This window comes from Trichoplax adhaerens, genomic scaffold (genome assembly GCF_000150275.1).
Source record: "Trichoplax adhaerens TRIADscaffold_36 genomic scaffold, whole genome shotgun sequence".
NCBI classification, from domain to species: domain Eukaryota; kingdom Metazoa; phylum Placozoa; class Uniplacotomia; order Trichoplacea; family Trichoplacidae; genus Trichoplax; species Trichoplax adhaerens.
The window spans coordinates 227,807-299,895 of record NW_002060976.1 but is presented as its reverse complement, the minus strand read 5'-3'; the positions used below and the strand labels follow the sequence as shown (position 1 = coordinate 299,895).

The 72,089-nt window shown below is 32.2% G+C and overlaps 9 protein-coding genes across 9 annotated transcripts; 4 read left to right on the top strand and 5 right to left on the bottom strand.

Moving 5' to 3' along the window:
- Positions 1-1,744: 1,744 nt before the first annotated feature.
- On the bottom strand, positions 1,745-3,246 carry TRIADDRAFT_62146 (uncharacterized protein; the record flags this gene model as incomplete). Its single annotated transcript, XM_002118056.1, has 5 exons — positions 1,745-1,867; positions 2,084-2,173; positions 2,258-2,415; positions 2,862-2,960; positions 3,192-3,246. The coding sequence occupies 5 exons, from the start codon at positions 3,244-3,246 to the stop codon at positions 1,745-1,747; spliced, it is 525 nt and encodes a 174-aa protein (XP_002118092.1).
- A 362-nt stretch (positions 3,247-3,608) lies between these two features.
- Positions 3,609-6,941, bottom strand: TRIADDRAFT_62145 (uncharacterized protein; the record flags this gene model as incomplete). The annotated part of the gene is made up of 8 exons (XM_002118055.1): positions 3,609-3,743; positions 4,085-4,148; positions 4,396-4,520; positions 4,686-4,757; positions 5,047-5,145; positions 6,076-6,105; positions 6,366-6,460; positions 6,908-6,941. The coding sequence occupies 8 exons, from the start codon at positions 6,939-6,941 to the stop codon at positions 3,609-3,611; spliced, it is 654 nt and encodes a 217-aa protein (XP_002118091.1).
- An 8,725-nt stretch (positions 6,942-15,666) lies between these two features.
- On the top strand, positions 15,667-17,264 carry TRIADDRAFT_62144 (uncharacterized protein; the record flags this gene model as incomplete). Its single annotated transcript, XM_002118080.1, has 4 exons — positions 15,667-15,816; positions 16,141-16,266; positions 16,487-16,721; positions 16,870-17,264. 4 exons carry the CDS (start codon positions 15,667-15,669, stop codon positions 17,262-17,264), a joined length of 906 nt encoding a protein of 301 aa, XP_002118116.1.
- Positions 17,265-20,616: 3,352 nt separating this feature from the next.
- Positions 20,617-21,114, top strand: TRIADDRAFT_62143 (uncharacterized protein; the record flags this gene model as incomplete). Its single annotated transcript, XM_002118079.1, has 2 exons — positions 20,617-20,871; positions 21,058-21,114. 2 exons carry the CDS (start codon positions 20,617-20,619, stop codon positions 21,112-21,114), a joined length of 312 nt encoding a protein of 103 aa, XP_002118115.1.
- An 8,726-nt stretch (positions 21,115-29,840) lies between these two features.
- Positions 29,841-38,500, top strand: TRIADDRAFT_62142 (uncharacterized protein; the record flags this gene model as incomplete). The annotated part of the gene is made up of 17 exons (XM_002118078.1): positions 29,841-29,865; positions 31,425-31,571; positions 31,887-33,091; positions 33,165-33,425; positions 33,523-33,873; positions 34,063-34,100; positions 34,452-34,650; positions 34,774-35,178; positions 35,358-35,508; positions 35,598-35,732; positions 35,844-35,928; positions 36,207-36,357; positions 36,490-36,624; positions 36,721-37,029; positions 37,135-37,200; positions 37,391-37,464; positions 38,467-38,500. 17 exons carry the CDS (start codon positions 29,841-29,843, stop codon positions 38,498-38,500), a joined length of 3,771 nt encoding a protein of 1,256 aa, XP_002118114.1.
- Positions 38,501-38,671: 171 nt separating this feature from the next.
- On the bottom strand, positions 38,672-44,469 carry TRIADDRAFT_62141 (uncharacterized protein; the record flags this gene model as incomplete). The annotated part of the gene is made up of 9 exons (XM_002118054.1): positions 38,672-38,974; positions 39,081-39,251; positions 39,360-39,519; positions 39,709-39,880; positions 39,984-40,224; positions 41,435-41,641; positions 42,184-42,331; positions 44,079-44,268; positions 44,433-44,469. The coding sequence occupies 9 exons, from the start codon at positions 44,467-44,469 to the stop codon at positions 38,672-38,674; spliced, it is 1,629 nt and encodes a 542-aa protein (XP_002118090.1).
- A 930-nt stretch (positions 44,470-45,399) lies between these two features.
- Positions 45,400-49,242, top strand: TRIADDRAFT_62140 (uncharacterized protein; the record flags this gene model as incomplete). Its single annotated transcript, XM_002118077.1, has 8 exons — positions 45,400-45,535; positions 47,505-47,552; positions 47,840-47,938; positions 48,382-48,453; positions 48,547-48,594; positions 48,655-48,830; positions 48,903-49,022; positions 49,174-49,242. The coding sequence occupies 8 exons, from the start codon at positions 45,400-45,402 to the stop codon at positions 49,240-49,242; spliced, it is 768 nt and encodes a 255-aa protein (XP_002118113.1).
- A 1,634-nt stretch (positions 49,243-50,876) lies between these two features.
- TRIADDRAFT_62139 (uncharacterized protein) lies at positions 50,877-52,914 on the bottom strand (the record flags this gene model as incomplete). Its single annotated transcript, XM_002118053.1, has 7 exons — positions 50,877-50,988; positions 51,163-51,235; positions 51,374-51,483; positions 51,610-51,679; positions 51,786-52,122; positions 52,684-52,742; positions 52,821-52,914. 7 exons carry the CDS (start codon positions 52,912-52,914, stop codon positions 50,877-50,879), a joined length of 855 nt encoding a protein of 284 aa, XP_002118089.1.
- Positions 52,915-63,816: 10,902 nt separating this feature from the next.
- Positions 63,817-64,761, bottom strand: TRIADDRAFT_62137 (uncharacterized protein; the record flags this gene model as incomplete). Its single annotated transcript, XM_002118052.1, has 1 exon — positions 63,817-64,761. The coding sequence occupies one exon, from the start codon at positions 64,759-64,761 to the stop codon at positions 63,817-63,819; it is 945 nt and encodes a 314-aa protein (XP_002118088.1).
- Between the last annotated feature and the right edge of the window lie 7,328 nt (positions 64,762-72,089).

The following is a 72,089-nucleotide window of genomic DNA, read 5'->3' as shown; positions in this document are numbered from 1 at the left end:
ACCTAAAAAGAAAGTAATTACCTGAAAACGACCGCAAAGGCGTCATGCATTGTATACATCGATTTACAGTAATCCTGTCTGATCATTTCACGTTCAAAAAGAAAAAATAGAATAAAGCAATTTTCATAGACTAGACCTGAGCAAGAAATGACGATAGAACATGCCTAGACCACCAATAGATCAAGCAGCTGCAAGAGCAATTGCTCTAAATTTGGTTCGGTAGATCTAAATTAGAATTAGACAAGTTATGATTATTTATAAAGTTTTAAAAAACCTTTTATATCATTAGTGTCAACAAATTGATTACACACTTCGGTAATATATAGCCCAAAGGCATTCGTTAAAAAACAAGTACTTGATCTTGTTAGTAATATTAAGGTATATTTGACTAATCTGTTGGGATATGAAAAAAAATTTTGATGAGGTTTCTTGGTCAGGTTCATTATGATTAAGTTCATACTATAAAGTGGAAATTGATAGATTATTAATTTCTATACTATTTTTAAATTTCAATTTGCGATAGTAGCAAACAAGTTTATCAAGTTCGGTAATCTATTTCAATTACTTCAATTTATTTATACAAGTATTACGGTAATGAGTCTTGGGTAATTAGCTATTACTGTCTCATATTTATTCGTGTTGTAACATGCTAAATCTAAAATACTACGCATTTTAGAATAAGTGCATTGCACTGATTTATTCATTTCTATTCTTCAATTAAGACGATTACTAGATTTAAAATTAATGAAATATTATTCAGTCATCCATAAATAAACAAATTATTCATATATGACTCTATTTAACAGTTATTTATAATATCATAAACCTTAAATTATTACGTTAAATATAAGGGAAACAACATTCTCAGGTTTGTCAAAAATTGATGCTAAAACCTCACAAGAAATGGAATTGGACATTTTGTCGATGCGAATGCAGTACTAGCACATTATAGGAGTTGATGCAAACATAATCTACTATGCAACCGATCTTCAATAGTAAGATAACACAAATTATGTTGTATTTGCAACATTTTATTCCATTAAATTCACATAGTACATGCAAACTAAAATAAAACGATTAAGCACTAATTATCGAAATTTATTGAAAATAGGATAAGTGCTGATCTAGCGAAATAATCTAAAATTGAATTCGGGTTGATTCTTCAAGTCGCTGCATTTCGTTAAGTCGATCAACCTAATCGCTGTTGGCAAGATAAACTACTTCTAAATTTTTGAAGATTTAAATAAGTCTTACTATAAATTGTTTCAATGGAGAATAACAACGATGGCTCTTATTTACATATAAACTACTGTTCCGGTAATATTCAGAAATTGAAATATATAATAAAAGTAACAAAATCAATAACATTATGCTACATCGAAAATTATCTTCATGATATCGGACGTGTAAATGCATTTAGTTTTACGGCATATTTAGTTTCTTAAATTAATCAGCTACAAATCTGGATTATTCGTGAGTAGGCCCTAAATGTTGTGCAAAACTATTATATTAATAGTAAAATATGAGTATGCTAATGTCTGGTACGAACATAACACTTATGTATCAAAGATCTACTCGGAGATATACCTTAAAAGTATTTCTGTTCTTAATATCAATCGGTTTCCTTTGTTTCATCATGAAGTTTAAAGTATAAAATATCGATAGTTTGAGTATTCATAAAATTATGAATTTATTAACTGACGCAGTAATAAAATCATAAAATTCTGCCATACTCGCTTATAATTTAACTGACTTTTAGCAAGCGTCCTTTTGTTTCAACGGTAATCGTTAAGCTGCACACAAGCCCTACTAGTGATAATCCAGTAAAAGTGGCTAAAGCTGCAATATCAGATGCTAAAAATAGTGCCTAAGATATGAAGTGATTCCATCATTTAAAATTTATTTGGTATGATGAACAAATCTTATTTTATGTTTCAGATTACATAAATTTCATATAGCATATTACTGTTGCGGCCAATATCCGTAATTGACCGCAAACTTACATTTAGCTAAAAAAACTATACTCCTATTTAGTTAGAAAAATTCTTCAACACTGAATTTGGTACCATTTGATCTAACTTACTTGGCCAATAAAAGGTGATAATACATTACCCAACCCAGCGAATGCTCTAGCGGTACCTAGACCTGTTGCTCGGAATTTGGTAGGATAGATCTAAGTTCATAATAAGTAAATGTTAATAGTTCCTGTGATCACAAAAGTGATGATTACTGAAATTAACTCCTCGAAATCACTCACTTCGGAAATATATATGTAAGATATATCAAGTAAATAGCAATTGCAGGATCTTATTAACAAGATCAAAGCGTATCTAATTCCTCTATAACAGAACAAAGCCAAGGATATTAAATTGAAATTATCACGCGACTTTGAGTTTGTGATGATAGTGACGTAACCTAATCATAGTAAAGCAAGAAAAATTTAACAATTGTAGAGTATGTTACAGCAATGATTTGACGGATTCTATAAGATCCATTAACGTGCCTACTGGTACATAGCATAAGTAGAACGAAAGAGATTCCCGTTACAAAAAATCCCAAGATTAAAGATCTCTTTCTTCCGAGCCTGTCAATCAAAGTAAAAGCTATCAAGGCTCCTAAAATTTTCAATTGAAAGGAAACGTTTAACGAAAATTATATTCAGTCACCCTTCAAATTTTTCCGTTCTATTGACTATATAATTAATATCCAATCTATTTGACTTCTATATAGAATACTTTTGGTAAAAATATTAGAAATGCGCAAAATTTATACTCTCTGTACGTATTAAAATATTATAAAATGAAACTTTTACTTATGCGCTAAATTATAGGGAAAAAATCAATTTATAACATTAAATATACCTATTGGCTCTCCAAGACCTCCAATAATAATTCCGATGATATTAGCGGTTTTTATTTCCTTGCATCGACAAGCATACCTCGCGGGTCCTTTAGCTAGACCTGCAGTATAGCAAATAAACTTACGTTCATTTATAGTAATTTTATTGATACTGGTATTCTAAATCGGACTATTCAGTCTTAAAAAGTCGGCTAAATTATCTGCAGTAAAAATTAATTTTCAGTACTAAAGATAGACGAATGCATAGTTTCTTCTAGCTAAAGCATCTCTAAAGGGAAATAGTGCGGTATATCTTTATATGGAATATTCGATCGTATTGCTTAATTACTCACTGCATCGATCGACATTTACTAATAAAGGAACCATCCAGATGGTGCCAAAATACATTGTGGTAATGGTAAATCTGAGGAACGTGTTTAGTAGTTAACGCCTTGATAAACATGGAAATATGCCATTCTACTACGTATATTATAGATTTTATAATATTGCATTTACGTTATAAGCCAAACTATTAATGTTATTCTTCTATACGCAGGCTTAAATAGATCCTTAACAGTTCCGCCACTTATCTAAGTTAAAAGGTTTTATGAAACATGATTTAATCTTCAAAATTAAAAGAAACGTGATCAAGATATAATTTATTTTTCTATCTTTAAGATAGAGATGACAGGTAATATTAGGTTATTAGACTGCCTATCACCAAATCTATTTTCACTATGCATACAAATATACTGTTTGGCTATTACAATTCATACTTCAACTGAAGCAACTAGCTTTCCTTCTGGTGCGGGTTTATTATTCAGCTTTGCGGCATTTTTCATGATATTACTTGCTTCTTTGTAGAATCCATGTAATAGCAAATAGCGTGGAGATTCTACAAGCGTCTGCATACATAAATTAGTATTTTTGGTAATAAATTTGTATCATAAACAAAAATGTTTGTGGCCTTTCATTATCTTTCTTTTAATAATTAGACAGCTAACGACCGTAACGTTTCTATATTACTACCGAGGTTAAAGGCATGGATATTAAATAGAGAACTGCTGTAGCATAAATTAGCATACGCCAGTCAAACTTGCATAGGAAAAGATAAGCTATTATGCCTTCCACTGCTATACCGATGAAATTGAATGCCTATTAATAAAACAAACTGTTAACAATTTCCTAAGTCAGTGCAATATCTAACATTATTAAATTCATCATTCTTAAAGCTACCATAACTTACTCGTAAAGAAGCTATCGTTTTAGCTCTAGCTTTGGCTGGAACTATTTCAATTACCATTGTCACACTAAATCGGGAAATAAAATAAGTTGATTTTAATACCGAATTCAATACAGCTACTAAATTATCTGAAATAGCTACTGCGCGTTTCTTGCTAATAGAAGGTCTTTACTTATTAAAAAATTTCACTTCTTGGATTTTTTTATACAATAAAGTTCTGCATTATCATCAGGTAATACGGTACTTTCAAATTTCACAACCCCAGAATTTACAGCACATTAAAAAACATTAATTTGAGGAAGACATGAGATCACCACTGAATGGTGGCACCCTCTGTGAATCCACACGCAAATCGCAATAACAGCATCATTTCAATCCCAGATGATAAGCCTGAGATCATTGACATATAGCTAGTACTTAAGATTCCGAAAATAACGCCCTAGATTATTAAAGAACATTAAATTCTATTTTATTAATGTTAATTGTAGGGAAGAAAAAGGTAGCTGAAAATTTCAACCACTACTGACAATGTAATAATGTTATGAGAATTTAGCGCTGCAATATACGAGCTATTAAATTTGCTATATCTGAGCTCTAGTAGTACCAATTTTCGACCATAACGATCACAAAACCATCCAAAATAAATAGATCCCAAAATATCGCCGGCAAATGACAACTAATACGATAAAAAATACAAAAAAGTGACAACAAAAACTAACCTTATTAATAAATTTTAATTTCCTATTTTTAAAGGAAGTTAATATGTTATGAATAAATTTTATAACCTCTTAATGGTATGATTACAACCTTTTATTATAATAGTCACCACACAATTATGCTCTAATGTAAATATAACAAATTATTCGACTTTCCAGCTTTACCTTACTCCATGCTACTACTGTAAATAGCTAAAGTCTCTAAACCATAATGTCTTAATCCCGTCAAATTTAGCTAATTTTACATACAGCGTTTATTAAGGCTTCCTCCAACTTTGTAATTCCCCAGTCACAGGCTAACAGCGGCCCAAGTATGGATAACATTGAGAATCGAATCATACTAGTTAACTAAATAAAAGATACGTAAATTTTGTTATATCACTTCTTTAAAATGTTCATGCAGATTACAACTTATTGAATAATAAACAATAATTTATTAACGAATCCATAAATACACAATTAATAGTATTAGCCTCTATTATCACCGTTAATCAGCTATCAAAGCTAATGTTAGAACAGTAAAATTTTATAATAATATTTAACATTAAGCTGATGGCAGAAGCTATTGATGACACGCTGTATATAAAATATAGGGGATTAACATAATCTAACAAAATTTATTCGGTAATTTTTTCTCAAGTCCGAATTAAGCAAACTAAAACTATGTCATTCATAAAGCGGATGTAGTAATTATAATCGCCCAACAGATTTTTACTTATTGTACTCAAATACTCATTGACAAAGCTTTAAGTCACAATAGTTTTATCTTGATTACTTTGATATAACTCGGGTATACAATTAACTAAGATGTCTCAACATAAAAGTAATAATGGAAAAGAGTAAATTCTACCTATCTGTAATGAGGGCTAACTTTTAAAATTTTTCTTCAAGTTCTTGTATTGTAGTTACTTTAGCTTAGTTTTTATATCAAGATGAGTATTCTAGCTTTAAAAAAATATGATTTATTTGGTTAATTATAATAGAAGATTTTACTTAGTATCTTAGTATTGTGTAAACCCGACTGCTTTATCCAGATTAGAATTTGAAATAATCCGTAGCATAATTTTTATTAAGAATTAGATATTATGATTTTGTGATTCTAGCGATATATTTAGTTAATAGAATTCATGTGTACCGATTTTGATCATTAATTAATGTAGAAATTAATGTTACTTAGTAATTTCGTAAAGTATGAACCCAAAACATTTAACCTGGGATTCTTATTTTGTCTAAGTGTATACTCTAGAAATGTACAGTTTAAAGCTAAACTATACTTACTATTAATTTAGCAGTTTTCGGGAGTCTAGGCTAAAATTTATTTTATCGTGTGAGTTTGATTGCTAGTTTAATTTGAAATACTATAGAATGATAGTTGGATGGTCTAATACTATCAGCCGCTCTACTTAGCATATAAAAGGTGATGTAGTTCGGTAATATAGCGCAGTTGTACTTAGAGAAGGCTAGAAAAGTCTAAAATAATCGTGCGTTATCTCAGCAATTAATAGTTTGGTTGGTTCACTAAAATTTACATATTTTTATAGCATCTATGATCGTCATTTATGACATACCCATATGAATCCTATAACGAAAAGACTCCGTATTTGAAAAGGCCCAAAGCCAATGTGTTCGATAACGTCAGCAATCGTAAACTTTTGAAGATGGTCTGAAATGAGGATAACATTCAATTTTAGTGTTAGTTAGCAATAACATTCAAATAAAACTATTTTGCAGCTCAAAATATTTATATGTCAAAATGTACTTTAAATCTATGGCAAAACACGTATTATCATAAAAAAAATCATACGTATTCTACAAATTCCTTACATTGGTCTATACTGTTGTGAAGGAGCTCTTTAGCAAGTTTTAAAAAAGAAATGACAATTAAGTAAATAGCTACAATCTATTCTACGAATTTTAAAGATCATTGCTATTTGTCTACTTTAAAAATACTATACTAGTGACTATTCTTAGTAAATTACGGTATCCAGTCTCGCTCAGGTAAGAGCAAATACGGTAACATCATTCTTCATGTGCTCACTGAATTCTAACAACTGCATTATGATACAAGCATTGCTCTAGTGCTTAAAATACTTCTTATGATATAAATTACCATCATCGCTGCCTTTCTTTTCTACTGCATCCATCTGGGTACATATATTGTCTTCACGTTTTCGTGAGAGCATCATGATTAGTGAATGAATTTTACAGCTGAATTTAGAAAGTGCAGATTTTTTGGAGCTTGTTTAGTATTACTGAATGGTAACTTAACCTTTAAAATTAGCGCTGCGAATGAGTTTTAAGTTTTAAACTAAAAGTCAAAAGTAAACCAATATATGTGTCCTATGAAATGAAGAGACTAACTGAAAGGGACACATCTAAATATCAAATACTATCTCGTTAAAGATTCTACTCACGCACGTTAAATCTAGAAATAAAAAATCTTACGGCAATCATTCTACTTAATTACTGATAGAATCAATAGGTTGACGATAATTACTAATCCAACGGACAAAAGACATTCATTCAGCTGCAACTACCTAGACGCATTGAGTCACTATTTATTGTACTTAGAAAAGTAAGGCAACTTGTTTCCATGGACTTTATTCCCTTAGGGATTACGTTATAGTAAGACTAAAATGTGCACATTAGTTGTGCGATCCGAATTCTATTACTTTTTGCGTGATCGAAGGCTTACGTATTGTTAAGTACATACAAAGCGTATAGCATTACACATACAGAGTTTACAGAAAGTTTACTGGGTATAAGTCAAGCTCGGAAATATTATGAGTAAATATCACAAACTTATGTTGCGAACTACTACACTAAACTAATAGATTACTTATGCTTTGCTCCTTTACACCTGGAGTTCTACTGTATGGTAGTTCTATACTACTTACGGTCACACAGGGATAAGACTGTTCTACAAGATTAGTATAGTTTTTATGAATATGGTGCTTTAATTAGGCACGTAAATAATGGAATAGCTCACGCGATGATAAACTCTTATTTTGCGACTTAATTGGCAAGATATGATTGCAATATGTATAATTTATTCTGTAACAAAGGATATATAAACCGCGAGCTATCGCTGTAAAAAATAGTCCTGAGATAGTCCTATTGAAGCTAGATAGTCCTTAGTAGTCATGAGACGATTCTAATCTTATTTAATAAAGTGAAGTTTACAAGAAACTGTAGTTCGTGTTGTATTTTTGAGAAGACACTTTATCACTGCTGAATTATGTTTTTCGCAATTATCATGTTGCAAGCAAGTTAGATAATATATTTAAGCAGCTACGCTTTTCTATCATTGTCGATCTTAGTCCTTCTTTTCTAAGATCTGCTGTTAAACGAAGTTTTCCTTGTCTGTCAGAGCTTGTTGTACTATAATTTGCGTAGTATCTCAATAGATAGAGAACCAGTAATAAAATCCGCTATTCTAAAATTACTTTTGTGAGCTACACTTTAATTACAGTTAGTAGAACGGGTTTTTGCTACAGTTATATAAAATTTAACATAAGTTAGATTATTTTATTTGACCATGCTATGAATTATTTATGAATAGATAGTCTTGGATTAAGCTTCGTCTAAAATTGATAATTTTAATGTGTAATTTAAATGGCTAAGCATTAAAATTTATGGTATACTATGGAATTAATTTTTCTATTTTTATAAAAATTCAATTGCTTATCTTTCTGTTGGCAATGAGATCAACCAGAAATAGAATAAATAATTTGTTCAACACTGATAATTATCACAGTTATTATAAAAACATGTAATACTTTTTATAGGATAAGTGCATAATAGACTATTGTGGCAGTTTTCGATATTCTTAACCGGTGAGCGCCTTTAAAGATAGAAATATTATATTTTATGTCAAGTAGTGACAGAAGTATTTAATAAAGATGACTGTACTCGTATTATATTGTGCGCTATTATTGCGTTTCTATCAGTATCACAGTATAATTGGTAAATTATGGTCAATACTTAACCAAGTAGTATTTCTATGCATTTACCGTTAATACATTCAATCTTAGGAAAGGTCATTATGTAAGATGATAATTCAGAGTAATAGCTTAGGTAGTATTTAATTAATAATAGAATTTACGTCTTTATTCTTTAATTATTAATAGCATCCTTTTATAAATTTATGAATTGATTAAGTATTCATTAATTATTGGAATAGCCTATTCAGTTTGGAAAACAGATTCAAAATTGTGAGTTATAGGTTGCTATAGTAAAAAGTGACAATTCAGATATTTGTTGTTAATTTATAGATCTTATCTATCAACCTTTTTCTTATTACAGTATGTCGATTTAATACACGTCGACTTGATTGAATCAAAAGCATTAATCCTGGATTGAAATTTTATACAGTCCGATTTATAGCATAAAAATCTGAAGAGTAACAGCTTTGAAGTAAGCATCTATTTGCAATTTTGTTTATGTATCACAGTTCCGAAATTGGCATCACCTTTTTTCTTTCTCATTAATAAAATAGCTGACCTGCTACTACTACTACTACTAATAGTGATTAAGATTACCGTCAGATTTTATTATATGATACTTGACAATCTATCTGAATTTTGCGCTGGGTGTTTGTGAGGTTGATAGATCAAGAATCTTCAAAAAACTTTAGTAAATTAAGATTTATTGAACAAAACCTCCTTTATGAAGATACAACGTAATCAATTAGCTGAGGACCTCTAACGAGAAAGAACTAGCTTACTATACTAAACTACTCGCTTATATACCTTTCCGCGTTTACAGTCTTAGCACCTTACTTACTACACACTTCAGTATTAGCATCTCAAATACAGGCTAGTTTACACCTTTCATGTGAAGCTCTAGTGTGAGCACTGTAACGCTCCTCTTCAAAAGGATTACAGCTTCTAAGCTAGCTATATTTAATACTTAAGCTTCTAACGAGTATATCTATCACATGTTGAACACAACACCTACGGTAGACATTACTAAATATATCATCAACTTAGAATACAATATTACACTGTCTTACAGTGTTCTGATCCTGGACTGTTTTATATTTACCGAAAAGAACTTAACTTACGACATTTTCGATACGCAATACTTTGGTTTGATCGTTTTACCATTGTCTATCTTCTGCAATATCAACATAACGATAAGTAGTTTAATAACGATAACGATAAAATGTTGAATTACAGTTCTTATTCAGTATTTCTTCACTATAATATTGTTCGTGGACTATGTTGGTCGTTAGGTTTAGTTAGTTTGCCCTGCAATATTATCATTATTGCGGAATTACTTCTACTAAATTACCATAAATCTAAGACAATTTTTACAAAATATTTAATAGTGAATAATCGCTATAGACTTCTCATTAGTCGAAATCCATCCATCTTTTTGCTGTTTAATTTAAGCCTTGGTGACTTGGTCAGCAGTTTATACTTAGTAATTTTGGCTATTAGCGATAGCTCTTACACCAACTACTATCGAAATAAGTATGGACCATACCCTAATTATTCCAGTATCGAAAATGAGTGGATAATTAGCCCTACATGTACTATGGAAAGAATTCTGAGCCAACTGTCCCTAGTTATATCAATCTCAATGACGTTTATAGTAGCAGTTGATCGATATATCTTGGTTGTATTTCCCCATAGTCGTCGCAAAATTACAATCAAAGATGCTCGTGTCGTCGCTACTATATTTTGGCTTTTAGGTTTTATTGTTGCTTTCACGATTGGCCTACTTTCAGCGCATGGTGCAACTGTACATCACTCAACTCGTTTTGACATACTTGGACAATTCTGTAATACCGATTCCTCAAAGGGCTTTATGGTACTAGCAGTTTTGTATATTGAATTATTTTTGGGCTTTAGCATGCATACTACATCAATGATATTGTATATTATAATATGCATGAAATTGAAGCAATCCAGATCATTATTCAAATCTAATTCATCTTCTCGCATTGAAAAACGTGTTAGTCTTATATTGGCTTCTGTTGTATTTACCAATGTATTTACATATTTGCCTATCATGATATTTTCTATTCTTGGCCAATTTATACCAAACTATAAGCCAGAAGAAACTGATTTATTTCCTACTTTGGTCCTGTTACTATATCTGAACGCGGCTGTTAATCCAGTTCTATTCATGGTTTTAAGTGCTAATTTTGAATCTAAAAGACGTGGGGTTGCACCTAGTAGCGATATTGTTACATCAAGAGGCAGATTAAATACTACATAGTTGATGAATTCAATCGAAGGCATTCAAAAATATTATGTATTTAAAATTACGAATTCAAACAGTAACGGAAAGGTAAATATTTGCTTACAGTACAAAACATTTCTTCTTTGTTTACTTCGTCGGTACGTACTGTTTACCAGTAACGCACAGACTATGAATAAATAATGTTGGGTTTGCATATTTTCTGATCTAAAAGAGCGTATGACCTTGTATAGCTTACAAGTGGCATACTATTTGGAGTTTAGTAACTTGAAGTGAAGTTTTCTATGGGTTGCTCTGAAGCTAATGGATAGTACTCGTATCTAACTAACCATAATCAGTATGAATGAGTCCATGAATATATTTGTTGATTTTATCGCCGATATTCAATTCTTGGATTAAAACTTTAAAACTAATGGAAATAGTAATAGCACTTAACATAAAAATTGGGTTTCATACCTGATGTAATTAATTTGAAAATTCAAGAAAATAGAATAAATCAATAGCAATTGCAAAAATTTGGTTACAGTTATCACAATTGTCATTTGAAAAAGAATATAGCAAATCGGCAAACGCTATAAAGTGATCATCTTAAGTTCCTATGCTTAATCGTTTAGGTATATTACAGAACTATAATCTTAGCTTATCTTACTCTTAAGATGCGCTGGTACTAACAACGATTAAGAAACTTAAAGAGCTATACGAGAGATAATAAGGTCAATAATCTATCTATATAGTGCAAATGACTGACCAATCTTCATTACACATGTTAATTAATCTGGAATAAAGGGAAGGTTAAATGAACAGCATATATTCCTTCAATTAAACTAAACTAGAAAGCAAGAAATACAAATACTGCCATCGGTGATATGATTATTATGAAAAGTATTTGGATGGCTAATCCATGTATAATGCTACCTCAAAATCAGTTTAAGACTCTAAATACCTATTTCTAGACGATACAGTAATGTGAGATAAATGATATCATGTAGTACACAGTATTGGAAAAGTAAGCTATTCAATAATTGAATGAAATAACTCGCTGCTGGTAGATATTGTGATATTAATGATATTATGTAGTTAAAGGCCTTTCATTTAGGTAACTGTAGATTGCCATAGTGAATAAGCTGTTAGTATATGTTAATTAAGACTAGCAAAGTAAATGTAGTAAAGCAAAATTTTACAAGAAATCGCAGTTTATGCCATTATCTGTCGAAAGCACAATTGTACCTTATTCGATATCAGAAAAGAAGTGCTATTCAATAGTTCATTAAAATAATTGACTACCATTTATTATCATTTGAGTAGTGACATTACTCAGCATATTAGATCATTTAGCGCGTCACATCTAGAAATGATACTATCGTGGCAATTCCTATTCGAAACTAGCGATCAATGCTCTATCTAAATTAGGAATTTTGCAAAGATCCCTATAGCAAAAGTATTGCTAGTAAATTAATAGTGAAACGGATTTAGCGGTAATTGCGACTGTGAATCACCGACTTGTACTGCATCAGAACGAAATAATATTCACAAGTTTCAATTTTATTTAATAGTTTGATACCGTAGTAGGTCGTAATGATAGGATATTTTAAGAGTTGGACTTGTCACGTCGTATAATCACTTTTCCTTCCAATAAGAGCAGTCGAAAGTGACTAAGATAAAGCGGATAATTGGATTTAATTAATTTCTAACCTCTCACAATTTCTTACAAAATCATGCAATAGAATACTACATTCCATATTGTAAGCTCTTTACTAGAAAATCAGTTGAAGCTGGATACCACCCCAGGCTACGCTAGAGTTGATAATTATGTTTGATACCTAAGACTGTAAAATATCTATGCAAATACTTATATTATTCGACAACGCTAAATACTCCTATCTAGAGTATTATTCTACTAATAATCACTGAAGAAATCTGGCCGAGGTGTTATAGCAACAAAATTATTGTGCCATCTTAACTGTAGTACTCCTAGAATATTCCGCAGACCAATAAGAATAAATTATATCTTCTTACATAATTCGACGTATAGCAATTGTAAAAAATGACCTAACTCAAATTTAGCAAATTGAACTTTTGGAAATATAAAATAAAATACCAGTGTTATGGTTGCTAGCAAAGTAGATAAGTAAAAACAAAACCTAATAATATTGTTGATCATTTATTGGACTATACATAATTATATCATGCTATCTGCTCTTAATAATGCTCTTTATCATTTCAATTTTATGATAATAATTACGATCCATAGCCAAATGAAGGTTTCGTATTGAAAATGCAATGAGAAATCTTTAGATTGAGAGAAGCTAACACAATTGTAAAAATTGCAATGACATCCTTTACTGCAAATTTCAAAAAATGGTATCTACCAAGTGTTTAATAATAGTTCCTAGCAAAATCCATAAAATTGACTACTTACAACGATGTAAATAACATAAACGTTAAGAGGTTAATAAATCATTTAAAGACAGTTGCAAACTGTTTACATTCACTAATGCTGCTGGAAACAGTAAGCAACGAAAATAATCGAAAATAATAAGCTAGCTATAAAATGAAAGACAAAACATTATATTCATAAATCAGAAATAAAAACGTGAATGACAATGCCCTCCTTTTTTTCCAACTAAACCGTCATCGTAAAGTACAGATAAGTTTTGAAACATATCTATCCACCTAAAAATTATATACAGGAATTACTTATACATTATAATAATACGTGTTCATACTAAAGAACTAAATTATAAAAAGATTTTTATTAGCCTGAACTTTATCACATTTTTACAATTTGTATGATACTTCTTTTCCACAAAAGCAACATGCAACTCTAGCTATTATAAGTCATAAATATTTATTTTCTAGTTCTATTAATCTTTCTTCAGATTTATGCTAAACATACCAGCTTTATGATACGCATTTTAATAAAACCGTATAGCAAGCCTGTCACAACCGAGATTGTAACACAAGAATTAAACGGGATTCTTTCCTCTAAAGTAGACTTAACTATCTAAGCAACTAACTCTAAGCACTCTTTAATCAACCAAACTTAGATTCGAGTCTTAGACGATAGATTACTCACGTTAAGGATCAAAACTTTATTCTAGAAGCTATTTTATTAAAATGTCCGATTGAACGCACAACTTACAATTACGACTAGCAACTGATAACCATCTGTCATCGACTAACGTAACTAACTCTCAATTAAGAACTTTGAGACTTTATATATCCTCACCAACTTCGTTGGTGCAAAAACAGTAATTAATTAATAACCCAGTCTACATACTTATTATAGCCAGAATCACAACACACTTTCTATGACATTTAATATTAGTTAATTAGTAGCTAGGTGTCAACATATGATTCATCACACAACAAAATTATAATATTGATGATGCATTAATTAATGAATGTCACAAAGCCTAATATGAATTAGAAGTTACTACCTAGATAAATATGCCAAACAGCCAATCAGCTTTAAAACCAACATACGCTATTCATAATTATCTTCACGGATAGCTTACGGACTTTACCTTTAATACCGTTACGAATCTCGCAGGCGTACAATCCTATTATGATATATGATTAAGATATACATTATGGTAACATTACAAAACTTAATGACGTATTACGTGATAAAATCTATATCAATAGTATATTTTACTTAGGTGCTTTAGCTCCTTAGCATACTGTAAGAGAAAAAATTACAGTGAAGTAGGACATTAACTTGTATATTTTTATGTCAATATTCGTATATACGCATAATATAAAATATTGGCATAAAATATGATAGAGCACTACGTATTTTCTACCTCGAACTGCACTTTTACAGCAATGACTAATCTAGAATATGTAATTACAATTATTAGTATGCATCAGGTAAAATAATTATCAAAATCAATTGATGAACAATTGCCTGACGTTATAAAAGTACTGCATTTAATATTTTCTCTTACCTTTATCAATTGGATATCACAGAATTTAATTATAATAATTCAATGATGTTTACAACAAAGTGATAGTCTTTCCTGGAAATTATATTTGCAATTTTGGAATTGATTCTTATGATCCATTATCAGGAAATATGCGGTAAAGACTATCAAAGTAGGCTGAACATCCGTCCGTCCAGATGAATTTCATAACGACTTCTTATCGAGGTATTTTTCCTAGTCGTAGTCCATGTTTGAACCAATAACATCAGCTGCAACCAGCACAAAATAACATAAAGGACTACAGTACTAGAAACCTTGGTCCTTGTGTTAACAATGTACTATGTACAATATTACGGAATAACACAATATGTACGCAAGCCATAGAGGAAAAAAAATGAAAAAAACATTTTCAAGTTTTTTTCTTCACACTATGACGCAAGCACCTTCCCGTCTAGCCGTTTAAGAGCAACTACGCACTCTCATTCTGTCGCGTCACTGAGTAACAGTCCAGTTACGGTCTAGACCAGTCCAGTACATAATCACGCATGCTCTTGGAGAGATTAGAGACAGAAAGCATCTGGTACTGCTCATGCTCAATAACCATCGCATACTATAACCGCATCTCACAACACTCGCTGCATCTGACCGTCGACGGACGTACCGTACTGTAGACTGACGTGCTGTAGACTGACTGGCTAGAAGCACGCGCTGAATCAACCGGTTGAAGCCAAGTATGTCGTCCATGTTTGAAGTTGATCCTCCAGTATCGGTCGCCCAACCAACCGATTTACCGACTTGTATGTACAAGGTGGATAGCTTTTATAGCGATCATCAACAGAGGAATAGCCATCACGGCAAGCAGGAAAACAGTGGAAAAGAAGAGGTATGTTGTGATATAAATAGCCAAGATAGAAGGATGATGACGGTAGATCAGTAAGAACGCGTTGAAATGACAACAGTATTATTGGTTGGCTTTAACCAAGTATTGACATGAATGGATAGTGTTTAGCGAGTGTAGTACGATAGGGAGTGAGTCATTTGTAGTGTTGGATAGCTTCCAATCTCCATAGAAACACCAACTGACTAACGAGGCATGGATGCAATAAAGCGTATTTTTATAGTTGCTAGAGTACAACGTCTAACGCTAACTTTGTAGAAATATAACTTGATGCATTGGTTGAGTCATGGCATTCTTGGAAATCAATAGGAGATGATGGAGGATATACGCCAGCTAGAACAACGTCAAGTGAATCTATTAGCTCAACTTCAAGATTTAAAATTGAAAGTCAACAAGATCGCTCAACAACATGGTGTGACGATTCCAGAGCCAGAGGTAAAAATAGTAATGATCTTAGATGCAAATCACGACAATGGTCCGTAAAATTGTGATAGTTTTAACCGTTACGTTGGTTGCTTATCGTACGTTGTCTTGCTAATTCAATTTCTACCACTTTGTAATAAACCTGCCTTCACTTAAAGTGCATTTGGTGTCTGTGCGGATAGAAAGCCGTTGGATACTGACCTATTTTAAATTATCACCATCACTCTTTTAGGAGAATGCGGCAGTCAATGTTGTCATTACGTCGTCACCCAATGCTTTACCTCTTTCAACCGTCATATTACAAAAGTTATTAGTCAAGCGTGGCCGCCAATGTACTTTCTCCACGCATTTGCACTCTTCCTTCACAAGCGCAATACCAAGCAATACATGCAAATGGCTAGCAAGATATAATACCGGAGTTCATACCAGACGACAAGGGATTCTTATATCAGTCATGATAACAAACGGTAAGTTAAAAAAATCGATGCATCGTATGACATGGACAATGTAATACCAATACAAGCATATTTTTTAACTACGCTTAGCTTGGATAGGATTACAAACTTAAAATTGGACATTGTATCTTTTCACTAACATCGTCATCTTTCTTCGCAGATGACTGTCCAATCTTGAAAGTGGATGGTGTTAGTCATACGGCAATCGTAGGCGATGGAAATATTGCACGTTATCTATGTCGCTTATTTCTTCCTATCTTATACGATGATTCTGATGCTGTGATGTCAACAGAAATTGATTCCTTACTCGATTCTATCGAAACGAGCTTGCTCAATGGCAATAATCGTGAACAAAATGCAACACTTCGCAACATCAACGCTAAAATTGGCAAATCTCAATGGTTGCTTGGTGATAGAGTGTCGCTAGCAGATATTGTACTATTTTCCGCTGTCAAGCAATCTGGAATAGCAGGATCATTACCCAATAATATTCAAAGATGGTATAAATCTTGCTCTGACCACGACGGCTTCAACGAGCTCGGACATATATTGTAGCGATTACAGTAAGCTCTCCAGCGGTACTTTTAGTGAATGATATCCAAATGCAGCACCAACATGCTGCCAGGGACTGCGATCATATTTTGATTGGTTGACTATTTTATGTCCAAATATACCATTTAGATAATAAAATCTTGACTGCAACAATATCTACACATTTATGTATTATTATAACATTAGGCTTCAACTTCGCTGCGACATGAAGTAACCCCTCGTGGATTCATAAAATGAATTCAATTTTCAATGAGACAGGATCAGATTTTGTTGGTTTGCAATACTATTAGATCCCCATTTGAGCTATAACTGATTGGATCATGATGATTGTCTATGAATTTGAATCAGACTAAGTAATCATCGTAACCAGTGTGTATCTGATACTAACTATGCTGCGGATTGTGCTAGTACTCGCCCGTATTAATGCTGCATTTCTGATTATAGTAGACTTTTAACAACGACCACTAATCTAGTGCTACGCACTTAATTTAATAGCTATCTTAATGCAAGGAATGTACAAAGTGTCAAGGTAGATTGTTTTGTGGTAAATCATGATGGGTCATAGAAGACTTTCGTACGGAATTTTGTCCACGATAATTGTTTGGTGGTGGTTAGAAATCAATCTTAGGCTTGCACCCTAAACGAAAGACAATATTATGTTCAAAATAGATGATCTCAAATTGTGATGTAGTCGTATATTTTGTCGATCACAAAATCGAAGCTAGACACAATTTATATAACTAGAGATTAGTAGATTGACAGTAATCTAGTATCTCAAAGCTTAATTAATGGTAGTCTCTGTAAGTAATATTAGTTGGAATGCTGCACCGCAAAAATCAGAGCTCAAGTAAATTAATTATCTCCAAATCTATACACCAAGATAATTTAGTATAGTGAAGCATAGCCGCTATAGTAATTATCTGTGAATAGATTGTTGCCTACGCTTAAATGCTATCATAGCTTTTCATATTTAATATCAAGCTATTAGAAGCGATCTGAAAGTTGTTTTTATCCTGCTACTGTAAATGCCAATATAAATGATACATTTCATTAGCATAACATCATGATGTTTAAAAACTGGCACATTCAATAAGCCAATTTAAATAAAATTCGTAGTTAAATCATATAAAAGGGGACAATTAAAATATAACTGAAATGCCAACAATAGGAAAATATTAAATTTAATACTACTCATGACAAGATCACTCTTTCTGATTCCATACTCGCTCTAAGGGAAAGATTATACCTTCTAATTAAAGTATAGACGTCAAGTAGTATTATTTGTATTTTTTATTTAATCCCCCTGATCAGAACAGACCATAAGTTTAAAATTAAGGTATAGTTGGATATTTAATATCTTGCATAAAAATCATTCCAGATAAAATCCTGACTGGGATAGAGAAGTCTTTAGTAGAATAGAAAGATCATCCTCCTTAAAAATTGCATTATCACATTAGTCAAAAACTATACCTTTAATTATGTTTGACATTCAATATTATTTTGATGCCAACGTAGTTAAAACATGATTTCTTTCCATTTATTCCATGTCTATAATATAATTAGAGTCATCTCATGCTTGTGGATTATAAGTACAGCTAAAGTCGGTATCTCTATCGCAATCGCTAAAATAATTTATTAGAAAACTGTTCGATTTTCAGACGTCATTAACATTAATACTGCTATTTATACGGTATTTATCACTTCATCAATTTGATTTTTCTTTACGTAATACATTGTATTAATTGGTGACATTAGCGTAAAAGATTTTACTGAATATATTAATATACAATATGAATCACCATACGGGCTTAATTACATATTATGATGCAAAAATGAATAGCAACAGGTTATCGAATAATAATGAACTAACTGCACAGTTGATGAGCACGTATATGTGTTTGTGATGCTATACTATTTGCGGGGGCCCCAGTAGTTCTTTTTACTTAGTATTAATGGTTGAATACAAGCGAAAATATTATTGTGCTTTCAGCTTTAGAAATGTCAGTATGGCATCCAGCCGAATAAAATCAAAGCAAATGATCAACTACAAATATGAATATTTCAACTGATTTAATTTATAATTTATTTATATAAAAATTTTTCATACTAACCCGTAAATAATATTAAACCGATCTCCTACTTCAATCGTAGCCTATCCTTTGAAGTATAAATAAATTAATTTAATAGGCTACTGCTTAATAGCTTGTACTTACACGATGTTTACTTAACCGTTTCATGAATATTAACACCGATCTTGTTTTTAATCCCAGCAAATCAAATAAATTGTAAATTATCAACGTGAACATGTGCTCCATGTTCATTCGAATTAAATTTTTGCCCGCCTTGAAGATTAGTTTGATAGTGATGAAATCATTCTTGACTGTAATAGAAAAAAATATACTGACATTCTACTGATACAGTTTTAAAATATCAATTTGCTTCTAGATTTACATCTCGTCTCTACTACGAGCTATCTCTGCTAATCTACAATCCACAGAAATTGGGAATATGATCTGAATCATATTTTTCCCTGTATACTGTACATTTACAGCATAGAACTAGCGTTTATAAAAAAATTGGATATCAATATTCTCACTACTCTTGTAGTAACATTATCGATGATTAGGAAGAAGGAAATATAAGATGTAGGTGAATTAGTTTCCCTGACTTTCCGTTTTAATTTGTTATCGTTCTAATCAGAACCATTAATCTAATAAATACGCCTATCATTCCCAACAATATTATCATAACAATGTTATCGACCTATGTAAACAATTGATGTCCCAGAAAACAAGAGACGGTTGTTTTTATTAAATTCTTTTCGTGATAAATTGAGTAAAGATATATAACAAACACATTTCTCATTCAATCTTATAAAATCGTTTTCTGCCGGCTAATATAAATCAAAATACTGATTACAGATGTTTAAAACACTCCCCTTCCCGAAGATTCAAATTCATTGATCTGAAGATAAAATAAATCCTTTCGGATGTCGAAAACTATTATAGTTATTGACGTACTATTGAATGTTTTATTTCAGTAGTAGTCTTAGTCTACTGCGTATATGGTAAATGAATTAATTTCGCTAAGTAACAATTTATTCACAGTCATCATTAGTTTTATTTGCTTACGTTGCATCCGCTATGATTTACATATTCAATACAACGTAATTTCTACTATTGGTTATATAGCGATTGAAGTCCCTCCTATGCCATTTTATTATATTGATATAATATATATATAGTATATATAAGTGGATGCCAAATTATAACTGTAACATACTGATCTTAAAAGGTGGTCCTACTGCTATCCATGTACTAATTTCAGAATATTAGTGACGCTTAATACAGTTGAAATGAGTTCGTTCGCATCGCAAGATTCTCTTTCTGTCGAACATGACAAACCATCAGTATCGCCTCGTGTATCTATATTATTTGATCCCGATATCATTAGCCATTTAGCAAAAGTCTCAGCAGCAGCAATAGAAGAAGAAGAAGTTGTTAGACCAGAAGATAATGCAACACCAATTGAAAGTATTATTAGAGCTGAAATTGAAGAGAAAATAAATCGTTACAATCAACAGAATGAATTTCAAATATGCTTATTTAAGGTTAGTTTATAACAGCAATATAATACTCACAACATACCGCGTACTGGTAATTCTTTCTTTCTTATATTTAATCGTATCTTCAAAATTGATTTCCAATTATAATTCACCCATTTTAATGAGGAGATTTACTCATGGTAGATTAAGCAGTATCGGTTTCTCTAACTTTACTTAACGTCACCTTTTCAGCATAATATGGCTATATCTGCATTAAAAGCGAAGCGTTATAATAATAATCGTACCTAATAGTTACCAATATTAATGCCTTAATCTGTTTCTTTATAAGATATAACATGTCATCATGCTACGAAATAAAAACAACTGTCTGATGGTTTAACAGATGCCTTTATTATAATTTTGTAATATCGTAGTACAGAATCAAGATATAGTAGCCTTGTAATATTTTTTTACTTAGTTCTTTTATTCCCAAATAATGTTTGTCATTTCACTAAAATATGCTCATTTATTCAAATGCATCGATCTAAGGCTCTGTGGGATCTTGTAAAATTCTCTTCATCGTGCCACAGTACAGCCTTCTTTACACACTCTCTCGCTTCCATAAAACCAATAGAAATTAGCCGATGCAACAGTTCAAGATGAAATTATTTGTAATACGACACATAATGATTCTCTAACACAGTCTAGCAATATTTCCTTGTATGATTTAGTTTCAGTCATTGCTACCTAATTTAGCTTTCATTCTATTTCGGTCGTTGATAGACTTATATCTGAAAGAAATACGGGGATTAGCATTATTTGTTTAATGTACTGTGACGTATTTAGAAATCAGTACTATAAACCGGTAAACAGTATCACAATCATACAATTCAAATCAGAATTATATTGAAACGTGTTTTTGAATAATAAAAAATCAATCCCTAAAATTACTTTAAGTAATTGCTGCCGTTGAATATCTATTTATGATAATTTTTCTTTAAATTTCATTGATATGATCATTAAACCCTTCTAATTCCTATTTATCTCTTCGTATAATCCAATCAATCCAATAGCAGACACAATTAACAAATACGTCTACAAGTTTTATTTTTACTGCATTTCAAGCGCCTTTCAATAAAATTAAAAATGTAATATTATTATTTATTGCTTTACTAAATAGATTAATTGAGAAGTTATTTTCCGAATCCATCTTGTATATCTAAGAACTGTTTCAGTTATAGCCGACATAATCATTATATTGCCTACGTTGGAATCCAATAACGAAATGATCAAAAAGTTTATTTATTTACCATCGATTTTTAATACACTACTGTGAACTAAACTGTGATTAAAATAATTAAATCGTATTGCAGACACCTATTCTCAAACTAAAATCATCAGGGATACAGAAAAATTTAATTTAAGTACACCCAACTAATCATCTTATACGCGTACATACAGTACTCATAAATATCAAACTAAGAACCTTACACTAGGCATTGCTCGAGGCAAAATTAAGCTTTAAAATCCTTGCAAAATAGTATTATTTGCCATCAACAGTGAGTAGGCAACAAAGTCGATCAAAATATCTTTCATAAATTTAGTACGATAGTAAAGTTAGCTACGGTATATCGGAATTTATAGTTATACGGATACGCATTTCTAGAAACGCATATGTTTATTACCAATATAAATCTCAACATTTTGATGTTATTCCTTGACTCTTGGGAAATTATTAATGATATTTCGATTGGTGAACATTTCCTTTTTTAAATAAATTGATTGCTTAATCTTTTGGAAGCAAATATTTGACCCCATCTCACTATTAAAATGATATTTAAAATTAGAGATAAAATTTCCAATAATTTTTATTTACACTCATATTTGAGGGCAACATTAATGAATGGTTCGCTAATAGTCTCTTGATAGTTATATCTTTGAAACTTGAAAATTGTCATTTAAAGTTCATGTACTTTTAAAGGAAATCGTACATTTTTGAGTTAAATATTTCTCCTACCATTATCATTCAATATTATTCGTTATAATCTACAGTCATTTACTCATCTATATAAGCTTCTATCAAATTAGATTGTATTAGAATTGAACAACAAAGAAGCATTGTATATACTGATTGCACACAAGGTTATTCTCTATATTCTTTTATTTTAATAAGGATCTAGAATATGAAGGTGTTGTGCCATTCAATGTACAACTAATGGATTCGTCCAATTTATCGACAGAGCGTGAATCGTACAAGATTAAAATTCACAGCACCATGACCGTGAATACAGTTATTCCGAATATGCTAAATAAAGTCGGCATGAAAATTAATCCACAAGCAAGTAGTCCAAAAGCAGAATTATTTTTGATTTGCGGTGAAAGTAAGTTACTTTTAATCTTCCTGGTAAAAAAGTACACGTATTATCTTACCCATTTATATAATACAATATCGGCCATAAACTAAATTAACTGCATAAAGGCTCCACATAATTTTTTGACGAAGGCTGTAACAACTAAGGTGGTCTATTTGTTATATTGTCTTCCCTTCTAAACTGAATCGTGAACTAATAATACGTAATTGAATCAGAATCATAATACGACATAGACAGTGCTTTTAATCAAAACTATCAATTGCTGTTTTATGTATTTAGTGAATTAATTGGGTGCTTATGTTATCGAATTAGTCCTTAACAACAGCTATTGAAGCAGGGTTTCTTTCTAAGCTCTGTTTGAGGGATAAACAGTTACTGTATCAACTATGGCTTTAATTATAGAAATTGTTGCATTGAAATCGGGATTATATCATTGTAAATATTATAAATTGTATGGAATATTTGTTGTTGCATTTCATAACGGAACGGAATCACATCAAGGTTTATAACTAACTAATCTCAGATTACGTCATCCACATATGTAACCAGTCAAACATTCAATCTATCCCATTATGAAGATTATTATCTATTCTATCGAATTTGCTCTGCTTAATCAGTCTCGATGCAACAAGTTATTAATCTTCTTATCATACCGTCATCATAGAAATCCAAATAGTTTTTCTTTTTATACACGAAGACAAAAATTCTATCTATGCGTGTTAGTTATGCTCAATTGTCTAGCTGCTCGAATATATTCTTCAATCTGTTTTTCAACGAGGCCAAAAACTTCAATTCTTGAGATCGATCTAAATACAATGTTGTTGTTTCTCGTCATTTCTTAAACATTTGTCATTTTGGCCATCATTTATAATTGATTTAAAATGAATTGATGAAGAATTTTAAATTAATTATTTATTCCACAATTCAATAGAAGAATTACTTTGTTTCTGGACTAGATAATTTATTCCATCAAATATGGTCAATATTGCTATAAAATTACAGACCTCGATTAAGGCTCAAATAATGTATCCATCGTTTTTATGGGGAATTCTAAAGTTTAAAATGATATTCTACCTCATTTTTTTTTATTTTATATAAGACGAATTTAAAGACTCCTAGAAATTCTTGAGTTATTAGGTTAGCTTTTTAGTAGTATTTTGCAGTTAGCAGCATCGTCTAGCTCATTGTCTAGTAAGATGTCGGCAAAAACTGATGGGTAATCAATGTACTAATCTTTTGCACCTAATATTACTTGGTAATGCTTTTAAACAGTAATTTTTGTATCCAGTATTTCGCCTTTAAAAACTGTTATCTGGATTGAAAATTGTAAATACTGGTATCAGCGTATTTTAAGGTTCCCTTTTAACATATAATACCACGATCACATCGGTTAGCTCGTCAAATAATTTAACAATAATGAAACGCAATCCTGAAAATATTAATATAACCAGCGTTCTAGGACTATCATCGCTTACTTAATTCTTATACAATGGTCTGGCAAATTAGAACATTGGAAATTGCATACCAACGTGTCTTGAGTAGAATAATGTAGTAAGCAAAAACCAAAAAATCGTAATTTCCTCTATTGTGCATATTTCTTTTATTCAACTAAAATATAACGTCAATATTTGACAAGCGTTATAATTAATCTACCGCATACCCTTTCATAGTAACTTCAATCCTATAATTTCATCCTACTCAAATTGAATATGATATGAATATAGCCGGTTCATAAGCTAATTTCTCCAATAACTATAGGAATTTCCACTCTATCACTTATAGTGTAATTTAAGGTAAGTTAGCATTAACACATCAAATAACAATTTATCCCGCTTCTGAAGATCAAATTTAATCGTAAGCTTAGAATGTGCTATCAGCTTGATTAATTTACGGTGTAAACTTAATATTTCTATGTGCTTAGTTTAGAATCCTATTACTTAATATTTTATATCTGTTTTGCTATTATACAGTATCTAAGCATTCATTAGAGATTAGCCCATCATAAATATTAGACAATCATCCCATGGATGATGTAATCCATGGACTTTATATTAGCACGTGAATTTACCTTGACAGCTCATCTAGCTTTAAGCAAGCATTTTTTTAAAATTAGCGTAGTCATGCAAATAACAGATGTCCTCTGCTCGCAAATTTGACGCTATGGTATATATTTTATGATCTAAAGGCTAGAAAGCATCGTATAAATAGAATCACTATCTTAAATTATATCTTTACCGATTTAACTGGTCGCTTTATCTTATTTACCTTGAAAGTAATGCGTAAATTTAATTTAGCAGTCATAATGCTGATCACGCCAAGCGACTATTAAAAATACAAAGATGACTAGATCAAATACATTTAGCCCACGCTTCACATTAATCTATCTAAACGTTTAAATTATAACCAGTTAATTCACCGTAAAAGGAACGTTCGATTAATATTTGATTAAGATTTTACGTTATTTGTTATTTATTGTTTGTAAAATATAACGAAAGGGCGTAAACGGTGATCACATTTCGCATTTACTCATGCTATTTAACCAATTTGTCTGAAACTAGGCAATACTTTGTTTTGAATGCATTCTTTTGATGATATTAGATAGGAACTTTGCTAGCCTGCTGTTATTATTTAATCATAGCCTAAATAACAACTTAGCGAACCTGGATGATTTTAACAAGTACGTTTGAGGATCAAGGGGACTTTGACCCACTTGAGAAAATTTATAGCCGTTTCAATTTAGTTACTTATTCTGCAGAATGCCATACCAGTTGTGCTGATAATCACCTTTGTAATAGTGGCTTACTTTTATATTTTGCTATATTTTATCGTGGTAATAATCTGTTTGCAAACTCCGTTACTATGCAACAGTAATTCGACTGATGGTATTGCGGCCATAAGACAGCATTTCGTGTTAAATAATTCAGCTCAAGCTAATACGTATAAATTGTTAATTTTGTCATGACCCTCTTGTAACGGTTTATGAGAATTGTTGACATTCCTTAAGTCACTCAAAGGGAGGGGGCGTACAAGTAACCTTAAAACAAGTTTTTACAGTATATTCGCTGGCTAAAGAATTTGAGACAAAGTGTTTAAAAGATAAGGTGAATCCTCCGAAATGGGTTAGCTTGCAAAGTCCCATCAAATATTGATTACAATATCACTTTTCATAAATATACTAATTACAACACAAAACAAATTTAGCAAAATTCTAAAATAAATACAACAATTTTATTTTGAATACTTCTATACCGCCATATTCAATTTAGCATCATCAGAACTCATGATGATTCTATAATTTCATGATAACCCCGTATAAATGTAACCTTTTGCATCTTATTTTAACTGTATATCATGATGGTTGTTTCTGTTCCGTTGAAAATTTCGATTAAATCAGCAGAACTTAGTGATTAATTCGCATCATGGATGGAAGCAATGGAGTCTTCTAGAAATATAATCTTCAATATAAATCTGCAGTCTGTATTCATATTTTGCACACGGATACTTATTTGATCCTCGTATTTCATAGAATATACGGCCTTTATCGATAGATATACTAATATGGACACATATATCTACTCGATTATGCTATTACGGCCACCGCGAAGTGAACTATAATATTTCTAACTCAGCAGTAAAATACATTTCATTGTTCCAAATAGAATGTTCAATAACTATTGCGTAAATCAAAATAACTTTAACTTGTTACTATGAAGAGCAAGATATAATGGAATTATATTATTACTATATAACGTTTTTCTGTTTCTACTATAATAAACTTTTCAGCGGTTCATTAGATTGCTAAATCAATAAAAGGTATTGAATAAAGAGAACCAAGCGCTAAAATATCCTCTTTCCAAGTTATAAAACGCGACTACGTTCATTAATTACGGTATATGATTAATGTTTTATTGTACGCTGGTATTCGTTATCACCTATTCCTCTTAACATTTGCAATTTCTTTTTCTTATGCGCAAATATACTCGTACTACACTACAAAATAAGCCTTCCGAGGTAAATAATGATCAAGAATTAGAAATATGCTACTGTTATAATTTTAATCATTTTTATCATTTATATTACGTAGTTAAAGTAAAACCGCCATATTAAACTGTAACAGCGATTTTCGTAATAATTATTAGGGCTGATTACTTAGGAACTGGACTATACTCAGTATTTACGAATATTATGAAATTAATCGAATATACTATTTTCCACAATTATAAACGTTGTTATTTTAAAGAATAATAAATTGCACTGCGAAAGGATGTCCAAATTGTTATCGAATGATATCGGTATTTTATTAAGAAGTTATGTACATATTTTTGAGTTATGGAAGCCTAAAATGGGTAATAGCCCTTATTGAATGAAAGATCACACAGTCTAAATTATATGCATCTAATGCAAGTGACTTGCATTAACTAAAGTCCTAAATATAGATAGGCTAAATATAATATCTAACTCAATGAGTATCTCATAATCCAAACTATAGAAATCCTTCGAAGTTAACGATACTTAATTCAGAGTGTCTTATCCGTATGAGTTTATTTGCTGTATTAATATCAGCATCAACTAATAACAAATGATTATAGTTATTTACGTTTTATGGCGGTTAAAAAATAATGAAGTTGCGATTAACTCCATCAAGTTAATCCGACTATTGGTATCATTATCGACTAGTCAATAAAATAAAAATAATGGATGCCCTTAAAACGGGTAATAGCCTTTATCGAATGAAAGAAAGATCGTATAGTCTTAATTATATGCATCTATCGCAAGTGACTTGCATCAACTAAATTCCTAAATATAGATAGGCTAAATATTACATCTAACTCAATGGGTATCTCATAATTCAAATTATAGAAATCCTTCGAGATTAACGATACTTAATTCATAGTCTCTTATACGTACGAGATTATTGCTATCTTGATATCTACCAAAAACAAACTATTATTTACGTTTTTTGGTGGTTACAAAATAATGAAGTTACAATTAACTCTATCAAGTAAATCCGGCAATAATTATCGTTATCAAACTGTCAATAAAATAAAAATAACGGATACCCGCCTTAAAATTTTATATTTATTTAATAGCGCAATTTACCGTAAACGTAATCTAAAGGTGCCATAATTTATTTAAAATTTAGAATGCTAAGGATCATATTGTTAGAGAATAATTGTCAAGTAGTGAACAATACTTGTTAAACGAGACAAACGAAGGTTATCGTCTATTACTAATTCAGACCAGATGTTTTCTTTCTAAACTATTTAGAAATTAAAACCCATTCAAATTGTAATTACAAATTAAATAAAAGTGACAATGGAGGTCATGATTACACAAAGCTCTGCACATAATGATAGAACAGATCATCGCTGAATACCGTAATATAATCATATTAATATCATTTATGTATGACTGAAGAAAAACAAAATTTATTGTTAGTCTTTAGAACAGCTGAAACATATCGATCTACTATGGATTGAATATAAGTCTCACCATATCATTTTTACCATTAGTTTAAGATCTATTGAGTTACACTATCATTTACTGCTTAGCATTTTCTTCCCCTTGTGAACTATTCTATGTGAAAACATCGAAAAGCTAGAACGTTTACAAGATACATCATAATACATTTGGAATGAGGTTTACATAGATATAATTATAGCTCGGGAGCGGTAATAATATCTACTTGTTAATTCTTCTTCAAGGTAAATGGAAATGGTTTATTAAAATATCTTAATTTATTGGTTCAATGATAATAGATATATAATCACTTCACTTTATTTCTGGTCTAAGAAGACTAGAAGATGCTAGCGATGCTTTATATCGCAAAGACATTTTATTTTTTGTTCGGTAGAAAGTATGTACGTATAATCATCGCATAGCAATAACTTTTAAAAATTTCACTATTAATTATTCGATGATAGCGAATTATGGGTAAAATATATGAGTAGAATAATAAGATTACCCCTACTTGTTATAACCATTAGAGCCGAAAGGGATCAATATTAAACCACCATGGTATCCATTTAGCTAGCATTCTTTTATGAAAGTAGATCTCTGAAATGTTTGCTTTAACATTTCTTTATTTAACAATTTCTAGCTTGATATACTACTAACGCAACTGTTAGTTACAGAGATAGGGTTAATAAGGTTGCCCTAAGTGTTATCTCCATTAGAGCTGAGGTTAATCAGTATTAAACCATCATAATGTTGATTTACTTCATATTCTCTTTTAAGACAGTACACTCTGATATTTTTGCTTTAATTTTTTTATTTTATTTGACAAATTTTGGCTTAATTTATGGCACAGCAATGCTGATCAGACTGCAATGACATTAATGATTAGCAGTAAACATTAACTATGTAGTACCGTTATTGATCGATTCTCAGGATTGACGATAACAGTATCATACTTCAAAATATATTAATATTCCACTTTTTATTTTATGATACATCATACCGACAAAACTCAAGCAGATATTTCTTAGCAGCCCGTTAAATATTCATCTAAACATCACTTGTAGAACACCTTTGGTAGATTTGCTGACTAAGGTCGTCATCATAATGCAGATTATGTTACCAAGACAATATTTTCTTATAGGAATCAGTTTCTGTAGCATTTAGAACAATTTCAAGCTATTTAACGGATATTTGCTCACAAAGATGCATATTTATCGTCTATCCAAAGGTAATCGTTATGGCTAATTATCGTATTATAATATGGATTTAGGTCAGAGCAGTCCTTCTAAATCCCTTCTTTCTGTAGCGTTATAGTCTTTACTAATTAATCTAGCGTCTTCATCGGAATCAGATGAAAATTGCCAATGTCGTATGAATCTTAACTCTTGACTTTCTGATTTTCGAATTTATCTAATGTTTTCCGTAGCATAAAGCTCTTCTTTAGATTTTAATATTAAATGTTAGGTATCTTTTATCTCAAATCACTCGTTAGAAAAAGTAAAGATTGCAAATGCAGTCGTTACTATATTCACCTCATACTCGATAGATATTGAAAATTTGGCTTATTATTTGTATCATGTTCCCTAGGTTATGTCTTATAAAAGGTTATTCCATCTCAATATACGAATTCTGTTACAATTAAGATTTCAAGGCATTGATATAAAATACAAGGAGCTCAAAATTAAGAAAATTCGAGAATTTTTTGTACCGTATAATTTGATTTTTTAAAGAGTAAAATGTTGTAATTTCGCACTAGTATTTCAGTTAGCTACACGTTGAGGTACTCTGGTTAAGAACCTGGGACGAAAAAAACGCACTGATAATTTCTTTAAAGTACTTTATTAGCTGCTATCCAAATAGATATGCTCTCAGCTATGTAAAAGTTACAACAAGCAGTACTAAATTACAACATAAGGTAGATTAACCACTAGTCAATACAAAATGTTTTCCTTTTGTGAATTCTGATTTAGTTAATTTGTTTTCACTGCAGATTTTTAATTCTTTTCTCAAAAAAGATTTTTACACACATTATACTTGGGCATTTCATCTCCACTTGATTAGTGCTAACAAAAAACTTTGGAATAATTTTGTATCATCAAGGTCATATTTAATATAGTTTATTTGAGCATGAAAATTGCATCACGTCGTCCTTTTATTGCTTATTGTTGATCATCTTGACCAATTTATACCCGAAATTATCTTTTCAATCAATTATGTATCGTAGCAGTAAAACTACTAAATTGTCCTTTACATCAACACAAACCATTCAGATTCCAGCCAATGCTGAGTTTATATAAATTTTTACTTTTACCGCGGTGTAGGAGTAGAAATATTGTCAAAACTATTTAAATGATCCAAAGTTTTAACGACTAAACCAGGTCCATTTATCTGTAGTCGATTCATCTTATTGATGGTATTAGCTCTTTTCAACTAAGATTAAGCTTGTCAACCACTGTTATAATTAAATCATATTATCTACAGTGATTTGCGAATTGTTATAGACAAGAGTTGACGAATTTATTAATTCTTTTGTAATTAAAATCATAACACTTTGACGTCAACTGTTACTTGAATACTAATATATCGAAAAAAGAGGTATAATTAAGAAAAGATTTGCAGAAAATTAAATATTTAATCAATATAATTAAACTCAGCGGTCAATTAAAATAGCGAAAAATTTGATCATAACAATATTTCCGCCTTAAAGCAGTTGATCAACTCGCTAACTAGTATTAATAGTAGCAAGGAAGCTGTTGCTAATACTTTCATTTTGCATTCCTTTTATAGCTAAAACATCATTACAGTCTGAAGACTATCCATTGGATTTAGCTACTAGCGCTGAAAGTGAGATTCAATTTCTACTCCAATTGACTGGTTATACGCCTACAGCGAGTAGTGACGAGCAGAAGAGTTCACCAATAGATAATTTTAAATGTAAGTACCATAATAACTTATCTAGACTAGATACAGCATAGCATTTTATAATAGCATATACTTTATCACTACCACAATACTCAGAAATTATAAATACTCGCAATATTTTATACCTGTGTAAATAAAATTGAGAAATTGAGATCTGGCCGAATGTATCTCTATTGGGCAAGATGGTAGATCTTCATTACACCAAATAAATTTATTTACACGATCAACTATTTATTGAATCATTCTTTCGTCAAGTCAACTATCAGCTATCAATCTAATTAGTCGGTAAAATATAAATTTAACTATTAGAATTTCATTTAATTTAAGTTTCATACTTTCCAGATAGCGAAGTGAGATTAAGAAGTATGTCCGACCCTAATGCGAATAAGCCTGCAGAGGCTATCGCAGCTGTGAAACAGACTAGTATTTCACGAGTAAGATCAAGTAGTCGTCCAATTTCCATCGGTTCGATTAAAATTAGAACTCGAAGCACCGAAGATGCCGGAACAGATTCACCAACTCTTAAATCGCCTGAAGAAGGAAGCTACTTTACGGATCAAGGCAGTTTCAACAGCAAGAAAAGTAAAGGGAAGCAGAAAGGGCTATCATCTTTATCTGCCTTGTTTTCTAAGAGCAGCAGAACCATGTCTATGTCTAGCAAAGCTACTTCTAACTGCAAGAAGACTCCAGTAACTGAATATGGAGGTGATAATTCACTATTTTATCCTTCAATCTTTCGCTTATATGCTAACATTAATGTGACAAATGGCATTCGACCCGAACCCTTGATGATTTCAAATCGTGTGAATGTTAAAAAAGTGATTAAAGAAGCAATTGAAAGATTAAAATTAGACATTACTAATCGCAAGTATTACGCTTTATGTGAAATAATCTATTCGGCTAAAGATCGTAAGACAAGTCGGCGATTTAGTAAAGGCAACAGTGGTAGTAAATCTGATCAATCTCAGCCCCTTTACCTTAGAGTACTTGATGACTATGAGCAGCCACTAGCATTGCAAACATTTTGGCAAGTAGCACCAGAGTATGAACGGCGTTTTGAGCTGTTGTGGAAAACCGATGCTTTAGCATACCTAGCTGATTTCGAATCCTCTACAGGATTGGAAAATTTACGGAAAAGGCTGGTAAAGAGTTTTTCTTCGCATGAAAATGTATTGGAAATGGTTTATCCTGCTCAATTATCGACGCAACAGCAACAAGACCATGCACAACATGAACAACTGCAGGATGAAGGGATTCAATCCGATCGTATAAAATCGGATGATGAAACCCCAACACCACCTTCGCGTAAATTATCCAAATCCTCCTCCCAATGTCCTCATTTTGTCATGATACGTGGCTTTGAATTAAAAGAAGATGAATATATTTATAATATATTACAACGCGTTATACTAGTTTGCTTTCGTTACAGTGGCGATTGTACAACCGAAAATGAAATTCTTCTTCGATCACCTGATATCTTACCACAGCATTGCTGGATTTACAATCGTTCCGTTAATGAAGATCAGCACGAGGTAGCTTAAGTTTAAATCGACCCAATCAGGATAGTGTAGAATGCATTTAGCTAACTTGCAGCTTATTACTTAGATTTCAGATGATCAAGACTCGGATTCTAGTGAGGCTGTAACTGATGTCTGGCTGAGTCCATTCGAAGGCGCCCTAGTAACTGTTAATAACGTCAAGATTGTTGCTGAAACAAAACTTACGCCAGGGGATTTAATTGGCTTCGGACGTTACTATTTGTTCATCTATAAAAATCCCAAAAAAGTTTCAGATTCGGCATTGCAAATTTCTTGGCTAAATTCAATTCCAGCACCCGCACCAACTCAGTCTAATCCATCTTCAGAGGTATTGTCCAATAGGGTTAATATAGAGTAATTTCTTAGAAGTAATTTCCAAATTAATTATGCTAATAGCTTTTTTCCCGTTGCAATTTGCGTTATAGATCATACCCAAGGTTAGCATCCAAACTCAAACGAATTTTGAAGACGAATTAGATTTTGATGGTTCCGTTTTTGAGAAAAACGAAGCCTACATACCTTCGTTTATTAACCAAAATGAACCTTCATCACCGAAGGACGATAACCGACTGGAATTAGAATATGGTCTAGAACAGGAAAATCAGCTATTATCTTCTATCAATATTTTAGCTGATCCGGCAATGACTCAAACGTTCAAGTTAGCACCAGCATATGTCCTTGCTATGAGCTTAGAATATTCCATTAAAAATCATGGCAAAGAATCCACCATACTGTTTACCGACAAAATATATCAAATGCTAAAAAATAATAATGAGGTAATTTTATAACTGTACAAGGCTATATTTTCCTACTTCGTACTTTCATATCTTTCGTTAAATAGTGTTTGATATTGATGAAATGATTGGCACCATCTACAGACATTATTAGCCATTAATCAATCTATAGCTTTGCTATATCATAACAAAATGACGAAAATTAAATGTTATCACGCTTCTATTTTGCAGGAGGCCATAACTACTCTTAAATCTCAGCTTCTCCCAAGGTTTGATTCCCGAATATCTGAATAATAATATAAAACTATTAAAGCATCAGTATGTAATGGCTTGGATAGAATAATGTATGCTAGTCGCAGTGAGGTTATTACACAGTATCTTCAAAACTATTGCATATCGATAGTAGTTAATTATCTCAAAATATCAACAAATTTAAATTGGAAAGTTGCCTGGTGCAAATATCAAAGTTTTATAGTCGAATTTTTAATATCGTAATATCGCTAACATACTATCTGGCTCAAAAATCTTCAAATTGCTCATAGCTGATTATCGATTAGAATATAGAAGCTGAGTTGTGAAATGCCAGATAATTAAAATTTCTGATTCCTTCGCACATTTAGAGGAAAGGATGCCACTGAAAAATTAAATGCGGTACTACCAACTTTATCCAATCTCGTTTTATGGATAGCAAATACCATAGAAGTATTGCACTTTGTCAATACACATTCTCTTATTAAAGAAGTTAAAAGCAATGATTTTCATTTGCTAACTAATGTTTCACAACAATCTTTATCGCAAATTGTTTCCATCATAATCAAAGTAAGTGCTTAATCAATAGAGCTGAGCAATTTCTTCATATAATAATTACTTAGTTTGGCAGAAATCATCTATAATTTGATCTGTTTTGAAAGTAATATTAAAGGTTTGCTTTTCCTTTTGTAGATTTTGCGCAAAAGTATTTCAGAATCTGCTAATTATTCGTCAGAAAAAAATTCCCTGACTGGAAATGTTATTGATATTTTTCGAAATATCTCTTTCTCTTCCATTGCTACAATTCTTAATGCAGTTTATGACTTATCCACTCTCTACGATTTACACCCTGAAGCAAGAAATGCTTGTTTATCCAACATCTTGGAATTCCTCAATTATAAGATTTTAGACATTACTATAAAATATGGTGTTAGCGGCAATTATGATCAATCTCACGGTATATCCTTGCAACAAAATTTGAATAACATTCTAAACTGGACTAATCAAGTCGATCTTAATTACTTGGCAACGGATAAAATGGGATCTGCAATTCAAGTTGCCCATTTATTAGCCTCAATACCACAACATCTCTTTCAGGTAATAGTTTTCATTCCAATACGCTGTACGAGTATAATTGTTTGGCTTTTAAATAAATACCCAAGTAAATAGAACTTTGATTTAATCGTTACTATCCCCAAATTAATGTTAAATGCAAACGATGATGATATTATGAATGCATTTTGACGGATTTTTTTGTCATTTGCTATTATAAAAAGTCTTCATGGGAGAAGTTATCATCTACCTATAACAAACTCACCGCACCACAGCTGCATTGGTTCATGAGTAAGCATCAATTTAATTCCTATGTCATTCCTCCTATGCTTTGGCTACCACCTCAGCATGTCTCACAAGAAGTCTTAAGCACAGGTGAGGTAGCATTTCAGTTTCTTATAATTGTTTATATCCTATATTTGCTTTCTTCAGCATCTGTAACGAAAATTATCTTTTTTGTATAGTTCAACTTGTGGCACCATGGCAAATAAATGAATTCTTTTCATTACCGGCCAAAGATTATATCGTTAATCTAGATGGTGATCCCCCAGAAGGGATGCTGTATCAAAATATCCAAATCCTAAATAATGCTTCTCGAGGTAATTATTGTAATTACTTCTAACATTTTCGTATTTGTCTATGCAATAGCTTTATTCCATCTGGTTTCATTTAAATTGTCGGCTAAATAACCCAATGTTTCATTAAAACAGAAAGAAGATCATCCATGGATCAAAGTAAATTTATGGATCAGATTGAGAAAAAAATAAGTAGAAAAATTTCAATTAAGTGCAAAAGGTAAATTACGACTAGAAAAGAATTACATAAAATAAGCTTCTCTGTTTCATCACTTATGTTATAACTAAACACATACGTGCTCTCTATTCCTCTTATGTAGCATTTATAATTTATTTTAACTTCAGAAACTACTTTAGATATAGCGAGATACTTATCTTATGAGCAGCATTTCTGCGTTTTCTCTCATATCCATATCTTTGAAAACTGGAATTTTCTGCGATAGCTAATAACTTATATCAAAAATATCGCAGCCGTAACATTATTTTTTGATTCTTCAGCTCTATCACTGATGCTTTAATGAAAATGTGTGATAATTTGACGCATACAAACTCTCGTCGCTCTTCTTACGAGTATGATCCGGAAATGTTCCTGGAGCAAGTTTCTTATGATGGACGAAAAGATTGTAGAAATGCTGATATGATTAAACAGGTATTTCCCCAAAACGGTAAACACGTTTATAAAAATAATCTGATCAACTACTGCTGATTGTCTTATTCTGATACTGAAGCGGCAGTAGAAGTATTAAAGATGTTAACCATTTCTTTTATAACCATTTCCTAGACTAATAAGAGTACCGTACTGCAAAATAGCAATGTGATCGATGGTGGATCTAAAGTGTCTAAAGACTGTAATGATAAAAGATGTGAAAAAATAAAGTCAAAGTATTCTCGTCCAGAAGTCACCAAAAGTAAAAAGGTATATTATCTTGAGTAATCAGTTCAGTGATATTGATGTGCATATCTTTAATAGCTTTTCGTAACATACGCATAATTCGGATTATTCTTTGAGTAGTTAACAGACAGCGATGGATCTACTCCTAAGATTAATAGTAATAGAATACAACAGTGGCTAAAATCAGACAGTACGTCTTTATTCGCCAATTCGACGGATATAGATGATATTATTTTTGCCGAGATTGATGAAAGTCCAATTCGCGATGACAAAGAAATATTCGTCGATTGCGAAACAAACGATATTTCGTCAGCACAGTCCAAGCACGATTTAATAGTCCGAGATCAATTAATTGAGGATCGTGAAGTGACTACTGTGATATTACACAAAAGGCATGGTGATTTAGGTTTAGGACTTGTAGACGGGACTGTAAGTAATCTATAATTCTAATTGCTTATTTCTAGTAAATGAATTAATAGACTATAATTTTACGCAGTTCAATAAGACTTTACATTTATCTAATTTTAAAATTAGAAATCCGTATTTCGTAAAGAGGGAGTCTTTGTTGCAGAGGTTAAACCAGAGGGAATTGCATCATCGGTAGGTAAAGTTTCAGATACCCATTTGGAAAGATTTTGTTACTACCAGGGAGAATGTAGTAGAGTCACTACTGCCTAGAATCACTCTTAGAGTAATAAAATCATATGCTACTATGTTACAATAATTTAAAATTTAGAGTCGTATATGTGGGAGTAAAATTGAAATATTTGACATGCCATTTGTTAAATAGGGTAATCGTATAAGCTCCGGTGATAAAATCATAGCTGTTAACGGCATCAGTTTATCTGGCGTCGAGTATTCGAGGTAATTTACTTCTGTAAGAAAACTACCTATTCATATAATAATTTATTTTACCCTAAGAGATAAGATTGAGCATACATCATGGTCTTTTTCGAACTAGCTAATTATTTACTATCTAGTAAAACTTATATTCGTATATAGAACTTTAGAGTAAAATTAATGTCTCTGTTTTTGTCCATAGTGCACTTGCTATTATCCGACGGGGTGGAAGCAATCTTACTCTAACGCTATCCAAAATGCCTCAAAACATACCGTTTTCATGCCTATAAAACAACTTATTACGTTATATTTCTCCATTTTATCTTTCTACTATAGTGTTATTATCGTAAGCCATAAAGGTTGTCAATGATACGATAGACTGTACACTTTGTGGATGTAAATCATGTGTAACATTATTTTTCTGCTTATGACCTATATACTCGTATAAAAAGTGATTTGATAATTACATATTAATGATACATTTATCATATAGAGAAAAATTTTAATTCTTTTAAATTACTCTGCGGTCTATGCACTAATGGTGTTCAACTATGTCATATTACCAATACTGACATCTATAATTATTTTAGAGCAGCGTATATCATTTATGAACGTAATATTCGTAAGCTTGCGTAAACTCTTAGATATGCTGTATCTTTCATGGTCATGTAGGTCAGCTATTGGTTAAAAACCTAAACTTGGGCTAATAAGATAAAATTTTGTTGTGTCAGGTTAATTCTGGCATAAATTACACTTGTTACAACATGTTTATTGCACTTAAATATAAGCTTCTATGGAATGGAGATAAGGTTGACTAAGCCCAGGTTTTAGCAGCAATTTAAGGTAGTAATACTAAGTGAATGAAATAATTTATAGTTCATGCATTTACAATGAAAGAGTTCAAGTTCGTGCTATAATTAAGATCAATTGATCAAAATATACTAAGAAAAACTTCAATCACGCATTATCGGAGATAAAACAAGTTTTAGCAATTTTAATATTTTTTAAAATTATATTCAAACGAAGGATAACTGGTAGTGTAATTCTTAAAATTGTATAAGTTATAAAAATAAAATTAAAAAAACGTAATATTCATTTAAGAATGAAGAAAGTACTCGTGTAATGCATGTAAGAGTTGATTAATTGGATATTCTAGGGTTGCTAGATCCTAAAATCATACAAGTGATTCCCTTTATAGATAAATTAAACTAAGAGTTTAATCAGGAAGTTACTAATAGCCAATGGCTAATCCATCCGCTCTTGGATCGGAGCCTGCCCACCAGGTGCGACAACCGTTGCCATCCTCTTTCCTTAAGATGATTTGTCCTCGGCCAAATAGCGCTCGTCCATGCCCTTCGATTAGATCACTTACATCATGACCCATATCCGCTAAATTATCACGGGTATCACACGGTAAACCTTTTTCTAAATTAACTCCACCGGCGCTTCCTTTATGCCCACTTCCAACGCAAAATCTTGCGGCATCCAAGGCCTGTTGAGGGTTCATGTCGAAGTCAATCATGTTCAACATTACCTAAGATTTCGTAGCGAACAAGAGCAAATATATGTAATTTTGCCAAAACCCAATCCTGTCAAAAAGATGTATGATACAGATACAAGCAGTATATAGCGTTGTCTACCTGCACGTGTCCTTGCGGCTGCATGAAGCCACCCATCACGCCAAAGCTAGCGTAAAGATCGCCAGAAGATGCACATGTCGCCATTCCGGGAATGATTGTGTGATAAGGTCTTTTCCGAGGTGCTAAAATGTTCGGGTGATCTTTTTCTAAAGAAAAATTTGATCCACGGTTCTGTACAGGACATCAACAGTGAATTATTCCAATAATATCAGTATTAAATGAAAATGAATACTCCATTAATGCAGTTGAAATATAAAAGGAATATATCCAATTTCTAACCTGTAATGTAAAGCCGCAACCTTCCGGAATGATGCCAGTTCCAAAACCCATGTAATTGCTATTAATAAATGAACATGCGTTGCCTTCGTTGTCAGCTGTTGCAAAATAAACTGTATCACTACAATTGAATGGTTTCCCTTTTTCAACTGATACTGTAGCCCTAGAATTTATGTAACGATGATCCAGTATTAGTTACAGACTTACAGCCTCGCTTTTAGTAGTAGAAATAATAAGCCAAGTTTGTTTTATCTTCAGGTTACGCAATTTAAACCGATTTTACTTTACTCCTATCTCGACAAAATTTCATTACGATAACGCTATTATTACACCTATTTGAATGATTGCTAACCGATCAGATTTTATTAGCTGTCGTCGTTCATTAGCATAGCGATTGGACAATAATTCCTTAATAGGTATATTGACTTGTTCTGGATCAGCGACATACCACGACGAGTCAGCGAAACTTATGCGCATTGCTTCGATTAAAGTATGTAAGTACTGAGTACTGTTATGCTCGATACCTAGTCAAAGGTGAAATATGGAAATGTAAGGATGATAATATTTATCGATATTATATAACAAGATTGACGTTATTTTGAGACACTGGAAGTTAAAATTGCATACCATTCCAATCGTATCCTTTTAGCAAGTTAAGCGCTAGCAAAGCAGTAATGCCTTGACCATTAGGCGGGATTTCCCATACATTAATTCCTTTATAATTGACACATATGGGGTCATCGAAAGTATTATAATGACTAGATAGGTCGTCGAGGGTCATTAAACCGCCGTGTTCTTTTACAATGTCAACAATCGCATTAGCTATCCGTCCGCTATAAAAACCATTTTTCCCTTGCGTGGCTAGCTCCTATTTAATAGTAATATTAATTAAGAAAATGTTTGATAAAATTAGCGGAGATGAACGCTTAACAATAAGGAGTTGAATAATTTCCTAAGCTTAGCTGATCGAGAATTACCTCGTAGAAGTATTATTTTCAATTGTAGACACAATTACAATGATATGATCGAGATAAATCTTATTCAATTTACTGTAAGTATTGAAAGATATACTATTTGATGATTAAGAATTACCTCGGGTATTATTCTACTCATAATAATAACATATGATATAAATCAATCTTACTATTATATACTATAAAAGTTTAATGATTTCTTACGCTGTACAAATCAAGAGTCATCTTAAAGCTGAATCTATACAAGGTTAAAATTAATATTATGATAGGGATAAATCTTACTGAATGATTATAAAAGAGTCAAATAATTACCAACAAGAAACTGATCAAGCATCAACTTGAACAATATTTCATTTGTAGGATTGAAATGTTATGATAGAGAAAACTTGCTAAAAGAAGTTAAATAATTCCTACGCTTCACTAATCATGAATTACTAGTGCAAACTCCCGTCGCTTTGCTGACGGTTTACGATAATGTGCTCATTTAACAGATAGTATTACCATTTGTCGTAGACCTGTCAGAGGTTCAGTAACTTTATACCGTGTACTGTGTAGTAGTAGAGTGTATGACATATACTGATATACGTACCGCATTTCTCTAATCTTACAGTAACTCTCCATTTTTAGCTATGTGGAACACTCTTACCCACTCATTCATACTGTATAATATATATATATATATATATATATATTAGTGCAAGCTCCCGTCGCTTTACTGACGGTTTACGATAATGTGCTCACTTAAGAGAGGTTCAGTAACTTTATACCGTACCGTGAACAGAATTCCATATGCGGCTATATGATTGATATTAATTTTGTATTAGGGGCAAAACTTATCAACTTATTAATTAATTAATAAGGTGTCAAATGATTTCCTATACTGTAGATGTACCGATCAGAAGTTATTTGGTACATTATTCCATATATAGTTGTAGGATTAAAATATTTTGATGGACATATATAATACTACCATTCTGCAAGAAATGATCTCCTACAGCAACGTTCATTGATCAAAACCCAACTTTGATGTCACAGTACTGCTATTCACATAAACAAATTCGCATGATAGATATGAATACTATTGCTTATCATAGCATAACCAACCCTAAAAGTCCGTGCAAGATTTGGCATTTTCATAATTTCGCCAGCCTTAGGTGGTTTACCGTTCAAAAGCATTTCGTAACCAAAACGATTTTTTGGATTAGTCAATAAGGGTGCTCCAACCTGCCAATGATGCGCTGCGACCGGATGAACAGGAAAACCATATTCTGCTAATTCGATAGCTGGCTGTAAAATTTGTCCCAAATCCAGCTATAAATCAAACAATTTTATTTTTCATTACCATAGCCATTGTATATATATTGTAGTACAAAATATTAACAGCAATTATAGTTCAGAAATAAATAGCATATAAGAATAGCATCACTATCGATTCAATTGTCGTGACTGTACTCAGAACATTATGTAAGGTAAGTTGTTGAATCCAGATGTCGATGAAGATGGACTGATTTTGTTACAATATCACTATTCAACTAAGATGTAGACCTCCATAGTCTAAATGGATGAGCATGTTCGAGGAAGGTCGTGAGTATCTTTTGAAATCATGTGGATTGGTCTGGTACAATGCGTGGAGTGTCGATCGATTTGGATCTTTGAATATAGAGCTGCAATTCCATAATCATGATCAATTGCATTCTATCATAATACGTATAGCAGTTTAGAGTATAACTGTATTTATATACATACTACTGTGGTCTAAAGAATTGTAAACAGTCATTTCAGCATTATTGACTGTGCAACTGGTAGGGGTGTTCGATGTCTAATGGATCTATTAGCATTTCACATTGACTCACCTTACCGCTACCAAATTTTTCTACCGTATCAACCCATCCAGCAGCCGCGCCTGGAACGGTTATTGCATGTGGACTGAACCATGGCAATTTGTCGGTAATGCCCTGTTCTGCCAAGACATTGATGTTTAGACCAGCAGGACAACGACCACTAAAGTAAATATGAATACTCGTATATTAATCTTATGCAAATGGGGGGGGCGTATAAATAAATTATAGATACTGTCGTAATTGGTCTTGAAAGTTAAAATGGCACTATTACAGTACTGTACAGTATATTAACTGTTTGGAGACCTAGGACACTATCTTAGCAATCGCAAGCTACTCCTATTCCATTATAATGTCAATCAACATCATCAAACAAGCCAAAACACATTCTATGGAGAGATGGATCATCCGGATCAGCATGGATGTCCGACTCCTACAATATTAAGTTATTTTTGACTCTAGAACTTCCAGATCCATGTTGATCCCGCTCCCCTAGCGGAATGCAAGGATGTTGGCTTAACTTAATTAAGACACGGAAGCCTAGGACACTATCTTAGCAATTGAACGCTACTTCCATTCCACTATAATGTCATTATCATCAAACAAGCTAAAACACAACACGACATTGTAGAGAGCTATGGATCATCTTATTGAATAGGTCTAGGTGTAGAAGAGTTGAGTGAGAATGATGATACTTTCTCAAGATGTTATGCTATCTTTGCTGAATGCAAGAATGTTAGCCCGACCTAGGACACCATCTTAGCATTTGCACGCTATTCCTGTTCCATTCTAGCATCATTATCATTAAACAAGCAAAAATACGATGCGACATTGTAGAGAGATATGGATTATCTTACTGAATAGGTCTAGATGTAGAAGAGTAGAGTAAGTATGATGATACTTTCTCAAGAAGTTACGCTATCCATTCTGAATGCAAGATTGTTAGCCTGATCTAGGATAGCATCTTAACAGTCGCACGCTATTCCTATTCCATGCTAGCATCGTCATCATCAAACAAACCAAAATACAACACGACATTGTAGAGATATATGGATCATCCTATTGAGTAAGTCTAGTTGTAGAAGAGTAGAGTAAGAATGATGACACCTTCTCTAGACGTTACGCTATCCTTGCTGAATGCAAGAACGTTAGACACCATCCTAGCAATCGCACACTACTTCTATTCCATGCTAGCATCGTTAGCTTCAAGCAAGCAAAAATACTATACTCCTATTCCATGCTAGCATCGTCATCATCAAACAAGCCAAAATACAACACGACATTGTAGAGAGATATGGATCATCCTATTGAATAAGTCTAGTTGCAGAAGAGTAGAGTAAGAATGATGACACTTTCTCTAGACGTTACACTATCCTTGCTGAATGCAAGAATATTAGACACCATCCTAGCAATCGCACACTACTCCTTTTCCATGCTAGGGTCGTTATCATCAAACAAGTAAAAATACAACACGACATTGTAGAGAGAGGTGGATCATCCTATTGAATAAGTCTAGTGGTAGAAGAGTAGAGTAAGAATGATGACACTTTCTTAAGACGTTGCGCTATCCTTGCTGAATGCAAGAATGTTAGACACTATCCTAGCAATCTCACACTACTCCTATTCCATGCTAGGATCGTTATCATCAAACAAGTAAAAATACAACACGACATTGTAGAGGGAGGTGGCACCATCTTAGCAAAAATACTATACTCCTATTCTATGCTAGCATCATTATCATCCAAAAAGCAAAAATACATTGTCATCCAACCAGCAAAAACACAAGACGACATTGGATGAAGAGATAAATCATCGTATGGTTTAAGGATAGCAGTCGAAATCGAACGTCTTCTTGCAAGACGTTCTACTCTCTCTCTACAGTACTCTCAATGTAATAATATTAGCCTAACCTGGCATTTAATCCAAGCACTTGCTTTTTGCCTGCATGATAAAACAAGCAAAAGCAATCCCCTCCGATGCCAGTACTGCAAGGCTCGGTGACATTGAGTGCCGCGGCCACACCAACTGCAGCATCAGCAGCATTACCACCTTGGCGTAGAATCTCCAAGCCTACTTGACTCGCAAGGGGTTGACTACTTGCTACACATCCATGGCGACAGATAATCTGGAGAACGTCGAGAATGAAACTCCATCTTTCATCGATGCAATGGCTGCCAATAATAAGTTAAAAGTTGGGAGAAAGTTTGCAAATTTGCAAATGATTTCAGCGATGCTGAAACGCCATATTGAAATGGCAATCCAACCTCTACTCCCTTGCCATCTACCAGGGGCAGTAGTCATGATTGGGTAGTTGACCTTAAGGTTATCCAGCTTCCTGCAAACTGTTGTCGTTTAGGCCATGCTACAGTATAGTGGTCGAAACACTGGGTGGTGGTCAGTAGTGTACTTAGATAGCTCACAGTCTTCATGCATGCAGACCGCAAAACTTTAAAATCCGCATGATGATGGTATAACCGCTAGAAAGATTGCAATGGCTGCAATCAATCCTAAATAACCTACTGTATCATTCATATTGATGGATTGGAATGATTAGGAATGATAAATTTATTACAATTCATGTAGGATTATGCTCGCAAAATAGCGAGTAAAATAGATGTCGTATACAACCATGTCTATTCTAAATCTTACACTGGCTATTATGCCGCAATTTGCGACATTAGTTATACACAACCTTGCCTAAGCTAAAGCTCCATTGCCTACGAAGGACAAATTCCACCATCGACGACCGCCGATCATAAATCAACTAGGATTAGTATGCGATGCTCACTCATGAACGGGTCATCAAAAATAGCCTACTAGGCTGCAACAATCCTTTCAACTATCCTAGCAACGCTGGAAATGGCGACAGTGCTCGCCTAGACCTAGACAGTGGTCGCGACTTTTGGGGGGTATTTTAGGCATTTTTTGGACTTGATGTGGAGTAGAAAATTGCAAGTTGATTTCCTTAATTGTCATCGTGTCTGCAAGGGCTAATTGAGAGATGAAAATCGGCTTATTACAACAGTTATAGCCATGAGTTTTCAACGGCAATTATAATATTGTATTTAAACGATTGATATTGTTGCAGATGCACTTAGGCAGTCTACAGTAGATTGTAGATTAATCGTCTACAGCCAAGGAGAAAAGATCTTGAAGGGTTCAACACTTATCGGAGTAGATGCTATTGGTGTGAAAAGTGAATTGGAATTAGAGGAGTTGAAATAATAGAGAATGGACGAACTGGCAAGTGGTGAAGATATGGCTTATGAAGTCCTGACCAAAATTCAAGTGCACGATCGATATTATAAGAGGAAGTACAAAGTCACCAGCCGATCCAAGATTCCACGTCCATATAAAAGTATTGATAGTAAGTTGCAAGTGGAGGAAATAGTTTGGATTGCTTTCTTCTATCACCTACCTTTACAATCAATCATTACGATATAACATCCATTTATCCAGTAAAAGATGTCAAGCACTTGTATCATGACTGTCATGCCATTCTACGAGTACAAATAGTCAAAGTTGTCAATAATGTCCTAATCAGCGATACCTATCATGCTTCGTCTATATCAAAGTATCGATAGCAAGTGGAGCGGAGAGTTTGTAGCAGGGCGATATAGGTTTCGTTTATGCAGTAAAAGATGGCAAGCACTTGTATCATGACTGTAATGCCATTCTATGAGTACAAGTAGTCAAAATTGTCAATAACGGGTCCTAATCAGCAATACCCATCATTTCTCGTCCATATCAAAGTATTGATAGTAAGTGGAGCAGAGAGCTTGTAGCATGACGATATAGCTTTGATTTATCCAGTAAAAGATGTCAAGCACTAGTAACCATTACTGTAACGCCATTCTACGAGTACAAGTTGTCAAAATTGTCAATAACGCGTCCTAATCAGCAATACCCATCATTTCTCGTCTACTTCAAAGTATTGATAGCAAGTGGAGCAGAGAGTTTGTATCTGCACGATATAGCCTTCCTTTATCCTGTAAAAGATGTCAAGCAGTTGTATCATTATTCTACCAGTACAAATAGTCAAAGTTGTCAATAACGTCCTAATCAGCGATACCCATCACGCTTTGTCCATATCAAAGTATTGATGGCAAGTGGAGCCGAAAGTTTGTAGCAGGACCATATAGCATTCGTTTATCCAGTAAAAGATGTCAAGCACTTCTATCATGACTGAAACGCCATTCTACGAGTACAAGTAGTCAAAATTGTCAATAACGCGTCCTAATCAGCAATACCCATCATTTCTCGTCTATATTAAAGTATTGATAGGAAGTGGAGGACGACATAGCATCCGTTTATCTAGTAGAAGGCGTCAAGAGTTTGTATCAGGAATGCTATTCTACGAATACAAATAGTCAAAAATTGTCCATAATGTCCTAATCAGTGATACCATCATTCCTCGTCTATATCAAAGTAGGGATAGAAAGTGGAACATACAATTGTATCTGTTGGACATAGCAAAAGGGTCAAGAGCTAGTAGCATCCATACTATTCTACGTGTACAAATAGTCAAAATTGTCAATAATGTCTTAATCAAAAATAGCCCATCATTCCTCATCGATATCAAATTATTGATAGAACGTGAAGTAGGCAGTTTGTATCAGTACGACATAGCAAAAGGCGTCAAGAACTTGTATCATGAATGCTATTCTACATGTTGAGTACAAATGCAGTTGTCAAAATTGTCAATAACGTCCTGATCGTCAACACCCATCATTCCTCGTCTATATCAAAATCTTGATTGAAATGGCGTAGACATTTTGTAAAGCTTTAGTGTAGTTTGTACCCTTACTTTCAGTACGATATAACATCTATTTATCGAGTAGAAGACATCGAGAACTTGTATCATCAACGCTATTCTACGAGTACAAATAGTCAAAATTGTCAATAACAGCCTAATCTGCGACAACTAGGATTCCTCGTCAAGATAACAGCATTGATAGAAAGTGCAGTAGATAGTTTATATCGCTTTAGTCTAGCTCGTACCTTAGCAATCAGTACCACTTACCATCATTTTATTCAGTAAAAGGCGTCATGATCATGGATCATGACTGCTATTCTACGTATACAAATAGTCGAAATTGTCAATAGCAGCCTAATCAGCGATACCCATGTAGTCATAGAGAACAGAGTTAAGAGCATACTCGTATAGCTGATGTAAAATGACTGCAAAATCAGTATCAAAGCTTTCAGTACATTACCATTACTACTGCAGATAATTTCAAATTGGCTGTAAAAGAGCCATCTGCTGGAGTAATTGTTGAACGACATGTTGTCAATATTGTAGAGATGATCAGATGAATTCATTTTTACTTTGACAGTGGAAAGAAGGCTAATACGAGCTGCAACTGAAGGAAATATTCAACTAGGTAAAGTGATTGCATCGTTATTGAATCGTATCATCGATGAAATAGAAATCAATGTAAAGATAGTGATGATGCGGTTAAAACTCGGGCAACTTAGACTAGAATAGTTGTTCTGTAGTTCAGTTTAGAGTAAATTAAAATTAGGGAATGCAATAACCTACCGTAAATAACCATCTATAAGTAATTGTACAATTAGCAATAGTCACTTTGGATTATACTGCAGTATATCCAACGTCTTTTCAGCCGAAGTTGCTTAAAATATTGCTTGATATGTCTGTCTTTGACTGTAGTTTGTCAACTCATTCATCGTGGTGTTAATGTGAGAGCGGCTGATGATAAACGCAGAACTGCCCTCCACGTCGCTGCCAATTTAGGCCATAATGGCATTGGTAAGACTATTGCAACCAATCTATCCTATTGGTATCGTCTTATCCTAACTTTGCGGTGGAATATGCTTGTGTTTATACCATGTAGCTGATGAAATTGGTGTAATATAAATATGAGGAAGTGTTATTATAGTAGTAGCTTGTAGATCGTAGCTATCTGTTCACTTAATTACTCTTGTTACTCTAGTTTGCTAAATTGAAAAGCTATCACTTCCATACTACTACTCTGTATACGTTATTCGTGATCAAATTGTTTCTCATAGACTCCAATTTGGGGCTCTCATCATCTTGTTACATTTTAAAATTACATTATTGATTGAAACAGTACAAAGTACGAGTATTAATAACTTTACGACATTATCAAATAGATATTGTTCAATTTTATGCTTAAGCTGCTATCGTACGGTGTGTGCTATACTTACATTAACAGTAAATGAAATTTACAGTCAAGGTATTAATCGAAAATGGGGCAGATGTCCATCAACGTGATTGCAACGGAAATACACCTTTACATTTAGGTAAATCATACACTCCATTGGAATTGTTAAAGTCAAATACTTTCGATAACTAATGTAAGAGAACAGTAGACAACTCACTATTGTTAATTTCAGCTGCCTGCTCTAGTAATATTGAAGTTCTGACTACATTGATGGGCGCAGGTTCGTGGTCAAATTTTATCAATGAAATACTAAAGTTGATGAAACCTATTTTTACTGTAGTTCTAAGAAAACGATCAGTTTTATGCTTTTGCTATGTCATTCCAGGAACTAGCGTGGATGCTACAGATTTTAACGGTATAACACCACTACATTTGGCATTATCGCACTTACGTATATTAGATGAAGATGAAAGCTGTTCATGCGATATAACTGGATTAAAGGCAAAATTAACGGAGGTACGAGTATAGAATGTTATTTGCGTTGATGGAATACAACACTAAATACTTTACGAATTCACGCCAATTTAGGTTGTTAAATTGCTCAAGCACTATCTTAAAAGCTCCAAGAATGTAGATGCAACCGACAAAGATATAGATGACCTTGAAATGCTCACGAATCGTATTAGTATTTCAACGACAGCGAAAGAGGTAATGCTGCACATTTGTTGCTCACTAAAGGCGTACAATATAGAAAGATATACAGTACAGTACATCGCGATGCTGTACGAAAATCGTATTTTTAATTTATACTTTTTCAAATGACTGTTTTCGCTTTTGTCGAAATATCTATTTATTGTAGGTGAGTCATGTCAATCAGTTACTAGCTGATTTTGCTTCTTTGAGTATTAAGAAGCAGAAAATAGATTAGAAGGCTGGGATGCTAGCTGTTTCTGGGTACAAGATATGATAAACACTCCGAATGATCTTTCAAGTAGCATCTTCTTGCAATTATGTGCAGTACATACGAGTATTTCAATTTCAATATTGGCAATACCACTAAGAAGAATGAAAACTGAGATTTCCAGTACATTTATTCCTCGTCTACAGTTAATTTGGCGGCCTTTTACTCAACGATCGATTGATAATGTATCTCATCTATTTGCGATTAGCGTGCATGAATGTACACTTACAAAATTACCATCTCAGCGTTAACACCGTAATTTTCTGTATTGTACACTACTTTCCAAAACACATAAAGTTGTACGTTATATCCCATCCCTTTTATGACATATGTAATAGATATTATACATTATGCAGAGAAATTGAAATGGTTAGACCTATGTAAATGCTTTACAAACACTTTAAAATACGCTGACTGGAAGGTCACTACCTCCATATAAGGCTATTGCATTGCCTTGATCTATCTAAAATTTAAAATGAAATGGTTACCTTGATAGCGAGCTTCTCTTGTTTCAATGACTTCTAAATATGTTCATAAAATAATTAATATCTTTCATTTCAAGCCAGCTGGATTATAATCCTTCCATTCCAATTGACAGTAGCAAAAGTGCCGCTTAAATTTATTGACCTTAATTTGATGCAGTAATTTAAAGTAACTTAAAAAGTTATATCAAGATGACTCAAATAGAGCTAAAAATTGTAATAGACTAAAATGATTGTTAGCGCATATATCATACTGTACTAATTAATCATTGAAATGTTAACATAATATATCAAACGGGTTGCTATGAACTATAATATATATGATTGGTGTTGTACGCTTGAAAGACTTCCGTTGATTCAGTTATTACATAAATTGAAATTATACAGGAATATTAAAATGGATTGTATCTTGAGTCATCTGCAGTGATATAATAATCAATTTATTTCATTATCTTATAATAAATCAGACCATACTACAAATTTACGTTGTGCTCTGTATACTGATGGGAATTAATAAAATAAACCGTATCAAGCTTCAATGATTAATTTAAGTATAGGAGACTTGATAGACTTGACATTAAGCAGCACTTTTGACAGTCTTTTTCCGGAATGTCATACGAAGACGTATGCATGCGACTTGAATGGTAGTGTTATTAAGGAAGCATTGTAATCGTGAAAACTATAAATAAAAGTGTCATAGCATAGCTTCTTTCGATATTGTTTTATTGCTAGTCTAGTTAAAGTTCGAATACGTTACTGGCAGTTTCATCTCTCAACCATGAATGTCCTACGCATGATATATCTTTGCAAGATCAATCAATCATTCAGGAAAATAATGAAAGAATTGAAATAAATTTAGACAAACTATTGAAAGTTTAGATCTTTAGAAGCATCGTAGCAGTGATTTTTTTTCGTAGTCTGACAGGGATACATATTTATCAACTTGGAAACACTTATGACATGGTAATACAAAGTCTGTGTGACTGATTAATGTAGAAAAAATTTACATTATAGTATGATTCCATACTTGAATGCTACATCAACAATAAAATGTGTTCCTAGCCAAGCAATTTGTTAATTTGAGATATATACATGTACATAAGAGCATGCTATGTATTATTAACTTTCATTTACAGATGCTTCGGCACCAGGCAAATCATTTTTACAATTTTCGCCTAGAACACCTTCCAATTTTTCAGCGACATCATTGATCTCTTCATCGCTGCTTGAGCTGATGTAAATTAGATTATGTCAAAAAAATAATTTCACCAATTAAATAATTCAATTTTAAGATCGTTACATCTGCTCATAACTATAGATTAAAAGAGGGATTCATACAGTTATAACAGAATGGGTGCTACCTTAAAATGAATACAATCGAGAAAGATGTAAATCTACTGCCTACCTCGCTGATGGCATTCCTAATTCAGGTCTGTTAGGATTGCAAAATTCTTTATCCAAGTCAATATCCATTGGATCTATTGTCGTTTAAAAGGGTATTTATTTTAATAAATAGCCAATTCTGCTTACGGATAAAGTAACAACAAAAGACACTTTACTAATAAAGAATGGAAACTGAAATAACCCTGTAAGTCCTTTTTGAGAAATTTACGTACCAATACTCTTCCGTTCTCGGCGTTCTTGCTCGCATTGCAGGATATAATTTTCCTGTACTTTGACTACCTCCTTTTCTGTCTTACATTTTGCATATTGTTCTAATAATTCTCTATCATATTACGACAAAAATTCAATTCCATGCTATAGCCATGTCTAGGTCTTTCCACTACCGTTACTTATGCAATATTACCAACATTAGCAGCGGATGAATAAACAATGATTACATTCAACATACTTGTTTAAAACAATAAAGTTTTTCCCCCACTTGAAGGGCATCAGTACTCTTTCTGCAAAATCTTTAAATCCTATCCAAATATAAGCTATCTTAAGTCATCATCCTCCTAATAGACTATCATGCAAAAACTATTGTCCAACCTTGTCAATAATTACATGTGTTGGTTAATCGTTTACCTGCAATATACATTGTCGCTGCGAAAGCTTCAACACAGGACAACTTACAAGGTCTTCCATAGTTAATCGGATTGGTCGCTAATAAGTATGGCAACAGGCGAGAGTTACTAAAACGCATCCTGGTGAAAGGCACCTCATGCAATTTGGCCCACGAGCAGTCAATGACAGCAATACCAAATTTTTCAATCAAAGTGGCGTCTTCTGGTGAAACATAACGTGATGCATCCGGACTAAGAACGATCCCATTAAAACGCGTTGAAACTTTGAGTTGGCGAACTATGCCTAATCGCATTAATTTCCTGCCAGAGCATTTCTTCGGATCACAATGTTGAAAATCCTATATGTAATGCAATCAAATAGAGTGCATGAAATTGTAATGTATCAACTCCTTGCACCATTATGATGCATACTAAATCCATGATAATATTCTATTTGAATTCACATCAACAGTCTATCCAAACTGCTGGGATGTAGTCATAAATAATCAAGCAGACTTTAGATCTGGCTATATTTAATTTATTCCGTTAGGGAATAAAAGTTCCCAATGAGTAAGGGAACAACAGCTAAATCAACTCAATCAATAGCGAGCGATATGTTGTTACCAACGAGTAACAAGATGAGATCTAAGCAATCACGCATCGTTCACTCTCTTCCTCTAGCCTAGTTTGCACAGCCTTCAACACTGTCTCTTTTCTTATGTACTTACAGTATATCTAGTACAAGTTACTTAATTGAAATAATTACACTCAATAAAGAGTCGTATCTATATCTTGACAATTCAGACTAACAGTTAGTATTGCATCAGCAGTCAACACCATAATATCAACGCAATAGAAAAGAAGATGGTGACATGCTATTTGCAAGTTGCATGAACTGATCATCGCTGCAGTGCTCTTACCCACATGGCTAAAGGAAACGGGAATTTATTCCATCCTGATTCTTCTTCATCAACGACGTCTACAGGGATAACATTGATGCACAATTAAGATCATTTATCGCCACAATTGGTCATTTAGCTCAATTTCAATATACAACCTTCGCCGGGATAGCTTGGCTCGTCCTCTGCCGTTGCTGCTTGCATTTTATGATGTTTCATATTTCGATTTCGACGATGATAAGGCTTACCCATCTTCTCCTCAATCATGAATTGATGGTGATAATCTCATAAAATAACCAGTGCACAGTCTGTTAGTGATGCATAGCTTAATCGATGTTGGAAAGGCTAACTAAAGGCCCTTAACATGCACTTTTGGATTTGCCAACTGCAAGATTTCCTCTCACCACTCCAATTCGCCTTCGAATAACTGATGGCTTGGAGGACGGCTGGATGGCAGTATGGATACTATGATAGGAGAGGTACGTAAACATTACTTAATGCTAAAGGAATTGGTATGCAATTGGATAATTTAGAGAGGTTAAACAAGAGGTGCAATGAGCAAAGGCTTAGTTAACTTCAAGCGCTCAATACAGTACTAAAGCATTAGCTAGCCTAAGAGGAAATGATATCTAAGCTTCAATGGCGAGTTATATCCTTAACAGCCTTCTAGGTAAGATATGCTAACAACGACTGGTGTAATAAGAAGTAGTCAAGGACAGACGTAGCGTCAAAGTACTGTTGAAGTTGCAACTACCATGGCGATGAATATGGTAACGGAGGTACGCTAACGGGACCAGCATTAAGAACTGCAAAAACAAGCTGTGCAGCTTGGAAGAGATGATGAAGAAATGATGAAGAAATTGAAGAAATACAATAGAAATATTTAAGAAATTATATATATATATATATTATCATATATAGGTTATATAGATTATATATGATGTACATATATATATAGGTTATATTTATTACATATATATATATTTATATATGTATATTATATATATATTTATATGTATATATTATTATATATATTTAATATATATAACATATATATATATATATTTCAGACATAGCTGCTTTGAAATAGCAATAGAATTACTTTGACCAACATCAAGGACTGCAAAAACAAGCTGTGCAACTTGGAAGAGATGATGGCAGAGATAAGCGAACAAGAGTTAACGCAAGAAAAAGTTGTAGCTGATTGAATAAACTGTTGCCACTAGGCAGTCATGGCAACAAGGGTTAATAAACTCAGAGAACAGGGTAAACAAGAAATTAAATAACTACGTTCATTTAAATCCAAAGCACATAGCGCATAGTCGGAGGGACCAACTAGAAAGATATCTAAGGTAAGAGATGTGCTCATTTATATAGCCTTCTCTTACCCTGTTGACAAGTAAACAAGTTTAGAGTATCTACAGATTATTATGAGAAATCAAATGAATGACTTAGTATGCTCTTTCATAATTAGTAGAACTTATAAGCTATCGTGTAATGAGAAGTGATCTCATCCTAAATATAGCAATAGTACAAAATATGACAACTGCACATTCCCTACCACATTCAGAAAATAGTAAATTAGCTTCCTCTACTTTTAACGATTATTATTTTTGCATCATTTGGATAGAAGGAGGTTATCTTGCAGCGGTATCTTTTATGTCCTAGCAACCGTGGAAATTCGGCGGAATACAGAGTAATTTTAAGTTGCATTCGCACTAATATCATGTCATTTATGCACTATTTGATAGAAGGAGGTCATCTTGCAGCAATATCTTTCATATCCTAGTGAAACCCTTAGAAATTCGGCAGAATAGAGTGCACGTTTAAGCTACATTTGCATTAATATGATTTGATACAAGGAGCTCCATCTTGTAGCAGTATCTTTCACGTTCTAGCGAAGCCCATGGAAAAATTCGGGAATATTGTATAGTGCATATTTGAGTTACAATCGCATTAATATGGTGTGATTATTGCACTATTTGATAGAAGGAGATCATCTTGAAGCAGAATCGTTCACGTTCCAGTGAAATCCGTAGGAATGAAATGAAATATAGCGCAGTTTTAAGTTGCATTCGCATTAACATGATTTGATAGAAGGAGCTCATCTTGCTGCAGCATCTTTCACGTTCTAGAGAAAACCGTGGAAATTCGCGGAATACACGTTTGGTACAATTTCAAGTTACATTGCGCATTCATAGGATGTAATTTTTACACTATTTGATACAAGGAAGTAATTTTATAGCAGAATCATTCACATTCTGGCAAAGCCCGAAGAAAAGAAATGGAATAGACTGCAATTTTAAGCTATACTTGCATTGATATGATTTGATTTTGCACGATTTGATAGGAGATCATCTTGCTTTAATTTACTGTCCGTTCTAGCCAATTATATACGGTACCTATGTATCTATCTATCAGAATCTTTGTGTTTTATAGTCTCGAAAAGGTGATAACTTGACTTTACTAACATGAAGCCTTATAAAATGGCGCTAAAGGGAGATAACGATGAGGAGGTTACTGCAGAGGTATGCTAACTCATAAACAGGGAGCTGTATGAAGTCGTTTAGCTTGTGCTGTGTACATACACTATCACATGGAGAAAGTGGGAAATTAGCTTTTTCCTCTTTATTACTGCACTGTGTAATAGAATGAAGCACTCTTGCTAGGTTTCTTTACCTTCTCAGTGATGATGTACCAACGTGTATATCTGCTTTTATCAATTCACCACGGTATTTTCACAAGCCATCCAGTTTGCTTAGTACTGTAGCACAGTTTATCCACTTGTTATTATAACATAAAGTAAATTGATCCAAATAATACTGATTCGCCGTGCAAAGGCATGGATATCTTAGCACTACGTTAACCCTTGTACACTAGATATACAGTTGTACAGTATACGCGTATTATACCTGCAAATACAGCCAGACAAATAAAACACAATTTGTGTAGATGCTCCTGTTCTGTACTATACTAGTGTCTAGACCGATGCCAAAGGATGCAATCTGCGGTACAGGATAGTAGTTCAACTGATGGAAGGTAATCCTATTACAGAGTAGCATCCTACATCAGTCGATTCAGCTGGCTTGCCTATTGAAGAAATTATTTTCCTTTACTGTTCCATTTAATCTTGAATGCTTTGCTAATTAGCTTCATATTGGCTCGTGGAAACATGTTCAATTATGAAATTAAAATCGTCTTACTATTATACCTATTCATCTTAAATAGTCAAATTCGAGGGAAGAAGAGAAAACGACAAACGCCAACCAAAGCTAAGAAAAAGCTTGAATTAGGTCTGTGCTATAGACTTGTATAGTACTGTCATGTTCATATCGAAGAATAGCTAATAGCTCATCCTAATGCTTTCATCAAATACAATGTAGATGATGAAGCTAGGAATAAATCTTACGTCGAATCATCAAGCCAAACAGTAGATCAAGCAACCATTTCTACCAGGTAATCGATTTTACGTATTGATATCATTTAATAACGGCACCAGTAAATTCAACACGCTATTCTATTTTTTTATTTTAATACGTTGGGTAAATTAATTTAGTAAATTTTAAAATTGATCCTAGAATTGCTTTAGTAGTAGCGTAGCTAACAATTATTTTAAAACCTGACATTTCTTTTTTGGGGGATCCTACATTTTACGGTAGGTCATGGTGATATGATTTAAGCTTATGATATTACTTTTTAGCTGTTATCCTAAACTGCTAATATTCATATATCTGTTATATCTGTTTTACCTCCTTAACATAATGCTTTTAAGATTTGTAACATTATACTGTAATTTTCTTGCAAATACTTATGTATAGCTTTAATTAAAGACAAAAGATTCGCTCATATTAATTCTTTAAAGATGTAAAACCTTACGTTTAGATATGAGCATTTTTTGAGTTGAGTTGTCTACGTTAAGTTATTTATTTTGGTATAGGAAGCAACGTACAGGAAAATTAGTGTCCTTTGTTAATTAACGAACTAAAATATACTCGACAATGCTCTGTATAAATAGATAAATGAATCAGATGTTGTTGTAAGCACTATTGCATCAGAAAGAAAATTTTGAGTTCTATTATAAGCTCAATAGACTGTATATATATATTGACATCAGCCTCAATGAACGTAAATGATCTTTAGCTTATTTCTGCAATGTAATGCGTTTAATAGACAATAGCAGATTAACCTTAAATTTGGCTGAATCTAATAAAATTTAAATTAATTATTTATAATACAAATTTTCTTATCCAATATATTCAGCGCTCAACCCTACGAAATAGAATATTTAAAGAATTTTTCAACTACATCTATGTTAAATAGTAAAATAATTTAGTAAGCCTCTTCAAGGCTTTCCAAAGATTACGTAACATGGCGATTATGTTTAAAAGCATGAATGAATTGAAATGTTTGGTTTGTTTATTAGTAAGGGATGAAATTGCTTATTAAATGCGATACGTGCACGGGTATTTACAATTGTAGGTCTAACCCTCGTATAGAAGAATCTTACATGTCATGCTGTCAATTATTATTGGATGACAAAACAACATTTCAAAATATGATGCGACTTTCGCCTGAAGATTTTCGTTACTTATCGGCTTTGTTAGCACCTGAATTAGAGCAGGAAAATCCAAATCAAGATGGCATTGCTATCAGCCCACCTGTACAAGTTATGTTAACACTTCGATTTTTGGTCACTGGTGATACTTATGATAGTATTCGATATCAATATAAGATATCGCAAACTAGTATGTATCAAATAATCAGCAAAGTCTGTGAGGCTATTCCTAAAGTTCTGGCTTGCTATCTTCGGGTTAGTAAGATAAATAAACACGTAATTGTAGTAAAACATTGATGATAATGATAATAAATCGCTGACATCGCTTAGTGAGATGGTTAGCTTAGCTCAGTAACGCTTACAAGTTTTATTTTATTATAATAATTATCATTATTAGCCGCAAAATCATTGTTATGTATTTTCATCGACTAATAATTAAGTGATACATTTGATTTGGTTACCGTACCCACATACCAGTAAATTGATATTTATTTATTTAATAAAGAATTAGATAAGGTAATTAGCCTCCTTATAGTGCACCATATAATTACTAGGACGCGGATACTAAAATCTACTAAAAAGCTTGAGCATCTAAAAGTCCATAGGACTATCTGATCAATCGAGAAGGTCCGCAACGCTATCTACCTAGCTAATTAATGAATTGAATAAATTTAATAAACTATAGACTCCTATCACTGATCGAGAATGGCTGGAGATAGAAAGTGAATTTCATCGTCAATGGAAATTTTGCCACTGTATTGGGGCAATTGGTGGAAGGCATATTATTGTTGACCCTAATGTTGAAGGAAAAGCTAATAGTGTAAATACGAACAATTCTGATAATTTTGTATTCTTGGCCATGATCGATGCCGATTATAACTTTATGGCAGTAGATATCGGCAATTGGGGAAAGCCTTCCGAAGGCGGTGCATTTAAAGGCAGTAGTTTATATCAAAATCTATCGCGAAATGGATTGCAATTTCCTCAGCAGGTACCATTGCCTGGTGGACACAATATTGTACCATATGTAGTTGTAGCTGAAGATGCATTTCCGCTAAATGTCCACCTAATGAAGCCTTATCATCGGCGTTGTGGTCTAAGTATAAAAGAGAAATTATTCAATTATCACATTGTTAGGGTAAGAGCAGTGATTGAGAACACTATTGGAATTATGGCAGCTGTATTTCGAATTTTTCAGCAACCTATTCATTTAAGTATGCAAGACGCTAAAAGAGCAGCTTTAGCGTGTGTTGTTTTGCATAATTTCATGAGACGAAATACTACAGCCAAGGAAATTTATTCACCAAAGGGAACATTTGATAGAGTAATAAAGGATCAAGGCTTTAAAGTTCCACTGCAAGGTAATTGGCGAATGTTTGATAAACCTGCTGGTCTAAAACCGTTGAAAAAGCAAGGAAGTAATGCTTCTGTGAAAGCGGTCAAAATTCGCGAAGAATTCGCCAATTACTTTCATAATAAGCACATAAAATAATTTTAGTACCTTTAATTAATATTCAAAAATGAAGAACAATAACGAAAAGAGGAAAATTATCCTAAATTTACTTATTTATTTAAACTATATACCATCCGACCACGTTAGCATAAACGAATGCGACAGCCATATTAATGTCGATCAATAGAGAAGGAAGTTAATGCACTACTAAATTTAAATTTACCGATATTTAGCCGTTAAATACCCCATCGATACTTTGTGGTAATAACGTTATAATGTTTATAGGCTACCTCTTATTTAGCATTACAATAACTAATATTAAAATTATTTTACGTTAGTTGGAGACTATTGATATTTGCCTTAAAAATTTGAGACGATAAAAGCTTCATGATCCAACTTTTACAATCGATTCTTTATCCGTTCAAATAAACAAGTTAAGATAGGGGTAAAAGTTATTTTGTTACAATTACAATAATTCATGTTGATCTATAAGTATAGTAATCCAACTGCTTTTATGCTACTCTGTTTCAAATCTGTACAGAACATCAATTAATAAATATCTGATAACATGACTGTTTTTAGTTGATTCTATTTGGTTCGTAATAATCATTTTAAGTTACATCAGCTTTGCACAATTGCTTAATAAAATTACGATATTTAATACAAAATAGATCGACATAAATCTCTATTTATTTTCATTAATTACTCATATAGAAAAAGTTTGCATAATAATTACATCATTAATCAACCATCTATTCTATGATATTCCGAAATCAGACTCCTATAAAATCATTCATAAATGAAAATATGTAGCGTATCGCACTCCTTATTAGAGATATGCCTAAGGCGATTCAATATTACAATTACTTGTTCCTAATTCATTGTATAAAATAAGAATAAGGTGCTTTTACTGATACATTATTTTAGTGGAGAGGAATAGAGATTAGAATCTTTCTAGGCAGCACTTTTCTTTCAATTTTGCTAATGCGGTTTTTAAGGGATGTTTTACCCTACTTTAAATTTAAATCAATCTTAGACAGACTACTGCAAGTGTGAACGCTCAATAACGGCATAGGAGACACTGATGGAAATAAGATTATTGCTGATTATCTGAAGCATATCTACTTCATAAATGGTTCCACGATTTTTAGGCAATGCTATATAGAAAGAAGAATCTTGATATAATACTGTGATACTTGATGAGATAATTGCTGGATTGACTAAGATTGAATCTTTGACCTATTAATATCATAGATCTACTAATGGCCTAAGATTTAAAAATGTATCGGTCAAATATTTCTATCCAGACATACAATTCTACTTGATTCAATCATTAGAGTATAAGCACCTGGTATTCATGGCTAAAAAAGATATATCCTTTCATGGACCTACTAGCAATGAGTTTTTGATCTGTTTACGTCATTATATTACAACATACAGTATTTATCATATTCCCTCTACTGGCTTTTATTATTGAAAGATGCCTTAGGTATAAGTTAAATCTATTTCACAAAAAGAATTTAATTCGTCTCTGCTATGAGATTTTTACTGTCTGGATATAAAAATAGATTCAATATTCTCTTCTGATTAGTCAAAATGCCTCACAACAACTCTAGTTTGTAGCAACCACAATGATATTCATTAGTAAATAGTATCAAGTAACAATTTGATTAAGCAAAAAAACGCAAAAGTTCGATGCACATAAGGTCCTATTCTGAAAGCAAGTAATTTTATGATCTAGAATTATTATTTATTTAGGAGTAAGTTTTAAACCTTGAGATATTATAAATTTTTTTATTTATTATATAGTAAGTTCAGCTATTGAAAAGATACATATTCAAATAATTGAAACACCTTCTACGCAAAGATTTTACATTAGATCTCAGCTTTTTCCAAAATTAAAATGATAATGAAAATGGGGTCGTAATTTGAACAATCATCATCTTTAGATAATTTAAAATCGAGCTGTAACTCCTAAAAACTAAATGAAACCTTCATTGAAGCTAAAGAATCCTTTGTATATGGATAATATGTTACCGTGTGGGCTACTATGCTATTAACAGGTAAGGTGACATAAATTAGGGATATAAATGAAAGGGCACGTGCCCAAGGAATTAGAACTTGAAAAATATGATTATAAAATTTCATATAACTAGTCTATACAAGAATACTGCTACTATTAACATGATATTCAATGTTTTTCCGGGTAATCTCTATCATCTCTCGATAAAGTGGAACCTGATATCATAGTATTATAACATTATCACCAGCTCGCTAAGTTTTAAATAAATCTGTTAAAGAAATCTATTAACGTTTGTAGGGTATGGTTTCTTATATCGTATAAGATTATATCTTCGTGGTAATGAAGGCTTACTCTAATCCATTCCATGTGCGCTTGATTTATATTGTTAATAATTGAAGATAATTATTAGGATTTTGAATAAAATTCTGTGATCCTACATACATTAATTAAGAAAATTAGCCAAAGCCTAAACTAAAGCAAATACGGCTGTTACGTAAAATTTATATCAATTAGTTAAGAAATTATGCAGGTGTCACGGTACGAACTACCATGAAGAAATAGCCATCTAAATTTGGTTAATATAATATAGTGATAATAATATATTACAACTAGTTACTTACAATAGGAATTACTCTAATTATAAAAGTGTAACAGTAAATTTAATGCTGTGCTGTAATGTGTACTGAAATGATTCTGTGAATGGACATATTGTAGTCCGACTGTGAAAAATTAGTTAGTAAATGTTCTCACCTAAGTATTTTTATAAGATGACTCGTGAATGTTAACTGCTGTAGAAGGGTATATAAGCCCGTCAGATAGTTGAATAAAGCAGTTCTCAATTGTTTAGTTGAGTTTAACGTATAATCAAAGGCGCCTAAATTCTTGTGAGGTAGTTAAGGGATACTGAATCTGGGAGACTATAGTAATTTAGAGATTTGTTTTACGTTATCCTTGTCACGAAGCTGGTTTGTGACAGCAGGATAGCCTGCTTAATTTCAGTCAACGGAAGGTTACCATCAACAACAAATGTAAGGCTACTTTATCGAAGAAATTTCAATCAACTTGTTGCTGGTAAGTTACTTTTAGAAATAATTTGGTAGAAACAAAATCACGAAGATCAGATAATAAGCTTTTAGGAGACAGCACGGTAACCAATTGGGAAATCGGAATTGAAGATTCGAGAATTGTAATATAGTACCTTACTTTAAATGAAGGATATCGTTAGCAAAGAGTCAAAGGACAAGTATTATATCGCTGGATTTTTGGAACCTATTACTGAAAATCAGATTGACGTCAGTAGTGCTTTTCGATGCTTGTGGACATCGAATTTCCGATCCTATAATTCAACAGCAAATTGCGGATATTAAATAATAAAATAAGTCTGCATTAAAGACAGCAATATTCGTCAAGAAGGGTTTAGAGTTAATGTAAGACAGTGTAATATTGTATTCTAAGTTGATGATATATTTAGTAATGTCTACCGTAGGTGTTGTGTTCAACATGTGATAGATATTCTCGTTAGAAGCTTAAGTATTAAATATAGCTAGCTTAGTAACTGTAATCCTTTTGAAGAGGAGCGCTACAGTGCTCACACTAGAGCTTCACATGAAAGGTGTAAACTAGCCTGTATTTGAGATGCTAATACTGAAGTGTGTAGTAAGGTGCTAAGACTGTAAACGAGGAAGTGTATATAAGCAAGTAGTTTAGTATAGTAAGATAGTTCTTTCTCGTTAGGGGTCCTCAGCTAATCGATTACGTTGTATCTTCGTAATGGAGGTTTTTTTCAATAAATCTTAATTTTCTAAAGTTTTGAAGATTCTTGATCTATCTACCTCACAGTTAGTTAAATTCAATACTTTATATTAAATGTAGTCTATTTTGGGAGTTTCTATTTCATACGCGGATTTGTTACTAAGTGAAAACTTTAAACTTGCCAGCAACGGAACAATTTGAATGCTTAAATGAATTTACATTCTTTGAATCTTTCCAATATTATTTTTATTTAGCGTACGGTAACTTAAAAGTAATAGCGTCAGCATGAGCATAGCAGAAATAATTTGATTATGCCAGACATTATCTTCACTTTTTAAGGCTGCCAGTAGAAGTAAGCAATGGAGTAGCATAGGATCAAGGATTCTTATTTAAATAAATTAATGATATCTTTAACTGAGTTTAATTTACGTATGGGTGATATCACTAATTTAGGAGCTTCTATTTTATCATCTATTTGTATCTAACAGTAAATCTTAAAATGCCAACAACGAAACAATTTCACTACTTGAATGAACTTGTCACATTCCTTGCATATTGCTTATATAATTATTGACATAGCGTAACCATAAGTGATATCATTAGCATACGCAAATAAGTAATGATATGATTATACCACATATTGTGATCACTTTTAAAGGCTTGTAGTAGTAGTTAGCAAGGAAGTAGCGAAGAATCTGGGATACTAATTTGAGAAAAATTAACGATTCCTTTTTTTAATAAGTGAGCTCAAATCATATATCATTGATTAGTATTACTTACCTCCCAAGGGAAAGTAAGGGTGATCACTATGTAGTAAAACTATGAATCTTAAACTCTTTATAGATAAGAAGGGTATTGAGAGTATGTAAATTTAAATTTTATGTTGGAATAAATATTTTTGGAGTAGCTAATAGTGAGAGAAGAAACTGAACTTGATGAGATTTACTGTCAACCACGACCGACTTTATTTGAATTGTTTTAGTGCATTTATTCCTTTTTCACTATTCATTCTTTGGACGGCATTAATAGTATATTTACCTTGCAGTATCTCGTAGGTACACGTCAGCTGGAGAGAAAAGCTTACTTTAATTTGATAGTTTAATGTTAAAATTTGTAATATCTTATAATTGTGTTATCATTATCATAATAGATGCTAGCAATTCAAATTATCCGTTTTCAAAAGGATGAAGAAGTTTTATTTTTGAAAGTATATATGACATCTTCATGAGAAAGCAATTTTACCTATCTCTGATTAAGTCAGGGAAATTATAAAAATTGCTTCCAAATCGGGGTTTCTTTCTTGGCAATCTTTGATAGAGCATAACTTGACTTGCTCCTTCTCGTGACTATTAGTCCAATTATAAAATTGGCTTAAGCTGCCATTTTGGGTGCAACAAAAGTAATTCGATTGTGACCCAATAACCATTGCCTAAAGCATTTTCGATATTTTGAATTTGCAGACATGTAAATGATTGGATTTAAGCATGAATTTAAGATAATCATGGATTTCGTTGTTCGATGTATTACCGAATCCATTTTGGTAACTTTAAAGATAACTAATGTGAAATATAGTTCATTAGGTATCCAACATAATAAGAAAACGAATGCTGCAAAGAAAGCCATAACCGTAATTTTGATACAAAAAGTATCACGATTTTGAAAATGCGAATTTATAGACCAAATACGTCTAGCAATGTCACTATAGAAAAATACAATTAAAATAGTTGGAAGGAAGATTCTAATAAGTTCTAAATTCAGAAAGACAATCCTTTCGATGCTATCATTATTAAACATCACGGTCCATCTACAACGGCCGCAACCATCTTTATTGACCAATACATGTTTAAATATATTGTCAATAGGAAAGATTAACCCGACTAACCAGATTATCATGACATAACGTTTGGTGCGATGAGCTTGAAATAAACAGCGATAACTCGAAGGAACTGCAATAGCGCACCATCGTTCAAAGCTAATAGCTGCTATCGTATATAATGATATGAAGCCAAAGTAAAATATAAAATATTGCGAGCTGACCATAGCGCAGAAAACTGGTAAACCTATTGATGGATAATGATAATATTTGTAAGGAATAACAAAATCGGGTACAGCTATAGCGAACAATCCAGTTAACATATCGGCAACCGCTAAACTGGTGATAAATATTTCAGCTGATTGTGCATTAGATCCTTTCTGTTGCCTAATCACTCGATATACTATCCCATTTCCAATAATTCCCAAGATGGATAATATGCCATAAACAGGATGAAGGCCAGAGATTTTTTGGGAGCTATGGTAGTCAGAACAGTTGTCCATCATATTAAGAACGCTATCGTTTTGTACCATTTAATAATTCTCCTTACAATATCTAGTACTAGAAAGAGTTATTATAAAAGCATGTCAGATGAAATTTAAATCGTCGCTGCAGAAGTAATGGTTACTTCCAGTATGTTATAGTCGTAATAAATGAAAGAGCTTAGATATACAGATACTATTTATTGCATGTGAAATCTTTGAAAATATCAAGTAATCAAATATTATTAGATTTTTCTGATAATTTAAATTGTTAACTAGCACTGATGTTGTTAAAAAATTCCGCTATCGAAATTCAGAATGATCATTAATCAAGCTATTTGCGTTGACTAAGATTTTGAAATTGTGACGTATTTTACAGTTTCTTTATATGAAAAGTAAATAAGATAAACATATTGATTAGCCTGATATTAATCTTATTACATTAAAATTATTTTGATGTTATGGAAGACCTACTAAAAGACAACAGCGAGTTTTACGGGATTGCATATCTCATTAATTATAATAACTGATAATGATAACGACTGCTAGCTAGAATTAGCGCTATTAATGCTACGCATTGAAGACATAAGAGTCTTAAATACTGTTTACAAGATATTAGGTTATGCAAGTTAGAATTATAATAAAGATTCAATCCGATTATATCTTATGTCAGGATCCCGTTTTTAAAGTAGATAGATTTACTGATAAATTACATTTTCCATCTCTTTTACCATGTAGCCTGGAACGCTTACGGAATTAATTAGTTAAAATTTACTTTGCAATTAGTTCTTTGATATGATATGTTAACTTACAATTCTTCATTTTAATTCAAATTAACGATACAAAATCGGTTGAGTGCACGTATAATTAATAGACTAGAAATACACGATTCGAATATATGCAATTTATAATAGCTTTTCATGATATCAGCGTACGCGAAATCAGTTAAGATGGAATTTAAATTGGTTACTAATTACCATAGTAATACTTAGACTTAGAATCAAATTATTTATAAGTTAGTATTAGGTAAGCGCCCTATAAGTAAATTCATCCACTATAATCAAATTTATTTCAGAAATAAGATACTGTTTCCTGCTTGAAAATATTTCTAGCGATTTGAATAGTAAACTAACATAGGGTGACGTACGTCATTGGGCACCTTATAGAATGAGTTTCGTATTAACAATGCAAAATCTTAATATTAATAAACCAAGGATTGGTATTAAATTTCATAAATCAAAGTATGTTAAGATCTAATTTAATTCATTACAGTAATAGTCCCAACACTACTACTTTTGTGCAATAAAATCAATACTTTGATAGTTATTTTAAAACTTTAGAACAAACTTCTTGCTTAATTATATCCTTTTAAATTCTACTGCATCATTGCTAGTGCTTGGATGATCAAGGTTAATATAAAAGAAGAAAAATCATGCATTTCAGAGTGAACGATAAAAAATAAATTTTTAAATTTGAATATTAAATCAAATCTAATTATATACTATATTTACGAATGGTATAGTAATTCTGTCGAAGTGATTCGATCTTAGAGTTGAAATAGCGATAGCATCAACTACAGTAATGCTGGTTAAATTGATGTAATTGTCAGTTGTAATATTTCAGTAAGTTACGGTACTGATTAAATAAGGGTCATTTACGATTTAATCTTGTAAGTTGTAATCATAACTTAGAGTTAGTGAATTCGGTATGCCGTTTAATATAGTCAATGAAGATCAGGTTTAAGATGTCATGAATAGTGCGCCTAAAAACCATCATAATAATAATGTTAAATACAATTTCTAACTTTGTTCTTGTCTTCTTGTCTATTTTAAACCAATGGCCACTCAGCATAAAATTAAACATGCGATTACTAAGGTTAAGACTATTAATAATACGTATGATTGATCATAGGTGGTCAATTTTTTAATTCTATGCAAAAAATAATTATTAGATAGAAATCAAGTACAGATAGGAAATGCAATGAATATCAGAAAGTAATAGTTTATAATACGATTACATAGGAGGCAACTAAATATTATCTCTCTCTCTCTCTGAAATTCAATAGATAAGAATAGCTTTCAATTACTTTATATCTTTAACGACAGGTGTACAAATTCGTCAGCATTTCAGTCCTAAATCTGATGTATCGTATTATTTTAAATATTTAAATGCAGTGAATAATCCTATGATAAACGACCGTTTGAGAATTGTTTATTACCTGCAATGCTCTAATAATATAGTATATGTAATAATTTATCTTCTGATTACTGCAGCATTTAGACTATTCAGTACTTGTTACAAATAGTGTCCATATCTAAGTTTAATTAAAACCTTTTATTTATATTATCAATAATTGTATCCAAACAATATCGATTGTAGCTGACTATGAAGTTGATGGAATAAAGCGCTATAATTTACATTGTCAAGCTGAACCACTAAAATTTTTACTGTAAAATATCATTAATATTATTTTCGGGCAGATTTACAGCAGAAGTTGATATTTACCAAACTCCTACTATTTTAATTCGTTTCATTCAAATATCAATTAAAGGTTATTTTTAGTTTAAGTCTTCAGAATTTTTGTAACTTACTCTATTTTAAGTATTTTATTTAATGGTTGGTTGCATCACCTAATGTTATCTAGAGTAATAGATCACTAAAATTTTTTTTATCTTAAATGCCTGGGATTTACTTTAAAATAAATTAAGACAAAATTTCCTATACAGTTTGATGTCTGAAAGTGACAAAAGGACTTAAGGCCTATTGACCAATTGTATCAGAGGTAATGGATTAAATTTAAATTATCTTTGATATAGCATTCATAAAACGTATCAAAACTTACAGTAATTTGCTTTTTATTATTTTATCTCCTGTAATTATAATAGAGGAGTATTACGGGATTCTGTTGTCACGAAACAGCTTTGCAACAAGATAATGTAATACGATCAATAAGTCAATTCCTTGAACCACGTATCAAGGAACGATATCTGCACTATCAGAAACACTTTTTTGCTCTACTAGCAGACTACACGAAGACTTAAACGCCTCATATTTTACGTTAAACACTAAGTTTAAGAATCCACTTTATTACACGATATACTGCATTTACATACTCTTCCTCAATAGTTCATGAGTCATAGTTAGTACAATTAACATTGGAATCATTTACTGAATTAGATATTAATTTTAGCTACTTTTCCCTTAATGCAGATAACAGTATTTACGAACATAGACATCTGATGACTAATACAGAATAGTCAGATTACGATATGTCCTATCACGGAACATTTCCACGATAATTTACTATCTACCATAAGTAAGTTATAATCACAATGATTCGAACTATAAGTGAATGATTTGCATTCCCTATTATAACTATTAATTTCAGTATGTGTATATGTGTCACTGTCATAAAAAGTCAGTGCTATATTAAAGCACAGTGTATCCAAATTAGAATTTAACTAAATAAGGATAGGCTAACAGAATTATCCTAACATAGATATTTCTACTGTAATACAGTATATAAGACTGTAACACCTGTTAAACATAATTGCGATTGCTACAAAAATCTAACGAGGTAATGATATGCATTAAATTAAACATTTTATGGCCATGATGATCAAATATTACTATCACTTACCGTATAATACAGCATAAGTGCAAACATTCTAATTCAAGAAAAAATCATTATTTGTCTAAAAAGTGAACGTATTTACCTTTTTAATTAACTCTGAAGCCTGGCCGAATGCCGATTTAATAACGATATGAAGTGATCTAAATTGTAGATTTTATTGAAAGTTTTTCTTTGCTTTTTTACTAAATGATTTTGGCTATCTAAAGACTGGTGACTAAAGTAGCAGCAATTATTATAGCAGGATAAATTTAAAATTAAATGTTATAAGTATCGATTGATTTAGATATCTGACGATGGACGTATGATTTTAATTGCATAGTTATAACTTATCAATCATCAGACAATTAGTTTTATTGACCAGTTGCTACAACATTCATTGCTTTGAAACAAATATAAATAAAAAGGAAGTACAATTATCAGGCCACTTGACAATAGTTGATATTTTTTAAATTTTAATCATATTTTCAATGAAATTAATCAAAACCTAAAGAAAAGTAGCTTTATCTATTAATAATCTAATTTAATTGATTGTATTGTTGTATCGAGCAAACTGAACTTGTTCAGTTGCTTCCTTATAGGATCAAATACATTCATAATATTAAGAGAAGTGATGCTATTCATTAATGATCTAATTTAATTGATTACATTGTTGCATCTGGTATAATCAGCTTATTCAATTGCTTCTTCACGGAAAATTTTATTATTTGCACCCAATATTCAATATTGCCATTCAAATGAATAATATAATTTGTATGTTGTAAGTTAATTTCCAAAGAAGTGTGACTTAGACTCTTGCTTTTTGTATATGTGGACAATTTTATGATAAATCATATTTTCAAAGAATTAATCCATTATTCCATTTATTTTTGTTTATATTTTGTTGCGATGATACTTGTTCAGTTATTGTAATTAATTTTAAGTCACTGGCAATAAAATGAGGTCATTTAGGACGCGGACAGAAATAAAAAATTACGACTCTTGCACATACGAAGATAGTTCAACCCTTGAAGGTGTTACAAAAGGTAGCTTTATTATCCTAAATTCTTTATTTATAAGGAAATAAAAAAAAGTTAGTTCTTGTCACATGTGCCATTTTAGAAGTAAATGCACTTTGAACTGTAAATAAATATTATATAATATAGATGCCATAAGCCAAAACAAAATAATGATTAGCAATATAAGAAAAGATCAATTTCTATAACTGCAATATTGTTTAGCCATTCGTTTTTTTCTTAAAAAATAATGAAGGAAATTGTACAATCGTACTTCCAAAGTGTAATTAAATTGTAGAATTTATAATTCACATCATTGCGGCTACTAAAATGGCGCGATTAACGATATTTCCGTTATGAAATGTACACTAAAATAGCAGAAATTTCAATTTGCATACTGGTATCTAAGTTCTTACACTGCATGAACTTTTAAATTTATGAGGAGATACTGTGCTTTAAACTGACGTTTCACTTGGAGGCTGAAGAAAGGGCATTCACCATTATCTTAAGTTATAAGCTGAAATTCAAAACTTTAAAATTTGAAGAAGTAAATTGATTGCAAACTCACATGAATGTCAGGTATTATTTGATATTGAATGATTTAAACTAAAATATATTCTAAAACATTAAGCAATTTATCTTCCTTAGCATGCTATAATTTTATTACTGTATTGCTTATCATTACATATCTTTATTGAATTTAAGTTAAATTAAGCTAACAGCATGAAATGGTGAACGTAACAAGATATAAATATCAAATAAAGAGGCGAAGAACAGCTATAATGCTCAGATTTTTTTTCCAATTCTTGAAGATACGACCCATTAGTCTGTTTCTAAATCTGAAATAGTAAATATCACGCAAATCGTGAATAATATGTAAGATATCCTTCAGTTCTTAAATGATGCTTAAATTGGTGAATAAATTCAGTTGCATTAAGAATATGCAAGGAAATGGATTTGATGTTTAAATACTTATGCATTAATATGGTAGTGACTATTACGTAGACAGCTGTGGTACGTTCATAAAATAAAAGTTATTATTAGTTAGAAATGATTAGTAAATTGATTGTTATAAATCTATCAAAAATTTTCTTAAGTGAATTGAGATTAAATTGAATAAAATTTTTACATCATGATCAATTGGCTCCTTTAAGTTCATTCATACTATATATTAAAAAAATTGAGTTCTAATTTCTAATGTGCGTCCACAAATGATAGCATCTGATTGGCCGAGAAGGCCGTACTTATAGTAAGTGATTGGCTAATGTTTCTATTATTCATACAATATGTATTCATATTTGTAGTACTAGGTAAAATAAATAAAGCACTGACGCGAACTTTATTTTGACAGATAATTATATATCCATATCCATACGATACCGTATATTAAAATGATAGGGTCCTAATTTCTCATGTGCGTCCGCAAACGATAGTATCTGATCGGCTGAGAAGACCGTACTCATAGTAACCGATTGACTTATATTTCTATTATTCATACAATATGTATTCATATTGTTAGTGCTAGGTAAAATAAGTAATGCATTGACAAGGATAATATTTATGACATTTTATTATATATCCATATCCATACAATACAGTATATTGAAAAGATTGGGTCCTAATTTCTCATGTGCGTCTGCAAACGATATTATCTGATTGACAAAGAAGGCCACACTCATAGTAACTGATTGGCTTATCTTTCTATTATTCATACAATATGTATTCGTATTTGTAGCGCTAGGTAAGATAAGTGATGCATTGAAGCAGATATTATTTGTGACAGTTTATTACATGTTCATATCCATATCCATACAATATGATGAAAAGATTGGGTCCCAATTTCTCATGTGTGTCCATAAACGATGGTATTTGATTGGCTGAGAAGGCCGAACTCGTAGTAAGTGATTGACTTATGTTTCTATTAGTCATACTATAGTGCGAGCACCGCATCCAAAAACAGTATTTCACGCGCAGAACGCGGTACTATTGTGCTATATAGTAAACTACGATAGAATACCAACATTTATACTGATAGCGCATAATGGTACAGTATTGACAGCTTTACGGATCAGGAGGCTGCCTACTGCCACTTATATACAGTATATTAAACCGAGAAGCTGTTGGGGGTATATTTATTTTTAAGCATAAATTTTTTAGCGGTTTACTAGTCTCTATATAAATTTATTATAATTATTGCATCTATCTATCAAGATGAAGAATACGGAAACGTGTGGCTAGAAAAGAAAACGATTACAATATGAACGCAAAGCTCACTGTCTGAAATTTTTAAACAGTCTACCAGTGGGTGTATATATCCGTAGGCTGTGTGTATCAATTCACAGTTTAAATCTATTATAATGATACTATCCAATTATCAAGATGGAGAATAAAGAAACGTTATTGACCAGGCACTTTACTCGTTTAACACTTAATTAAGGATCATGTTGAGTTGCGAAATCATTCTAGCCTTATGTCATAATGTAAACTCTGCGACACGGAAATGAAACGTAAAAGTCTATTGGTAGCTACTGACATAAATGCTCTAATGCCAAACGTTAAACACACACAACAAACTCCGTAAAGATAAAACTTTTGTTAGCATAGATACATCTGTGACTACTCACTCTACTCAACTCAGAATGTTCCCGTTTATATATGTATTGTCCAACTTGTAAACATCAAAAGTATTATTATTATGCCACACTAAGAGAGGCATCTCGAAA